The 72089-nt window shown below is 41.7% G+C and overlaps 1 long non-coding RNA gene across 1 annotated transcript; it reads right to left on the bottom strand.

Annotated features, from left to right (window-relative positions):
• Positions 1–27976: 27976 nt before the first annotated feature.
• LOC134912255 (uncharacterized) lies at positions 27977–48635 on the bottom strand. Its single transcript, XR_010176972.1, has 3 exons — positions 48332–48635; positions 45994–46072; positions 27977–28753 (listed from the first exon to the last, which is right to left on the bottom strand). It is a non-coding gene; the product is annotated as an uncharacterized LOC134912255 (long non-coding RNA).
• Positions 48636–72089: the final 23454 nt, after the last annotated feature.

Here is a 72089-nt window from a genome sequence, read left to right as displayed (position 1 = left end):
ATTGATGTCATAAACCTAAGGACAGGCAGCCGCATATGAGAAAAGGCTGGACATTCTGGATTCTTATTGAAAACACTTTGAATCAGATGGCTAAATGATAACCAGTTGTGATAGCTACCCGCATATTTTAAAATATATGTGTATGTATCCAAAAATGATTTTGTTATTTGATTTATTCTCAAGTCCCCTGAAGTGTTTAATAAATACAATATGGTAAAACTGAAATCATGCTCATTGCTGCTATTACTTTGGTAATTCTCCAAGATGAAATCATACTTTTCAGGTTATAAATATACATTTTTATTGTTGATTTTTATACTCAAATTTGAAATATTGCTTCTCTGCTTTCATATTTTCAAGACCTTATTACAGAGCAATAAATCTACAGAGGACTAAAGGAACTCTAATTGATATCAGGTGATTTTAAAACAAAGAGAAAACAACTTGTGCTTATCCTTTGTTACAATCCACGGACTTGAAAATGTGCACACAATTCTTTTGCTCTATGTTCTCTAAAGATTAATAGATAAATAAAGTGGACAGCCACAAGATGAATCCCAGTTTTGTGCAATGACACGCTAGCCATTTCTTTAAAATAGAAATGATCTGAGAAACACAATTTTAAAAAAAATTCTGGGAGAAGAAATATTGAGAGATTTACAGTACGTAAACATGTAGGGGTAAAATTACTAAGATGGGAGTTATATTTAAGATTGGATGTTGCCCATAGCAACCAATCAAATTCTAGGTATTATCTTCTAAAAGGTGCTAGACAAATGAGAAGTAGAACCTGATTGGTTGCTATGGGCAACATCCCATCTTGAATAGGACTCACATCTTAGTAAATTTACCCCGTAGTGTTTATATTGTATATTGTGGCACACAGATGTCTGATAGATTTGGTGCAAAGCACAGTATCCAGCTTGATGCTATTTGTGAGACCTGGTGCACAAACTATTGCTAATAGCTTAAGTACAAACCTATTGATAATGGTGTCCAATGACAATATGGCTGCTTTACGTTTATAGTAAGTTCAGTGAGAGCCAAAGTAATTTTCCATCTTGAGTTACATGTAGATCATGACAATATGGCCTCAGTAGATTAAATTTGTAAGTATTATCTGCAGAGGAATGGAAACGTAGTCAGTGATGGGAGCTGGAAGCCATAAGGCCCTCCAGCCTTTACTTCCTTCTTTGCTATAACATGTGTTCACTATACTGTAGCTTGTAACAGTAATACTTAGTGGAGTTCAAGCATCAAACAGTTTAACAGGCATAAGTAAGCAGCAAGCCATGAGGACCTGTATACGAACATTTTTATAGATTGATAGCAAAGTAAGAAAGATGAGCATGATGGATAACCTAGCAGGTTTGGGAAAGGACTTAACCACTGATAAGGAAGATAGAGTGATCCTATACATGGACTGGCACTGAGAGGAACCAAATATAGAGCAGTTTAGGTGTGGCTGAGTTATTATGTACAGTTGTATTGAGTAGACATGGAACAAAACAATTTGTGATGGAAGGCTGGTTAAGAGGAGAACTTTTAGGGCCTGATGAGTTGAGAACAAAAGATAACAAGTACTGTAACTGTGCACCAGGACAAACTTGGTGCAAATACATTTATTATTTTTGCATGCATGGTATATACTGGCTGCATGTAGCTTACCTAAAAGTCCACGTTAACACAGTAGTTGATATTGCTGGGAGTCAGGAGGGCATGGACCTTGAAGGTAGTCACTACATTACAGACATCTTTGAAAAAAAAAAAAAAGGGAGCAGAGAGCTTTAAGATGGCTCTATCTGCCCCATTATGTAGCTTTGTTTCAATCACCCTCACCCTGGTTTCAAAACCCCCAGGGGCATCCTCATTTGAAAGAGGGGAGTACCCTCTTTCAAATAAAGAAACCTTTTATGTGTTATTGGCTGCTCATTTCCAACCAACATAACTTGCACTGCAAAAATATGAGTAGAGTCAGTGGATATAGGAGGACCAGTAATTAAAACTCACCAATCCTTGCAACTACACATTTGGAGGACCTTCATTTAAAGGAGTACTACAAAAAGTAGTTTAGTGATGGTGTGTGCTAATGCACAGATCTCCCTCATCCCGACATCAACCAATATAGTCTAATCTTGTTGGGTTACTATATTATTCCAACACATTCTCTTTGTATCATTCAGTTAGGTTAAAAATATTATTTACTATTTTAGGTGCCGATCTTATAATATTTATAGTTTAGTTTTGTAAACCTATGTCTGGAACACATGTTTTTTCTGTTTTTGAGAGGTAGATTAATTCCAACACAAAAATCACAAAGTATTTCTTGGTGGTGGTTACAAAAACGAAAATATGCTGATTTGCTTTCAGTTCACTTTCTTGCAATATCACTAAAATGGATATGCTAGATTGTCTTTGACGTGTAAGGTAACTGATGCAATTTTCTGGAAATTCAAAGTCCCCTGTAAAAAGCAAGGTATAAATTGTGTGGGATCAGCATAAATAATTACTGTTATTGATGTCGGAATGTGACCATACCAAAAAGTGCCAAAATTGGCTCGATAGTGAAGGAGTTTATTTGGTACATAAATTAATTTAAATGGAGCAATATTCTAAGGTAAGCATGAAAACCTTTAAATTAGTGTAAAGGGTAATACACAGGGCCACTATAGAAAAGGAATAAAGAGATGTGGCCATGATGTAGGCTTGACCATGTTACTGTTCATTGAGATTGTCAAGGATCCATCCAAAGATGCTGCACTGTCAATGTGGATGGACACACAATGTTGGTGCATGGCTATGCTTCATTGGCAGGCCTAGGCACTGTAAATTTGGTCCTGCCCCCTATCCTCTCATTACCTTTGGTAGTCCTAAAGTGTAAGTATGTCAGAGTTTGTGTACTGTTTACAACCTGCCAAAATATATGATGATTCAATGGTTTGTTTCTACGGACTGTGAAGTGGGTATGCACCTTGACAGGCACCAGCTGGCACAGTCCAGAAGACTGCAACTTAGATTTTTCTGCAGAATAAATATAGCCTCTAGTACAAGAGCATACTACTACAACTACATTGTATAAGCAGTAGATGATAAGAAGTCCTCAAATATATATAGTAATATTTATTTTATTTCCTATGTAAGCACAGTACCTAAGCCACTATTGCTTAAGAGGATTATAGTTAAGTCTGCTAATTACAGTGCACATATTTAGCTATTTTATTTGAACGTTGTCTTCCCTGTTTGAGATCCTCAATCAAAGAGTCTGTGGCAGGTAACTGAGCTGCTTGGTCTTAGAGTACAAGCTGTTACGCTAAATTCAGAGTACTCCAAGTCATCTGTTCTCTTTAGGGGCATATGTATTAAGCAGTGCCAGATTAAACCCCGTGGAGGCCCCTAGGCAGTCAAATCTTGGGGGCCCCCTTGCAAATTATCTCCTAATACGTTTTTATTTGTACCAACCAACAGTCTACGATCTGGAAACTGTAATGGGAATCTGATGTCTATTGTTAATGGGTACATTAAATAATACAGTATTTTCTCTATAGAGTCTTTAATGTTAATTTTTTTGTGTCTTTGAGTTGATTCATATTTTCTATCTTTTGGAAACAATTTAAGAAAGCTCGGTTGTAATTTTCATTCAAGATCAAATCAATATTATTTTGATCCGTTGTCGCAGGGCCCATAGGACAGTAACTACTCTGCCTATTTGGCAATCTGGCCCTGGTACTCAGCTTTGGAGAGGTAAAGTGGAGAGAGATAAAGTACCAGCCAATTCTCTCCTAACCAGTATGGATTTTACCTATGGGCTGCAGGACTATAGCCCCCCCCCCCCCTCCCCCCAGGTAAAATCTGCCACCCTGCTCAGTGTCTGTGAGCAAGATGCAGTCCGTGACTGCACTGGCTTCACTGTGACTGTCAGTGATTTCCTATTGGAAGTCCTAAATGTCAGTCACAGACACACAAAGCAGTCCTATTGGCAGGTGTTTCCTCCCTCCGGTACTGCCAAGCTGCAATAGGCAAAGAGCTGGCTTCCTGTAGGAAGGCACTTTCTGCCTTTACCACAACCCAATCCGACTTCTATGGGCTGGAGTCAGGAATCCATGTCTCCTCTCCGGGCTGGGGGTTGTGGCACCACCTCTAGTTAAAGTAAGTAGTAGCCACCACTGCTCCTAACTTTTAGTTTTTAAACACAGCCTGTACCATGGCAGCTAGGAGCTGATTGGTACTTTTTCTCTCTCCACTTTGTCGCTCTCCAATGCTTAGTGCATATGCCTCCACATATAAATGGAGCCGCGCTCATCTGAGGCAGCTCCCTCGCAGGTGGGCACTCCCGGCGTGACTAGGCAATCTGTCCACCTAGTCACGCTGGGAGTGTACAGAGACGCTCCCATTGTGAGTTAATATGGCATGCGGAGGCCCGGCCGGATGGGGATGCTCTCGACAATAGGCGCGCCAGAGAAGGGGCGCCTAGTCACAGATAGAGCCACAACTAGCATGGCTCCATCTGTATGTTCTACAGTAGATTTGCTGTATCACTGTATGAAGCAGCAAATTGGCCTATGCATTGAAAGGCTCTCAGTGCTGTTCTTTGGGAGTTTGACAGTAAAATTCTGGCCATAATTATGGAATGATGGTGATAATCTGATTTTACCTCAGTTTTTTCATGTCTATAAAAATATGAATTAAATGGTATTTCATTAGTTTAACTGCATTGTTTATGTGACTAATTTCTTGATACATGCAATCACCTTTTGTCTTCTAGATGTATTATACAAATATTAATTTTAAAAATGAAATGGTCATTTTCTTGATTTTTTATTTAAATGCAACCAACTCTATTTCACTATGCGATAAAGGATAAAGTAGTGAAGCTAAATACTGTATATATAACAGTGTATATGAACTATGGTAGAGTAAACTTCCATACCTCTTGTCATGTTTCACAACTTTAACTCCTGCAAATGTAACTCAAAAATTGAATTGACAACTTCTCCAAGTTGTGTTTACAAAGGGGTCTTTTTAATGCTTTATCAGGGCTTTTCATGTCATGAAGCAAGGTAAGAATCTCCTTTCATGTAGGATGTTTTTTTTATATGTGAATAGACCTAGGGGCCTATTCATTAAGGTTAGTGGGACAATTAAACAGGTGGAAACAGAAATTTCTGCAATTTGTATATTTAAGTAAAGGACTCATTCACCATTTCTGCAGTGCGGAGATATTGAGGATATATCTTCGTAGAGTACAGACCCAATGTGCTATACACTGCCAAACAATTTTTTGGATGTAGAAATTGTACATTTCATCAAGCATCAAAAACTGAAAGTTTTCATACTGTAGATAAAACGGCAGGGCTATCGTCAGATAGCATTAGACCACTAAGTCCTGCTACTTCCTATAGGAAGCGATAAAGATTGAGAAGAGACATCCATCTGGAACCTTCTGTTTCCTCTGGCCCTTGTGATGAAGTCAAGCATCTGCAGTTACACCACCAAACATCCCAGTTTCCACTGCCACTGGATTACTCACCATATCTTTGCAAATATATGAAACTAAGATCTCTGAATTATCTACTACCATGTAGTTTTTCAAATGTTATTGTAAAAAAACAAAACCTTGGTGTGCTGGGGAAAAGCTGGCTGTACATACTTGCAGTGAGAAAGATGAGGACTACAGACAGAAAAGTGAGAGGATGAGGGTATGGAAATTAGAGGAAGCATTATGATAGAACCAGAAGGGCAGTGAGGCAAGGAAGTACAGTATCAGAGGATAGGTAAGGGTAACTATAATATAAGAAAGGAATGGGGAAACATAGAAGATGTGAAACGACACAGAGAAAAAGTATGAAAATGTGGAAAGTTTGAGAGACAGGATGACAGGCATGATAGAAAGAAATGAGCATCAGAATGAAGATGATATAATAGAAAAAGTAAAGGGAAAATAATGTGCATAAAGAGCACTACTACTGTGTGGCATAATGTGTACTTTCCATCTCCAGCCTGATCTACCCCTCTGTCTATCTGGCTCCACCCACCTTTCCCCATATCTCTATGGCTTCAACCCCCCCCCCCCACACACACACACATATACACACTTTTCTCCAATGCTATCCCCTGACAACACTTCTTTTCTCCGGTGCTAGCCCCTTACAACACTTACCTTCTCTGTCTTCTGCTGCTCCTCTTCGTGGCTCCTCACTATCATTAAGCGGCTTGATGTCATGACTTTATCTGTACTATTTCGTAAAAATACATTTTTATTGCACCAGGCTCCTTCTTTATGGCAGCGCCCTAATCTTTAGTCCCCTAAGTCACCAGGCCTGCATGTTCCCCATCCTTAGTGCTGGAAAATTCTTACTGCTATACTATATCCCAAGTGTGGAGGAATACTTATTTTATAGCAGCTTTCTTTACACCCCCCCCCTCATCCACAGAAATACAGTAGGCATGCATTCTTATTACTAGTTTACATTGGTTTCTCCTCAGCTTCATGACACTGCCCAGCCCCACCTTCCTCCTCCTTGTACTAAGCGTTGGAGAGTGATAAAGTACCAGCCAATCAGCTCCTAACTGCCATGTTACAGGCTGTATTTGGAAAATTGCAATTAGGAACTGTAGGTTGGCAGTTTATCTCTCTCCACTTTATCACTCTCCAAAGGCTTATTACATCTATCCCTATGTGCGACCAGTGTGTCAAGTTCAACTGACACACTGAGTCTGTGCACCAGATGTGCTGCTGACCTGAAGGGTGATGATTCATCATCATTCTTCATCAATCTCACCAACACTGCAGAATTGCCTTGTAGCAACTCTAATTGGTGTACCTTCCTCTGCCTCTCCGTCATTCAGGGCACATGTCCCATCTGCCAACCTAGCTGTGCCCTTGGAAAATCAAATCCTTAAGGATGAATAGGCCCCCTAAAATTTATTGGTAGAATTTGGAAACATTTTAAGCCCAGACAGTCCACGTGGTGTCTTATTTCCACATGATGATAAGGGAAATGATTTTTTTAATGTTACCAAATTAGTCAAACTACCAAATATTTATTTTGAAAAAGAATGGGTAATATGGGAGAGGGTTAAGAAAGTGTGGTTACCTTGGCCTTATACTGTGCAATAAGAAAGATTTATGATCTGAAGCTTACTCCTAATCTGATATTTTAGAGGTTATTTTTTGGGGATGAAATTCAGAGCCAATTTTTAGGCTATTGGCTGTCAACATGCTACACTCCTCAGAAGCTATTGCTCTGGAAGCTCTATTTCATTTTGGCCATTCATATACAGCTGTACGGTGGCTTGGATGACATTGTAATTGATTTTTTTTATCATTTTCATGTAACAAATTATAAATTATTCACAGAAGTCAATGATCACATAAGTATGTTGTCTATGTTGAATTCTGTCCCATTATATGAATCCAACCAATCCCAATAGTCTGGCAAGTTTCAGGTTAATCCAAAGATCACCAGCTTGTTGGGTTGCATCAGAAAAATAGATTCAACAATTTTTTTTGGACCATTTCTTAATTTAAATTCTGTCTGCTAGTTTTCATTCATTTTTTTTTTAAATCACAAATTTTATTTTATTGAAAAGAAACAATGGGGGTCATTCCGAGTTGTTCGCTCGTTGCCAATTTTCGCAATACTGCGATTAGTCGCTTAATGCGCATGCACAAGGTTCGCAGTGCGCATGCGCTTAGTTATTTTACACAAAAGTTAGGTATTTTACTCACGGCATAACAAAGCTTTTTCATCGCTGTGCTGATCGTAGTGTGATTGACAGGAAGTGGGTGTTTCTGGGCGGAAACTGGACATTTTATGGGAGTGTGCGGAAAAACGCAGGTGTTCGAGTTGCAAAACGCAGGAGTGGCTGGAGAAACGGGGGAGTGGTTGGGCAAACGCTGGTTGTGTTTGTGACGTCAAACCAGGAACGAAAAGGACTGAGCTGGTCGCAATGGCTGAGTAAGTCTGGAGCTACTCAGAAACTGCTAAGAAATTTCTATTCGCAATTCTGCTAATCTTTCGTTCGCAATTCTGCTAAGCTAAAATACACTCCCAGAGGGCGGCGGCTTAGCGTGTGCACTGCAGCTAAAAGCAGCTAGCGAGCGAACAACTCGGAATCACCCCCAATGACCCCAATCACCCCAATTAGCATATGAAAATGGTGGAAGCCAATAAAAGCTATATATGGATTCCAAGAAGAACAGAATAAGTGGAATCACAGCAGGAAAAACAAAAAATGAAACAATCAGTGAGCTAACAAGCATCAGAAAAGACATTTAACAATAATCAAATACGGGGAAGCTGCACCAGGGGAAGTATAAAAGGCTTCAGAAGTGGGGATGGTGAGAGGGAGGGGAGGGAGAGATTAAAAGCAGTCTAAGGGTCAGAAGGGAATAAACTAAACATAGGATGAGTAACAAAACGTTTGGAAATGCGGGGAAGAATGGAGAAATAAATAAGATAGGGTAAAGGGGAAGAAAAATTGAAGGGAGGGCTAGGGGGGAGGGGGTACAGGGTAAAAGCAAGGGATTAGAGGTAAGAGCAAGCCAGATTGTAAGAGGATGTAAAGTGTAGAGAGTACTGAATGGGAGGGGACATCTAGGAAAAAAGAGTTAAGTAAGGCCAGGGAGAGATGAATTGTGGAGCCTATGCCATGCGGACCAAGTATCATGAAACTTGTCCACTGTGTTGTTCTGCAGGCTGGAGAGATACTCCGTTTTGGATACTGTTACAGAGTAACTCCATTATATACATTTTAGGGACATATATTATCATACAAGGAAGGAATGAATTGATAATATTGGCTTCTGTAACCTGAAGCCTAATTAACATCCATACACTGTAGCCTTAGCTGAATAGACAATCTCAGCACACGGCCAGCTCAGCCCACTGATACAGCTAGCCCACATGCTGTGAAAGACACACCCACAGGTTGCAGGTATACCTGAGCACTTGAAATCAGAGCGCACTCTCCCAAAACCACTGAGGCAGATGTACAGTAGCTGCACACAGCTACAAAGCCTCCAGAAGCATGAATTGCTCATCACCAGGACCGATCTCCTTACTAAGGCTAAGTATTGTATACACATGGCTTAATGGCATAGAATAGTTAAATATGTGTTTGTGGTAAAGTAGTTGTGAAACGATTGGCATAGAATAGTTGATTTGTAAATACATTTGACTTTAAGGTTAATGGTACTTGTGCAATCATGTGATAGTTGTGTGTTTGTGATAATACTCTATGAAATCTGTAATGAATTGGAACAGTAGACAATCTGTACCATAGCATTCCTGGTATACATTTGTGGATGGTGATTTATAACAGATTGTAGTGGTTTTGTATGGTGCATCTTGCTGAAGTATAGAAGTCAACACATACTTCCTTTTGTTACTGTAGTCATGTGCTTGTAGCAATGGCATGCTGATACTTGTGGTTACCTGGTGATCCGGTCTTGTGATTGTTCATATAGCATAGCCAGCATACAATATGCTCCGGTTATTGAGATACTGTGTTGGCTTGGAATTGTGAAAGGGGATTAGATGGCTTGGAATTGTAATATCAGCACATATGCATTATATTGAAGCTTATACATTTTGGAATATAGTGGAGTCTTATGGCTTCTGCTATGTGATTATGGTGTAGCAAAGAATGCCATGTGTTTGGACTTGCAAATCTAAAATGGCTGCTGGCATTCCCTTTTGAACCATATGTTACAGACTTTGGAATCATGGGAGTTTTCCAAAAATGGAGTCTAGCTTCTGTCCCATGCGGTCTGTGGACAATGCAGCCACATGCTGCCCCTCCCCCACACACACACAAACACACACATACATAAACCAAAACCAATCCCCTAAGGTATTTCTCTAAGATATATATATTGTCCAATATATATCAATAAATCTAGGATTTAGCCGAGTGCTTTGAGTGATATCTCCCCAGTAATAAATACACACCTACAGTACAGTACATACATCTCCCACACTTCTTTCATCCTATTTGTTTCTTATATAGTTTGAATCTGTGAAACTATTATATGGTGACTTGCATTGTATTTGACCAATACTGTTTAATGATAAAAGTGAATTCTATGAGTAGCAATTGTTTGTTGAAATACATTCTTATGATTTACATTCTATATGACTGGCGTGCATTCTTATATGAACAGAATATTCCTAATGATTTAAAGATATATATGTCTAGATGCAACCTCTGCGGGTTTGCTTATAAAAGGTACACAATTAGTGATGAACTATTATAAATCACTAAAGGGTTAAAATTATACATTTGCTTCAAATATATGAAATATAGTAATATAATACAAGCAATAGAATCAGACAGAGAAAAGGAGGGGAATAGAGAAGGAAAGGGTATACCCCTTAACATGACCCCTTATCATTGGCGCCCGAACAGTACTGCTTTCAATTTAAAAGCAGAGAACCCATATTAAAAAAAAATTCTGTTTAAATCGCTTGTATACAAAATATACTTTATCTCTCTCCGTGCAAGATTTGTTTTTTTTCAGCACTAAGATGTTTCCTCAAGACCAAGGATTCACACTGAAGTAACCAAGCAAGTATGGTTTTAATTTATAATTTTTATTTGTTACAGCAAATACAGTTATCAAATGCATTATAAACTGTAGCACTCTCCCCAAGTTTATAAAGCAGACATTTTGCTGTTCAGATCAACTTGTTCACAGCCAATACAGCCAGGAATTATCACCATTGTTCTAAGTGATGTGCAAACAGTTCCTTTTCTGGCTGGTTTAAGACCTAAGATTTGCATACCAATAGGTTTCCTTGAATACTAAAGTAACTAAAGAATTTGTATGGGACAGAGTAAAAATTTTTTTTTACAAGTTTAAAGTCAAACTGCTTTAGTTTTGTTCTTAACAGATGCATAATTAATTACAGCAAACCCATATATGACTTGTACATTTTTTTGGGATAAATATAAAAGTTTTTATAGTTTTGAAGCAAAAATAAATAGAACTGAAAATTTATTGATAGCGATAGTAATTTTTTTGTTTAACTGAAATGTATGGAAAGTGTATTCCAATGTACTGTGCTGAAGTAATGACACAAACATTACTTAATTGGCAACTTTTCTAATGTTTGTTAAGGAAATCATATTTCACACAGGAAGGCTTTTAGCACCAATGTGAAGCATGATTTCAACTTATCACACCTTCTGTTATTTTGCTCAAAATTTTAGCAGCAACAGAATGGGGGTATTGTTTACAGTGTACAAGACCCAATAAAACAGGGATCTGTATCATACTGTACAGTAGCATTACTGAGCACACACTTGCAATGCACTTGCAATACAATTAGTTAAAATTAATAGATTGTTAATGACTGAATATAAGAACCTTATTTAGGAAGAAGAAAAGAATATGGATAATTCTACATATGCTAAACATGCTAACACTATTTTCTTCTCTTTCCAGATGGACTAAGTGTTATATTTTTTGTTGTTGATGATCCTCTTCTTAGAATAAGTTCATGTAAATTCCATGGAATTATGGATACTTGACAGGTTTTAGTCAAGGGTGTGATATCTGAGTGTGGTACTCAGTCAAGGTATGAGCCGCGTGGGGCGCTCCCACGGACTCATAGATGTGACGCCTTAAGCGTAACATCTGGGGGACTCTGCCCTGGTTGCAGTGGTACAAGGCATTAGTTGAATATGTCTTTGAAAGTTGTCTAGGTGGGTACGTGATTAACGACACATTAAGAATTTTGAGCTGACCAATGCGCACTGGATACCTGTTTTAAGGCCGTTATTAGCGATTTCGGCTGGGTGACTCCAGGTCTGCAAGATAAATTCACCGATTCTATAGAGAATCGAGGACTTCATTTCCACGCAGCAGGCAGCAGGGATATCACACGAATTAGTAATACAGTCATAGAACACCATACATTAAAATATCGATTTCCTTAAATAGTTTAATAAACTCGCAGAAGGGGGGTATTCTAGACCCATTTATTCAACTCTGTTACAATTTATAGGTACCCTGGTATGAAGCTTATAATCAGGTAAGGTATTGATAAGCAGGGTGTAATTATGTGGACCATATAGCGGGTTTTGCAATGAGTCCTGTAATAATCGTTCTATAGATTGGTAAGCAGAAGGTATTTAAAAAAAAAAAAGACTAAATCGCAGGAAGGCGAAGTCTTTAACAATAACGGTAAAGATGGATATTCATATAATTTAAGATGCCGCAGATGTTAGGATGTCTAAATTTTTCTTTCCTTAGATAAACGGGTCATATGGTAAGTATATATATATGACTTCAGGAAACATGAATTTTTAGACTGCTATATACATGACATTATAAATATTAAGAAACAATGCAATATATGTAATACTCGGAACGTTGGACATGTAATATGCCCTTAGTACTAGGTATGTTGCATGATAAGCAAAGATTTGGCGATCTGGGTCTGTCATGTGTATGTACATAAGGAGACGTCTTTTTGTAACATTATTGACAGATGATAATGGATTCAACCTTTCAGCTTATAATAACAATGAGATACATATAATTGTTCTTAAAACTGTATATGGTAATATATGGGATACAAATAGACAGGTGATATTAAAATCATTGTGAAATCCCAGGTATATACAGGTATTTATAATGGAATATATGTGTATATATTGGAGGAAAATATCCTCAAACCACCTAGTGGTAGTAAGTATGTATTGTAGCCCTCTGACCAGATTCTTAGGAATTGGAAAATGGGCGGGACAAGGTTCTTTTGGAAGATCTGGAAAAGTTTAATTGCTGACATATCTCTCATAAGGTGACACAGTATTGGATAAACATTGTCACAACTGTTGTAACAGTACATATGGAAAGGTTGTATAAATCCCAAGTGCTTGTTAAGAGCTGACACAAATGTGATTTTATTTTTTGTGTTCACAACACTGTAAACCCTAGTTAAATTGAGATGTTCAGAATTAAGGAATTAAGGATAACCCTTATGTTTATGTTCTTATACACCAGTACAGGGGGATGACCATAGGTTATAAAATATGATCATCCTGTTTAAACTGTCACAGTAATGATTGAAACTGTGGGAAGGTAAGTTATCCTTAAATGCATATAGTGATAATTTTGATGTGTTTTTTTTTTACCTCTGATGACCAGTAGAGACACTCTTGTCCTTTAGGAGTTTTGGAAGTACCAGATATTGATGTTGTTAGATCAAATGGTAGGACAATTCGTGGTTTCTTTTAACCAGAAAATGGAGAAATTTGCTCATGTTAGAAAAGTGGCTTTGCAGAACATGCATTGGATCAGCTGTTTGCAAAGAAACTATAAAATCATAATCACAAGGTAATCATAAGATATTGAGCTAATGGTTGCCTAAAATCTGATATATGATTGGTCTGTTAACTTGAGTTGTTTCATCTCATCTTTACCGGTCCATAGCAGGTAAAAGAATGGTCTCATATTTAAATAGGTTCTACAGGACAATGTTGTGTAATTGGTAATCTATTTGGGTAAAACTTACTAACAGTTTGTGTGTTTGCAATAGATAGGAAAAAGTTTCATTTTGACAGTAATTGTATTATGTATGCTAATGTTTGTATTTTCTCAGAACATCAAGGAACAGTACAAAAATTTGTCAAAGAGCCCAAGACTTCCTTGATTCTCCTTCCCAATTAATATACAGATTATTGGAAAGGAGAAATGGGGGGTGGTATATGGGTTAGTTCAGGAGAAATATATGTGAAAATCCTGAATATCGGGACAATGTTTTATGAAAATGTGAAAAGCAAAGGCATCCTAGGATCTGGATGCCATCTAGTGGCTAAAATAATGTGAAAGTTCAATCTGTAGTACTCTCAAATAGTGTCAAATGTGATTTGTAAAAATTTCAGAATGGAGTATACAAAATCATCAAGTATCATAGAGGGTGGGGAGGGACAACTAATGCTCTGGAAGAGTTTCTGTTTCTCGCATCTACAGGGAAACAAGTCAACAGAAGGATATCAAAAGACTACAAGTGGATCGGATGGAAGAGAAGACATCATGGGTAGGTAGAAAGAGACATCCAAACTGATATCTCTTTATTTCCTACATAGATACAGATGAGAAGGACGAGCCCAGCTGTAGACAGACGATATGTCCAAAGATGACTGCATGGACCCTTAGATGATCGGACAGGACACAGACCAGAAGTACCGGACACAGATGACCTGAACCAGATGGTCCAAGGGATGATGACACACTCAGAAGACCCCACCACACTATGAGAAGAAGACTTCACAAAGAAACAACTAGGCCTTTAGTTTCCATTGTTGAGGGATATTAGGAAAGGGCTTGCCCACATAGGCAGATTTTTTTGTCCTTGCATAAGTATGCATAAATATAAAAACAAGGTTTTTTTCCATCTACCTATGGCGGTGCAGGGGAGAAATGCCTCTTCTCAACCCCTTCATTACTTTATAATTTGAACTGTGAAATGACTTTGTTGTAATCTTTTCCAAACTAAATCTTTTTTTCTTTAGACACCTGTACTAACACAGAACACATACTTACACTAAAATGTTTTTGACTGTATGTCAGTTTAATCTGTCGAATGCCAGATCACTGTCAACAGGGGGATATGTTACAGAGTAACTCCATTATATACATTTTAGGGACATATATTATCATACAAGGAAGGAATTAATTGATAATATTGCCTTCTGTAACCTGAAGCCTAATTAACATCCATACACTGTAGCCTTGGCTGAATAGACAATCCCAGCACACGGCCAGCTCAGCCCACTGATACAGCTAGCCTACATGCTGTGAAAGACACACCCACAGGTTGCAGGTATACCTGAGCACTTGAAATCAGAGCGCACTCTCCCAAAACCACTGAGGCAGATGTACAGTAGCTGCACACAGCTACAAAGCCTCCAGAAGCATGAATTGCTCATCACCAGGACCGATCTCCTTACTAAGGCTAAGTATTGTATACACATGGCTTAATGGCATAGAATAGTTAAATATGTGTTTGTGGTAAAGTAGTTGTGAAACGATTGGCATAGAATAGTTAATTTGTAAACACATTTGACTTTAAGGTTAATGGTACTTGTGCAATCATGTGATAGTTGTGTGTTTGTGATAATACTCTATGAAATCTGTAATGAATTGGAACAGTAGACAATCTGTAGCATAGCATTCCTGGTATACATTTGTGGATGGTGATTTATAACAAATTGTAGTGGTTTTGTATGGTGCATCTTGCTGAAGTATAGAAGTCAACACATACTTCCTTTTGTTACTGTAGTCATGTGCTTGTAGCAATGGCATGCTGATACTTGTGGTTACCTGGTGATCCGGTCTTGTGATTGTTCATATAGCATAGCCAGCATACAATATGCTCCGGTTATTGAGATACTGTGTTGGCTTGGAATTGTGAAAGGTGATTAGATGGCTTGGAATTGTAATATCAGCACATATGCATTATATTGAAGCTTATACATTTTGGAATATAGTGGAGTCTTATGGCTTCTGCTATGTGATTATGGTGTAGCAAAGAATGCCATGTGTTTGGACTTGCAAATCTAAAATGGCTGCTGGCATTCCCTTTTGAACCATATGTTACAGACTTTGGAATTATGGGAGTTTTCCCAAAATGGAGTCTAGCTTCTGTCCCATGCGGTCTGTGGACAATGCAGCCACATGCTGCCCCTCCCCCACACACACACACAAACACACACATACATAAACCAAAACCAATCCCCTAAGGTATTTCTCTAAGATATATATATTGTCAAATATATATCAATAAATCTAGGATTTAGCCGAGTGCTTTGAGTGATATCTCCCCAGTAATAAATACACACATACAGTACAGTACATACATCTCCCACACTTCTTTCATCCTATTTGTTTCTTATATAGTTTGAATCTGTGAAACTATTATATGGTGACTTGCATTGTATTTGACCAATACTGTTTAATGATAAAAGTGAATTCTATGAGTAGCAATTGTTTGTTGAAATACATTCTTATGATTTACATTCTATATGACTGGCGTGCATTCTTATATGAACAGAATATTCCTAATGATTTAAAGATATATATGTCTAGATGCAACCTCTGCGGGTTTGCTTATAAAAGGTACACAATTAGTGATGAACTATTATAAATCACTAAAGGGTTAAAATTATAAATTTGCTTCAAAGATATGAAATATAGTAATATAATACAAGCAATAGAATTAGACAGAGAAAAGGAGGGGGATAGAGAAGGAAAAGGTATACCCCTTACCATGTCCCCTTATCAGATACGAACCAAATTCGGTTTAATAGTTCAAGACGGGATGGAGGGGAAGGTTGTTTCCAAGCTTTCGCAATTTAAAATTTAGCCACACAAACTATATGGAGGATCATTTTGTTGTCCGAGTTGGCTAACTGGCAGGCTGGGGCACACTGGAACAGCATCACTGGAGAGAGGGTGGGACAGTTGGGAATTGCAGAGGCTATAAGTGCTCGAACCAAGGACCAAAAAGGAGCAATCCGAGGGCAGGTCTACCAATGGTGATAGAAAGAACTTATCATTCCACACTGACGCCAGCAGAGGTTAGAAGTGGAGGGGAAAATTTGGTGTAGACGTTCCAGTACTAGGTACCATCGTGTGTAGACTTTGTAAGAAGAGATTCTCCTATAGATATGCCCGTAATGTCAGGATTGAGGCGGATACTGCACGCAAGGGGTTCAATAACTAGGGCAAAAATGAGTGGTAAGAGAGGGCACCCCTGCCGTGTTCCATTTGAGATGGTAAACGGACTTGAGAGAATCCCACCTGCCAGGATAGATGTAGATGGATTGTGATAGAAAACTTGGATGGCCTGGAGAAATTTTCCTTGAAAGCCAAACCTTCGAAGAGTGTGATTCAGGAAGGACCAGGAGACTCTATCAAGGCCTTCTCTGCGTCTAAGGCCAGGAGTAAGGAAGTTTAATGACGTTAGAATGATGAATTAAGTTAACTGTTCGTCTGGTATTATCCAAGGCCTGTCTAGAAGGGACAAAGCCTACCTGATCCTGGTGGATGAGGGAGGGGAGGAGAGGGTTTAGCCGGAGAGCAAGGATTTTTGCTAAAAGTTTAAGATCTGTGCTTAGGAGGGAAATTGGTCGATAGTTGGATACCAGCTGATGGTCCTTACCAGGTTTGGGAATAACTGTTATAAGGGCTTTGGTGGTTTCTGGAAAAAAAAACCTGCCATCTTAGACTTTATTAAAAGTTTACGTAATATGAGGTACGAGAGAGCTCTCAAAAGTCTTGTAGTATGAGAAGGGGAGACCATCTGGTCCCGGGGCTTTAGAGGGCTTCTGGAGCTTGTGAGCGTAAGAGACCTCTTCGACGGTTATAGGGCGGCATAGTGTAGTAGAGGTAGACTGGTCAATCTGGGGCAAAGAACAGAAAGCAAGATAATCCGACACGGGTATGGTCGGGGCAGGTGATGGGGAGATAAGGTTGGTGGAATTATAAAGACAGGTGTAGTAATTGGAAAAGATGGAGTTGATCTCTGTGGGGTTATAATGAAGATTACCCATTGGATCTTTAAGCGAGACTATATTGAAGCAGCCTTACGGGCCTTGAGGCGGTTGGCAAGAAGGGTGTCAGCCTTGTTACTCTTCTCATAAAACCGCTGATTTAGCCAGTGAAGTGACTTATCAATTTTCTCTGAGAGGATTGCATTAAGGGCCGCCCTTGCCTCAATAAGTCGTTTGTAATTGGCATCAGTCGGAGTGCGTTTGTGAAGGGAGTCCAGGGCGTGGACCTGGTCAGTGAGGGTTTGTAAAGATTTCTTCTGTTCCTTATTCCTATGAGAGGCATAACTGATCACGTTGCCACGGAGGATGGCCTTATGGGCCTCCCAGACAAGAGGGGTACATCCGACGTCTGAGACATTGAGACCAAAGTAGTCCTGAAGTATGTCAGTCAGTTGAGATTTGAAGTGTGGTAGTTTCAAAAGCATTTCGTTCAAACGCCAGGAGGACCATGAGACTGGGGAGTCCAACAGATCAAAAGTGGAAGTGACAGAAGTGTGATCAGACCAGAGGTTAGGAGTGATTAAGGAGTTGTGTAAATGTTTAGAGGCCAGCGGGCCACAAAATAAGAGGTCAATCCTAAAGTAAGAGCAGTGAGGGTCAGAATAGTAAGTATAATCCCTGTGGGAGGGGTTAAGAGCACGTCAAGTGTCTACCAGGGTAGCTTCCCGTATCTGTTTGGATAAGAATTTAGATATAGGGCACACTCGAGAGCAGGCCTGGGGATTTGACCTGTCCAAGACTGGATCCATAACACAATTAAAATCACCACCAAGAAACAAATATCCTACCCACCTTTTATGGAGAGCAGCAAAGAAGGACTTAAAGAATTTGTGTTGGCCAGTATTGGGGCATAAGCATTGGCAGTCAGAATAATGTAGCGGCCGTCATTATCAGTGTAAACCGAGCTCTGGACAAATGGAATTCTGTTGATGACCATAATGGCTACGCCATTGTGCTTAGAGTTGCTGGAAGAATACAACACAGTAGAAAAGCATTTGGATAGCAGGGTAGGGTGACCAGGCTTCCGAAAGTGGGTTTCTTGAAGCAAGACAATGTCTGCATGCAGAGTGTGTCTGCATGCAGAGTGCGAATTGTGCGAAACAGGTGAGAACGTTTCTGGGGTGTATTGAGGCCCCGAACATTCATAGAGGCAATTGTGAGAGGCATAGTGTCTGAGGGTAAGAGGGAAGTAGAAAGAATGAAGGAGGGGAGAGTGAATGGACTGCCCTGCAAAGAGGGTAGGGAGGAGGGAAAGCAAGAGAAAGTAGGAAAGAGAAGCCTATGATATAGAAAACAGAAGTGGGGGGGGGAACTTGTTTCTTAACCCTCACGAAGCTAAGAGGAGAGAAAAATAAATAATTGAGATATAAATGGCATGGAGAGAGGTACTCAGATGTCAGGACACTAAAGTCCAGGAAGGCAAGGACTAAGAAGCCCTAAACACCTCAAGGGGAATGGGAGTTTGTGGGAGGGAGGAAGTTAAATATTAATGGTCGTACTGGTTTGATCTTTTCATGTCCTCTTAATAATGCAAACACTTTTTTATCGAAAAGCACTTTATAGTGCTGCATGTGTTGTATATTATACTCAAGAGTTTTTGCTGAGCCACCACCATCAGTGTGATTCTACCTGAAATGCCCGTTGTTGGGTGAAAATAAAACTATAAGACTTTTTTTCATATATCATTATTGAATGAGTGCCTCTTTTACAAAATATATATTTTTTCTGGACCATTTAAGGAACAGACTATAGGGAGCACCTGGATTTATTAGTGTTTAAAAGTGTGCAAATGTTTATACACGGTTTTATATATATATATATATATATATATATATACACACACACACACACACACATACATACACACACATATATATATACATATACATACATACATACACATAAATACACACATATATATACATACATATACACATGCACACATATACATACATAGATACAGAAGAATTGTACAATTGATACTGACAGAGGGGGGTAATCCAAAAGGTAAAGCCAGCATAATGCAGAGTCTGTTTAAACTAGGTCAGTGTAGCAGAACCCGAGTGGTTGGCGTGAGGGAGTCCGCCACAAACGTCAAGGGGGACTAGTAAAGTGGAGACATAGTGTGTGGGGGAGTAAACAATGGGCAGACTGTTCAATATGCCAGGTCCCACCACACCACCCGAGCATGCCCCTCCCACTCCAAAAAAAACCCACACCATTAGGAGTCTGGAATTTCTGAAGCCAGACTTTAGAAAATATAGAGCTTGTGTCCATCAAAAACAGGTAGCTGTAGTGTAACAATGAGCATAAGTGAGTGATAGTAATCAACTACTTTAGCAGAATGAGTGTTATAACAAAAAGGTTGCGGGGATGCGAGGGAAACCAACGCACGCAGCCGGCTAAGCCTGTACCTTGGGGAGAACCCAAGAGGTAGAGAAGAGAGAGAAGGTTGGGGGCATTGGAGGCCGTCACATAACCCGAACGACACCAACCAATCAGAAAACATTAATAGTAATCATACAATATCATAGAGAATGTGATCGTTCAGGGGTAGAGAAATGCCAAATGACCATAGGTAACAATCCGAAAACAGGAGAATGTGAAAGAACATTATGAAAAGACATCGTTCAGAGCGGTATTTTAATTGGGTTTGAAACGTAAAAGTGTCCCCTCTCCAGAGGGGTTTTAAGTCAAACGGCCATAAGGAGATGTTTAGGGGCAGAAAGTTCTGTAAGACATCATTTTAATGAGGGCTAGTAAAAAGTCATAAAGAGAGCCTTGCTGCAGAGGACAAATGTCAGTGTAGACAATCAGTGTGAAAAATAAAAATGGGATTGTGTACATATGCATGGGTGCGCAATCTTATGTAGGAATGTTACCCATTCAGGAAATGATGATGAGACAGGATTGGGTCTACAGATCGTGGGTGGAAGACAGTCCCGAAGAGGGGTGGTCCTCACCCGAGGGAGGCCCAGGTTCTTCTAGATGGGATAGTAAGTCCTGACACCCACTAAGGTCCCTGATGAGGATGTTTTTTCCATGCAGATCAACAATCAGCTTGAAGGGGAATTCCCAGTGGTAATGAATGCTTCTGTCACGGAGAGCCTTGGTTAGGTCTCGAAATTCTCTCCGTTTGGCTATGGTCAAGGGAGCAAGATCCTGAAAGAACTGAAGCTTGACCGAGTTGAAGAGAATGTGGGGCTTGCCTCGGGTGGGTGCAAGGATTCGCTCTTTGTCCTTGAAGCTGAGGAAGCAGAGGACTACATCACAAGGGGGTTCACCATCCCGCGGTTTGGGCCGGAGAGCACAATGAGCCCTCTCCAGAGGCAGCTGCCGAGTACCCAGGTCAGGGATGATGGAGGAGAATAATTTGTGAAGATAGGGTTCCAAAGCCTCCTGAGAAATCGATTCCGGTATGTTGCGAATGCGTATATTATACCGGCGTTCGCGGTTCTCAAGGTCCTCATTTTCGTGCAAAGGTCGGACAGTTCTGAAATAATGTGGTCCAAGTCTCTGCTGGTATCAGTTAAGGCTTTCTGAAAGCTGTCCTGTCGGGATTCCATTTTAGTAGACCGTGTAGCGAGAGAACAAATGTCGATTTAATAGAGGCAACTGATTTATCCAGTTTGGATTCCAGAGAGTCTTTAAACTCGGTAATCAGAGAGCCGAGAGACAGAATATCTTCTTTGGTGGAAGGTGCAGGAGGCATTGAGCCTGATTTATCCATGGTACTTTAAGGGGCAGAAGGACCCTTCTGTTGGATGGATTTGGCCCCCCTAGTTGAGAGATATCAGCTCCCCCTTGCTTTTTTAGATGTGGATTTCTGCATGTGGAATGAGCCAAAGCAAGAGCATTAGAGAGCAATATGCATCAGAATGTGAGGCTGGTGCCTTCTCGATAAGGGAGGAGCATAGGGGTCAAAAAGGGGCAGACGTCTCCAGAGTGCAGGGACCTTGAGGTGAGGAGCAAAAGAAAAAAAAACAACTAAGGGTATATGGGGAGATTAGAACCAGGGAACCCAGGGGACGCAACCATCTTCCCTCAGGTGGACATCACCAGATGGAGACTGAGGTGATCACGTGAATTATGAAATATCGAAGACTACAGAGCAGTGGCCCTGTGACAATAGCAAGGGGACTGGATATGTGGCACAGGCCCAATGAGAGTGAATCAGAGCCACAGGGGGGACTCCCCTCACACCTTCAATGCAACGACCCAGCAGCAGCAGAAGGCTTGTTTCTGTATGTGTATGTCAGGTAGCAGCAACAAGCGTCCAGGTGAAATCCAGACCAGCAGAGGTGGAGATAGACAGGCTTTGTCAGAGGGACATCCCTGATTCACTGGCCAGGAACAATGACGGGTCACAGGGCTTCCAGTTTTCATTCATTTTAACACTTTCCTAGAATAAAAGAGGAGCTAACTAACTAACCAGCTCACAATGCATGGAGACACAGCCTTTAAAACGGTAAATCAGTAAGTGTTGTTTTATTTATTATTTGTTTTTACAGACAAGATTTAGTCATTCACATCAGTCCCTGTCCCAGTGAAACATGCAATATATACAATATGCAATATATATTCCTCACCACATGCACACTACACACAAATAAATAACAGACTATTTTTGTTAGAAGTCAATTAACCTACCAGCATGCTTCTGGATTGTGGGAGGAAACCAGAATACCCAGTGGAGGCCCATGCAAACATGGTGGCAGTGCATACAGACCTTGTTTGGGGTTTAAACCATGATCCTAGTGCTGTAAGACAGCAGAGCTAACCATTTTGCAACCATACTGCTTAATAAGTTTGTGCCTTGTACGGGTTGGTATCGGGATCCCAAAGGTTGGAATGCTGCATGTCAAAATGCGGACAGCGGCATCCCAATATTTAAAATACCAACATACACTATTTAACTAAGCTAACCCCGATCCCTAACCCACCCCCATGTGCAGCCTAACCCTAACCTTCCCTCCCCGCAGCCTAAACCTAACCTTCCCTCCACCGTGGCCTAACACTAAACCTCCCCAGGGGTGCCTAACCCTAACCCTCCCTTCCCGCAGCCTAACCCCCGTCACCCCCAACCCACCCCCTGCAGCCTAAACCTAACCCACTGCGGCTTACCTCTTAATCATCGGATTGTCAGTTGGCAGAATAGGTATCAATGCCATAATCCTGGCGACGGCATTACAAGTAGTTTCGGGATTCCAGAGTCGGTATTTTGACTGCTGGGTTCCCAACCGCCAGGATCCTGACTGAGCCCCCTTGTGCATGTAGTTACCCTGATAAGGTTTTAAATACCCACAATACAAACTATGTACCTACTGTACATCGTGGTTCAGAAGTAAAAAGTGAACTTTATACATTTTTTTATCATCCCATTTGCTGCTGACATTTGGGTGGACCAAAGATGGAGGTATAAAAACCTTGTCCAAAATCCTGTCTTGAATATCAACAAATTGTAAAGGATCTTTTATCAACAGCAGTGTTTTTGCAAATTGTTTGTGCCAGTTTATGCTGATGAAATATTTCTTCTAAGTTTTTAATTTGATACATTATTTATCTAACAACATCAATAAAGATTAAAGTATATTAGATCATGAAGTCCCATAATTCATATAGACTCACAAATTCGGGCAAGTTGTTTCCCCCCCACCCCCTCCCAACTCACCACCCACTCACTCACACCCCCAATGCAATGATGAAAACACTGCTAAACTTTTGTGGGGATAGGGGATGGGCAGAAAAACCTCCCACACCTACCTGGACCTCTCCTGACGCCCCACTGGATTGGTAGGTCACAAAGGTTTCAGTAGAAGGTCCTGTGCTTTTGAATGTGTGTACTAATATTGTACTTCTGTAAATGGTCTGGAATTAAGGTTCCACAGCAAGAACTAATACAATCTGAGATGCACAAAATGGAGAACAGATTATTGAGAATAGAACTTAGTTTTACCATCATAAACTTTATTGTTTGTAGCACATCATAAATACAGCTTTTATGGCAGATTCACTATCTGGATTTATAAAAGAAGAACAATCTTACAAGAAATGTTATCTGTTGCTATGTTTTCAATCCAGGGAATTAATTTGATTTCCATTATACGTAAAGCTAGTGATGCACAGGGGCTTGAGAACTATTGGAACCCAATCTATTTGCATATTATTTGTTTTCACATAAAAGGCAGTGTAAGTTCATAAGTCAAAGAAAGGATTCTCCCCTTAAATCACATTTCAATACTATTGAAAAATAATTTTAGGGAGATTGTAAAAATAATAGGGCATGTACTGCTTACCTCTTAGAGGTGTGTCATAAAATTGATTTGCATTCAACTGTAAATGAGCCCCAAAGCAGAAGTATGTATCACCAGACAATGTGGGAAAGTTGCAAATGTTATAGGAAATTGTGCTTTGAACCAAGCAGTTTAAGTTTTTCAAACCATATGCAGATGTCATACAGTAGTAAAAAAAAAAAAAAAAAAAGAAATGGTTACAGAAAGAGCCTGCACACTGTTGGTGTCAGAACTTGAATAGATTGTGTTCCCAGACTGGTGGGAAAGTTTCAAATGTTATAGGAAATTGTGCTTTGAACCAAGCAGTTTAAGTTTTTCAAACCATATGCAGATGTCATGCAGTAGTAAAAAAAAAAAAAAAGAAATGGTTACAGAAAGAGCCTGCACACTGTTGGTGTCAGAACTTGATTAGATTGTGTTCCCAGACTGTTGTCTGGGATTGGAGCTGGAGGTGAAGCTGTATATAAGAAACTGAGCAGTTTGATGAGATTCCTGCACATGGATTGAAGCTCAATGATGTTATGGGTAAGCTTGGAATTACTGAGGACTGATTACTAGTGTGTAGAAGACTGGTTAAGATGGAGATGACTAGGCTGCTCTGTCTAATGAGGTTGGATCCAGTGGGACTTGAATCTGGAGAACAGAGGACTGGACACTGTACTGGCAATGGGGGTTCTGGACGCTGTGCTGGGTACAGCAGCACTGCAGCTGGATACTGGGCTGGTACCCATGGTTCTGGATGCTGTGCTGATGACAGCGGTACCTTTGCTGGATACTGGGTTGGTACCAGTGGTTCTGGATGCTGTGCTATGGCTGGATACTGACTGGTACTGTTGGTACTGGACATTGGGCTAGGACCAGTGAAACAGAACTGGACACAAGACCGGGACAGGTACCCAAAATAGTAAATTTAGTGATAATAAGCTGAAAAGCACAGAAACAGGGCTTATAAGTAGGGATGTGCGACTTGTAGCACTGGCAATCTGCTAGGACTACAGGAATTTCTTTTATAGGGATAGCTGGACATGAATTGGTCAGAGAACCAGAAACTAAATTTACATTGAGGCACAGTGATCAGCTGAAGCAGAAATACATGGTATCACCCATACTCCTGAGTCAGGGAGAGTCTTGAGAAGCCGGAGACGCCCACACTAACAGTATGCAGATGCCAGCGAGAAAAGGGAGCGTGAACCACTGCAACTGAGGACATAGAAGATGGAGCACACACAGCGGCAGCAGTAACAAAAGTGACCATCCACCGGCGAACTCCCAACATGCCACAGAGAAGACCTGACAGCACTTTGGATGATAAGCAGCAGGGTCTGAGGTCTCCAGTAAGAGCTGTGACAGTACTCCACCTTTTACAAGTGGCCTCAGGACAATTCTTAACTATGTGAGGGTACTTAGCATGGAAAGCTTGAATCAGGCTAGTAGCATGAACATCAGACAAAGTAATCCAGATTGTTTCTTATGGTCCATACCCCTTCCAGTCAGTAAGACACTGGAGATGTCCATAATAGAATTTTCTCCATTTTGAAATCCACAACTCATTGGGTCTACATTTTAGGAGCTTTTGAAAGTTTTCTTTAAAGTACTAAGACATTGCCTGAGTCTCACGTAATGACAAGTGGTAGGTGCAGCCCTTAGGAGGAGTCATCCCAGGGATCAAGTAGATCCCATTCCCTGTAAGGTGGTAAGGAATTGGCGCCTTGTTTACTGAAAACATTGCTGAATTGCTAGTAAGACATGGGTATATTCTCAGACTTTATAACTCTGGATGATCAGAGAGTAACAACTCATTGAAGGCAGGCTTTGAAACAATATTCAGTCCAGGATGTAATCTGCAGTGTTGACAAATTCATCTGAGGATTATGTTTCTGTAGCCAAGGCAGTCTGAGAACTAAGATGTGAAAGGCTTTTGGAATCACCAAGAAAGTTAGTTCCTCAGAATGCAAGGCACCTATTCAGTGCTTCATTGGTAACATTGATATGTCGCCGCTTCTTCATGAATGTGGCTGCCATTGACTGCCAAGAGTGAGATTGTCCACAACATGGCTTTGCTGGGTAATTGATACAGGTTGAGTATACCATATCCAAATATTCCGAAATACGGAATATTCCGAAATACAGAATTTTTTGAGCGAGAGTGAGATTGTGAAACCTTTGTTTTCTGATGGCTCAATGTACACAAACTTTGTTTATTACACAAATTTATTACAAATATTGTATTAAATGACCTTCAGACTATGTGCATAAGGTGTATATGAAACATAAATGAATTGTGTGAATGTACACACACTTTGTTTAATACACAAAGTTATAAAAAATATTGGCTAAAATTACCTTCAGGCTGTGTGTATAAGGTGTATATGAAACATAAATGAATTGTGTGAATGTACACACACTTTGTTTAATACACAAAGTTATAAAAAATATTGGCTAAAATGACCTTCAGGCTATGTGTATAAGGTGTATATGAAACATAAATGTATTCTGTGCTTAGACTTGGGTTCCATCACCATGATAACTCATTATGGTATGCAATTATTCCAAAATACGGAAAAATCTGATATCCAAAATACTTCCGGTTCCAAGCATTTTGGATAAGGGATACTCAACCTGTATTTCCAAACATAATCTGTAGTAATAAAAATTCTGGCTGCACCAAAGTCCACTAAAATGAGGATTGATTTTGGACTACAAGGATGCTCTAATACCACAATGATGGTGGAATCAGACTTCTGAGGAGAATCAATAAATATTCCTAACATAACTTCTCCTCCATAAATTTAGAAGTGGGGTTTTCCTGGACACAGAGAACAGGATCTGACCAAATGCATTTTGTTATAATTTTATGATATCATTGTGTGGTCATTGTTCCAATTTTATATGGGTATGCCTTAAATGTTCTGGTGCCAAGTGAGGCATTCAGGTAGCTGTAATTCACTGCACATCTGCTTCACATAATCTTTCTTATGTTCTCAGAGAATTCTTGGGCAACCTTCAAGATGGTTTCATGCTGTATCTGGCTGAGGCTCTTTATGTCTAGCATGGGTATGACTATGTCAGGACACAATATGATCATCAGCTAACAATTAGTACATTTGCAGATAAAAGGATGTTGTTGTTGAACACATGAGCTTATAAACTATACTTGTTTTGTTATAATTTAATGAAATTAAACCATGGAAAATGGTAAATACTATAATGTAAGTTTGAATTCTAAAGGTCAGCCATGTTTACTTACCAGAGGCCCAGAAGGAAGATGATGGTGATGAAAGTCCGAAATGCAAATCATCATGTTGTCACAACTCCACCACGAGCTGCAAAATGCTGTGAATCCTAGTTGCCTACACCCTCCCTTTCAAAGAAACTGCAGGATCCGAGAGGGTAGACCAGCCTCCTGGGAGCACTAGGGAATTATCCAAAACTCCTGAGTCTCCCGACATTCAATGAGAGTATGCCATTATCTACTAACACTATCAAACATTTTTTTTTATATTTCACTTCAAAATTACAAAATAAAACCCAGATAATCAAAGTAAATGTGTGTAGTTTCATCTTGATGTCACTATGCTTTCGCCCAATTATACAACACTAGGAAATATTTAGATAGATATGATGATGATGATGATGATGATGATAATAATTATTATATATTTTTATTCTTAAAGAATTACTCACATGTGAGAAATAAACTAGCGTCTACAGTAACTGGACATTTGCTAAACTCTCTCAACAAACAGCATAAGGACATCAAGTTATTGTCAAAAATAATCCTTTTGATCTGCGAACAATTGAGCAATTTAAATCAATCTATTTCATCTATTGCCGTAAAACATCATCATACGTAATTTGTAGGGGAGGACTGCATGGATCAGATTTAATGGCAATCACATAACATCTGTTTAATTTTAACATATAGATGTAGGCTTTATTAAATCCTCCTGCAATTTTTGCTTATTCTTTGCTTTTTCTCTGATCATTGTAAATGTAAAAAATTAATTTCCTGTACAGAAAAACATGAGCGAGAATGCAAGTTTAAATGACTGTAAAACAATAAACACAGCCAACATTTAGGAAATTATGTTTTATATCTTCTCTTCTTCCAGAAAGTAGAAAGGTTATGAGCATTTTCCAACATAAAATTTACGAGTTTGAATATTTTATTAATAATAAAATGTATTTTATGATTTTCAAGATCATTCTTTTATGTACAATGCACTCACTTACTGTACTAATTCAGAAATGGATTCTGGATGTCATGATGCTTTAATAAACTGGTCACCTACTGGCATTCGAGAAATGGCAGTAACACCAAATGTTACACATAATGTGGTGTATAACCAGAGCACGCGGTCCGGAGATACAGGTAAGTTAAATTTAAAAAAAAAACAGGCCATTGATCCCACAACAGAATCAGAATTGACTTTATTGGCCATGTATACTCACGTGTACTAGGAATTGTTTGCGGTTTACAATGCTTCGCCAAATAACATAAAAGGAAAAGGCATAACAAAAACACACATAACATACATTAGTATAAAATACTGTTTACAATTACATAGCAGTTCATTGCAGAAGACTTGTTAGGCATAATTTAGTAAGTGGACAGCTAGTGGAAAGAAGCTTTTTTTGGTTCTGGTCAACTTGGCGAGTATGGACCTATAACGCCTGCTGATGGAAGTGTTTCAAACAGGACGTGACCAGGGTGCAACTAGTCTGCCACAATATTTCCTGCACGCTTCTTGACTCTGGACAGGTAGAGGTCCTGAATAGAGGGGAGAACGGCTCCAACGATCTTCTCTGCGTTCCTCACCAATCCTCTGTAGTCTCCGTCTGTCACAGACGCAAGCACAATATGCTCCATCAAAACCCCCATTTTAGATGCTTTTCTAGAATTAAAAAATTTCTATTAAAATCAAGATTGTTTTTTAGAGATGAGCGCCTGAAATTTTTCGGGTTTTGTGTTTTGGTTTTGGGTTCGGTTCCGCGGCCGTGTTTTGGGTTCGACCGCGTTTTGGCAAAACCTCACCGAATTTTTTTTGTCGGATTCGGGTGTGTTTTGGATTCGGGTGTTTTTTTCAAAAAACACTAAAAAACAGCTTAAATCATAGAATTTGGGGGTCATTTTGATCCCAAAGTATTATTAACCTCAAAAACCATAATTTACACTCATTTTCAGTCTATTCTGAATACCTCACACCTCACAATATTATTTTTAGTCCTAAAATTTGCACCGAGGTCGCTGTGTGAGTAAGATAAGCGACCCTAGTGGCCGACACAAACACCGGGCCCATCTAGGAGTGGCACTGCAGTGTCACGCAGGATGTCCCTTCCAAAAAACCCTCCCCAAACAGCACATGACGCAAAGAAAAAAAGAGGCGCAATGAGGTAGCTGTGTGAGTAAGATTAGCGACCCTAGTGGCCGACACAAACACCGGGCCCATCTAGGAGTGGCACTGCAGTGTCACGCAGGATGTCCCTTCCAAAAAACCCTCCCCAAACAGCACATGACGCAAAGAAAAAAAGAGGCGCAATGAGGTAGCTGTGTGAGTAAGATTAGCGACCCTAGTGGCCGACACAAACACCGGGCCCATCTAGGAGTGGCACTGCAGTGTCACGCAGGATGGCCCTTCCAAAAAACCCTCCCCAAACAGCACATGACGCAAAGAAAAAAAGAGGCGCAATGAGGTAGCTGTGTGAGTAAGATTAGCGACCCTAGTGGCCGACACAAACACCGGGCCCATCTAGGAGTGGCACTGCAGCGTCACGCAGGATGTCCCTTCCAAAAAACCCTCCCCAAACAGCACATGACGCAAAGAAAAAAAGAGGCGCAATGAGGTAGCTGTGTGAGTAAGATTAGCGACCCTAGTGGCCGACACAAACACCGGGCCCATCTAGGAGTGGCACTGCAGTGTCACGCAGGATGTCCCTTCCAAAAAACCCTCCCCAAACAGCACATGACGCAAAGAAAAAAAGAGGCGCAATGAGGTAGCTGTGTGAGTAAGATTAGCGACCCTAGTGGCCGACACAAACACCGGGCCCATCTAGGAGTGGCACTGCAGTGTCACGCAGGATGTCCCTTCCAAAAAACCCTCCCCAAACAGCACATGACGCAAAGAAAAAAAGAGGCGCAATGAGGTAGCTGACTGTGTGAGTAAGATTAGCGACCCTAGTGGCCGACACAAACACCGGGCCCATCTAGGAGTGGCACTGCAGTGTCACGCAGGATGTCCCTTCCAAAAAAACCCTCCCCAATCAGCACATGATGCAAAGAAAAAGAAAAGAAAAAAGAGGTGCAAGATGGAATTGTCCTTGGGCCCTCCCACCCACCCTTATGTTGTATAAACAAAACAGGACATGCACACTTTAACCAACCCATCATTTCAGTGACAGGGTCTGCCACACGACTGTGACTGATATGACGGGTTGGTTTGGACCCCCCCCAAAAAAGAAGCAATTAATCTCTCCTTGCACAAACTGGCTCTACAGAGGCAAGATGTCCACCTCATCTTCACCCTCCGATATATCACCGTGTACATCCCCCTCCTCACAGATTATCAATTCGTCCCCACTGGAATCCACCATCTCAGCTCCCTGTGTACTTTGTGGAGGCAATTGCTGCTGGTCAATGTCTCCGCGGAGGAATTGATTATAATTCATTTTAATGAACATCATCTTCTCCACATTTTCTGGATGTAACCTCGTACGCCGATTGCTGACAAGGTGAGCGGCGGCACTAAACACTCTTTCGGAGTACACACTTGTGGGAGGGCAACTTAGGTAGAATAAAGCCAGTTTGTGCAAGGGCCTCCAAATTGCCTCTTTTTCCTGCCAGTATAAGTACGGACTGTGTGACGTGCCTACTTGGATGCGGTCACTCATATAATCCTCCACCATTCTATCAATGTTGAGAGAATCATATGCAGTGACAGTAGACGACATGTCCGTAATCGTTGTCAGGTCCTTCAGTCCGGACCAGATGTCAGCATCAGCAGTCGCTCCAGACTGCCCTGCATCACCGCCAGCGGGTGGGCTCGGAATTCTGAGCCTTTTCCTCGCACCCCCAGTTGCGGGAGAATGTGAAGGAGGAGATGTTGACAGGTCGCGTTCCGCTTGACTTGACAATTTTGTCACCAGCAGGTCTTTCAACCCCAGCAGACCTGTGTCTGCCGGAAAGAGAGATCCAAGGTAGGCTTTAAATCTAGGATCGAGCACGGTGGCCAAAATGTAGTGCTCTGATTTCAACAGATTGACCACCCGTGAATCCTTGTTAAGCGAATTAAGGGCTGCATCCACAAGTCCCACATGCCTAGCGGAATCGCTCCCTTTTAGCTCCTTCTTCAATGCCTCCAGCTTCTTCTGCAAAAGCCTGATGAGGGGAATGACCTGACTCAGGCTGGCAGTGTCTGAACTGACTTCACGTGTGGCAAGTTCAAAGGGCATCAGAACCTTGCACAACGTTGAAATCATTCTCCACTGCACTTGAGACAGGTGCATTCCATCTCCTATATCGTGCTCAATTGTATAGGCTTGAATGGCCTTTTGCTGCTCCTCCAACCTCTGAAGCATATAGAGGGTTGAATTCCACCTCGTTACCACTTCTTGCTTCAGATGATGGCAGGGCAGGTTCAGTAGTTTTTGGTGGTGCTCCAGTCTTCTGTACGTGGTGCCTGTACGCCGAAAGTGTCCCGCAATTTTTCTGGCCACCGACAGCATCTCTTGCACGCCCCTGTCGTTTTTTAAAAAATTCTGCACCACCAAATTCAAGGTATGTGCAAAACATGGGACGTGCTGGAATTTGCCCATATTTAATGCACACACAATATTGCTGGCGTTGTCCGATGCCACAAATCCACAGGAGAGTCCAATTGGGGTAAGCCATTCCGCGATGATCTTCCTCAGTTGCCGTAAGAGGTTTTCAGCTGTGTGCGTATTCTGGAAAGCGGTGATACAAAGCGTAGCCTGCCTAGGAAAGAGTTGGCGTTTGCGAGATGCTGCTACTGGTGCCGCCGCTGCTGTTCTTGCGGCGGGAGTCCATACATCTACCCAGTGGGCTGTCACAGTCATATAGTCCTGACCCTGCCCTGCTCCACTTGTCCACATGTCCGTGGTTAAGTGGACATTGGGTACAACTGCATTTTTTAGGAGACTGGTGAGTCTTTTTCTGACGTCCGTGTACATTCTCGGTATCGCCTGCCTAGAGAAGTGGAACCTAGATGGTATTTGGTAACGGGGGCACACTGCCTCAATAAATTGTCTAGTTCCCTGTGAACTAACGGCGGATACCGGACGCACGTCTAACACCAACATAGTTGTCAAGGACTCAGTTATCCGCTTTGCAGTAGGATGACTGCTGTGATATTTCATCTTCCTCGCAAAGGACTGTTGAACAGTCAATTGCTTACTGGAAGTAGTACAAGTGGGCTTACGACTTCCCCTCTGGGATGACCATCGACTCCCAGCGGCAACAACAGCAGCGCCAGCAGCAGTAGGCGTTACACGCAAGGATGCATCGGAGGAATCCCAGGCAGGAGAGGACTCGTCAGAATTGCCAGTGACATGGCCTGCAGGACTATTGGCATTCCTGGGGAAGGAGGAAATTGACACTGAGGGAGTTGGTGGGGTGGTTTGCGTGAGCTTGGTTACAAGAGGAAGGGATTTACTGGTCAGTGGACTGCTTCAGCTGTCACCCAAAGTTTTTGAACTTGTCACTGACTTATTATGAATGCGCTGCAGGTGACGTATAAGGGAGGATGTTCCGAGGTGGTTAACGTCCTTACTCCTACTTATTACAGCTTGACAAAGGGAACACACGGCTTGACACCTGTTGTCCGCATTTCTGGTGAAATACCTCCACACCGAAGAGCTGATTTTTTTGGTATTTTCACCTGGCATGTCAACGGCCATATTCCTCCCACGGACAACAGGTGTCTCCCCGGGTGCCTGACTTAAACAAACCACCTCACCATCAGAATCCTCCTGGTCAATTTCCTCCCCAGCGCCAGCAACACCCATATCCTCCTCATCCTGGTGTACTTCAACACTGACATCTTCAATCTGACTATCAGGAACTGGACTGCGGGTGCTCCTTCCAGCACTTGCAGGGGGCGTGCAAATGGTGGAAGGCGCATGCTCTTCACGTCCAGTGTTGGGAAGGTCAGGCATCGCAACCGACACAATTGGACTCTCCTTGTGGATTTGGGATTTCAAAGAACGCACAGTTCTTTGCGGTGCTTTTGCCAGCTTGAGTCTTTTCAGTTTTCTAGCGAGAGGCTGAGTGCTTCCATCCTCATGTGAAGCTGAACCACTAGCCATGAACATAGGCCAGGGCCTCAGCCGTTCCTTGCCACTCCGTGTGGCAAATGGCATATTGGCAAGTTTACGCTTCTCCTCCGACAATTTTATTTTAGGTTTTGGAGTCCTTTTTTTACTGATATTTGGTGTTTTGGTTTTGACATGCTCTGTACTATGCCATTGGGCATCGGCCTTGGCAGACGACGTTGCTGGCATTTCATCGTCTCGGCCATGACTAGTGGCAGCAGCTTCAGCACGAGGTGGAAGTGGATCTTGATCTTTCCCTAATTTTGGAACCTCAACATTTTTGTTCTCCATATTTTAATAGGCACAACTAAAAGGCACCTCAGGTAAACAATGGAGATGGATGGATTGGATACTAGTATACAATTATGGACGGGCTGCCGAGTGCCGACACAGAGGTAGCCACAGCCGTGAACTACCGCACTGTACTGTGTCTGCTGCTAATATATAGACTGGTTGATAAAGAGATAGTATACTCGTAACTAGTATGTATGTATAAAGAAAGAAAAAAAAACCACGGTTAGGTGGTATATACAATTATGGACGGGCTGCCGAGTGCCGACACAGAGGTAGCCACAGCCGTGAACTACCGCACTGTACTGTGTCTGCTGCTAATATATAGACTGGTTGATAAAGAGATAGTATACTCGTAACTAGTATGTATGTATAAAGAAAGAAAAAAAAACCACGGTTAGGTGGTATATACAATTATGGACGGGCTGCCGAGTGCCGACACAGAGGTAGCCACAGCCGTGAACTACCGCACTGTACTGTGTCTGCTGCTAATATATAGACTGGTTGATAAAGAGATAGTATACTCGTAACTAGTATGTATGTATAAAGAAAGAAAAAAAAAACACGGTTAGGTGGTATATACAATTATGGACGGGCTGCCGAGTGCCGACACAGAGGTAGCCACAGCCGTGAACTACCGCACTGTACTGTGTCTGCTGCTAATATATAGACTGGTTGATAAAGAGATAGTATACTCGTAACTAGTATGTATGTATAAAGAAAGAAAAAAAAACCACGGTTAGGTGGTATATACAATTATGGACGGGCTGCCGAGTGCCGACACAGAGGTAGCCACAGCCGTGAACTACCGCACTGTACTGTGTCTGCTGCTAATATATAGACTGGTTGATAAAGAGATAGTATACTCGTAACTAGTATGTATGTATAAAGAAAGAAAAAAAAACCACGGTTAGGTGGTATATACAATTATGGACGGGCTGCCGAGTGCCGACACAGAGGTAGCCACAGCCGTGAACTACCGCACTGTACTGTGTCTGCTGCTAATATATAGACTGGTTGATAAAGAGATAGTATACTCGTAACTAGTATGTATGTATAAAGAAAGAAAAAAAAACCACGGTTAGGTGGTATATACAATTATGGACGGGCTGCCGAGTGCCGACACAGAGGTAGCCACAGCCGTGAACTACCGCACTGTACTGTGTCTGCTGCTAATATATAGACTGGTTGATAAAGAGATAGTATACTCGTAACTAGTATGTATGTATAAAGAAAGAAAAAAAAAACCACGGTTAGGTGGTATATACAATTATGGACGGGCTGCCGAGTGCCGACACAGAGGTAGCCACAGCCGTGAACTACCGCACTGTACTGTGTCTGCTGCTAATATATAGACTGGTTGATAAAGAGATAGTATACTCGTAACTAGTATGTATGTATAAAGAAAGAAAAAGAAACCACGGTTAGGTGGTATATACAATTATGGACGGGCTGCCGAGTGCCGACACAGAGGTAGCCACAGCCGTGAACTACCGCACTGTACTGTGTCTGCTGCTAATATATAGACTGGTTGATAAAGAGATAGTATACTCGTAACTAGTATGTATGTATAAAGAAAGAAAAAAAAACCACGGTTAGGTGGTATATACAATTATGGACGGGCTGCCGAGTGCCGACACAGAGGTAGCCACAGCCGTGAACTACCGCACTGTACTGTGTCTGCTGCTAATATATAGACTGGTTGATAAAGAGATAGTATACTCGTAACTAGTATGTATGTATAAAGAAAGAAAAAAAACCACGGTTAGGTGGTATATACAATTATGGACGGGCTGCCGAGTGCCGACACAGAGGTAGCTCAGCCGTGAACTACCGCACTGTACTGTGTCTGCTGCTAATATATAGACTGGTTGATAAAGAGATAGTATACTCGTAACTAGTATGTATGTATAAAGAAAGAAAAAAAAACCACGGTTAGGTGGTATATACAATTATGGACGGGCTGCCGAGTGCCGACACAGAGGTAGCCACAGCCGTGAACTACCGCACTGTACTGTGTCTGCTGCTAATATAGACTGGTTGATAAAGAGATAGTATACTACTAATATTATATACTGGTGGTCAGGTCACTGGTCACTAGTCACACTGGCAGTGGCACTCCTGCAGCAAAAGTGTGCACTGTTTAATTTTAATTAATATAATATTATGTACTCCTGGCTCCTGCTATAACCTATAACTGGCACTGCAGTAGTGCTCCCCAGTCTCCCCCACAATTATAAGCTGTGTGAGCTGAGCAGTCAGACAGATATATAATATATATATAGATGATGCAGCACACTGGCCTGAGCCTGAGCAGTGCACACAGATATGGTATGTGACTGACTGAGTCACTGTGTGTATCGCTTTTTTCAGGCAGAGAACGGATATATTAAATAAACTGCACTGTGTGTCTGGTGGTCACTCACTATATAATATATTATGTACTCCTGGCTCCTGCTATAACCTATAACTGGCACTGCAGTAGTGCTCCCCAGTCTCCCCCACAATTATAAGCTGTGTGAGCTGAGCAGTCAGACAGATATATATAATATTATATATAGATAATAGATGATGCAGCACACTGGCCTGAGCCTGAGCAGTGCACACAGATATGGTATGTGACTGAGTCACTGTGTGCTGTGTATCGCTTTTTTCAGGCAGAGAACGGATTATAAATAAAAGTGGTGGTCACTGGTCACTATCAGCAAAACTCTGCACTGTACACTACTGAGTACTCCTAATGCTCCCCAAAATTAGTAAATCAAGTGTCTCTCTAATCTATTCTAATTCTAAACGGAGAGGACGCCAGCCACGTCCTCTCCCTATCAATCTCAATGCACGTGTGAAAATGGCGGCGACGCGCGGCTCCTTATATAGAATCCGAGTCTCGCGATAGAATCCGAGCCTCGCGAGAATCCGACAGCGTCATGATGACGTTCGGGCGCGCTCGGGTTAACCGAGCAAGGCGGGAAGATCCGAGTCGCTCGGACCCGTGAAAAAAAACATGAAGTTCTGGCGGGTTCGGATTCAGAGAAACCGAACCCGCTCATCTCTATTGTTTTTACACCAGTGTGTAAGGGGCCCTAATACTTCAATTTTATAAGGGCTGGTAAAAACCATTTGCTAAATTTTAGTGGAGAAATTAATAAGTTTATAGTGCTTAATTTTGCTTATGTACACTGAAAAATACATGTGTAGCTTTCCAAATCTTGCAAGTAACGGCATGTGTTTAAGGTTCAAAGCAGTGTTCTTATACATCCCTAAATTTCTGTAAAACAATAGGTCCAATCTTTGTCTAATGCATGTACAGCAAGGAAGTGTGGGCTTTAATGCTAGAAGGCTTGCAGGTAACAAATCACAAGAAGGAATATCAGGAAAGCCACATCAGAACCAAATTCAGCAGAATCAGAACCAATAACGGATACAAAGGAATAGATAAAGGCAGGGCCTGATTAAGTGTTCCAGCCGGCCTAGGCTAATGCATAAGTGGCCGCCCCCCCTTCCCCATCACCCACCACTCATATTCAGCTAAAAATCTGTAATTATGTATCAGAATTTACCACAGATTCAAATATTGTTTGTTGATACAAATTGTATTTTTTTTTTAAATTTGCAATTAAATGTTGTAAAACAAGCCGCAGACAGCCGGCAGCATAAGCGATGCTGTTAGCTGCAGGTGCAGTCAGTCTGTGTGCTTAGCCTGTTCTCGTGAGATGTGGTAAACTCAGGAGACAGAGCTGAAAGTAAGTACTGCACTAGTGCAGTTAAAGGCATCGGATTTGCTGTTAGCTGCCTGCATATCTTAACCTGAGTGTTAGTGACAGACGAGGGGCCGCCCCCTTGTAATCAGGGGAGGCTCCGATGATAGTTTAGAACAGATTAGCGTCGATGGCAGAAATGAGCGGCGCCGTCACCGCTTAAAGGAAAAAAAAGAAAAAAAGAAACCTAAATAATCTGTTGTGCTGGCGCTGTGCCCTCCCCCCCCCCCTCCCCCCCCATGACCCAGCACTCCAGGCTGCAGCCTGATCAGCCTATTGGTTGATCGGGCCCTGGATAAAGGATCAGGATAGCGGACACCAGAAGCAGGTACCAGTAATGTAAAGAGAACAGGTAATGAGCCTAATTATCTAGCCTAATCCTAAATTTGAGCTAGATGGGCTTGCTAGAGAAGCATCCAAGGGACCACCCCTTACAGGTAGACTCTGGACACTCGCTTCACTTTATATTCTTCCTCCTGCTGCCAAAAAATGGAACAAAGAGGTGATCTGGCAAAATAAAACAATTTACTATCAATGGTTTTACTAGAGAAGCATGATATATTAGGAATCTGCAAAGAGTCTGTCAATTCTAACCTGAAGGACACAGTATTTCTCTTCTGATGGATCCTAAAGGGACAAACATGGGGTAAATTTCACACTGCCAGCCAATCAGCTCCTAACTGCCATGTTAAAGGCTTTGTTTGAAAAATGACAGTTAAGAGATGATTGGTTACTACTTTATCTCTCTCTCCACTTTACCACTCTCCAAAACATAGTTCATCTGCCCAATGATGTTCAGAATTCTGGATTGCAGAGTCACAGAAATCCACTTTAGTCTTTTTGCCCCTGTAATTAAGGCCCAGATTTATCAAGCCTTGAAGAGTGATAAATAGCACGGTGATAAAGTACCAACCAATCAGCTCCTAACCGTCAGTTTTCAAACACAGTCTGTAGCATTGCAGTTAGGAGCTAGTTGGTTGGTACTTTATCACTGTGCAATTTATCACTCTCCAAGGCTTGATAAATGAGGGCCTCTGTATTCAATGTGCAGCGAGTTGCGGCGGTGGATACTTAAGCACCAGAGAAATTCAGCATTGCTCCTGTTAGAAGTCAGCTGATTCTAAAAGCAGCTGTCCCACGATCTGTGCGTAGGCTGGGGAGCTGCTATCGCATCTCACTATATGAACGCCTCTACCTGATTGACAGGCACATGCGTTTGCGGGCAGCAATGCGGTGTTGTGGGGGCATTGACTCGGCATTGGGCAGGCGGGTCAACAGAAATGGGGGTGGGTTAGGGGCGGCCACGTGACATCACACCTGGCCGTGATGAACCGAAAAATAGCTGCTCTGTGTCTACCTGGCTGTGGAGGCAGGGGAGCTTCCACAAATCAGCGATGCGAACACAGTTACATAATTACACTACATCCCCCCAAACTCTGCACTACATCACTACATTACCCATATAAACTACTACACCAGCAAGTTACCCATACACCCTCCCACAGCAACATTTGTTACCCATATACCCTCCCACACCAGCACCAGTTACCCATACAGTACCAGTCAAAAGTTTGGACACCCCTTCTCAGTCAATGGTTTATATTTATTTTTATTTTTTTCTACATTGTAGATTAATACTGAAGACATCACAACTATGAAAGAACACATATGGAATTATGTTGTAAACAAAAAAGTGTTAAACAAATACATTTTTTTATATATATTATATATTTTAGATTCCTCAATATAGCCCCCTTTTGCTTTGATGACAGCTTTGCACACACTTGGCATTCTCTCAATCAGCTTCATGAGGTAGTCTCCTGGAATGGTTTTTAAATAGTCTTGAGGACAGGTCATTTGATGCAGCACTCCATCACTTTCCTTCTTGGTTAAGTAGCCCTTACATAGCCTGGAGGTGTGTTTGGGGTCATTGTCTCCCCGCACGATCTCTCAGCTCCCTTGTCTCTCTAAGCTACTTGAGTGACTTGCCTATACTCGACTCACACACTTTCTTAACTCACACAATTTATTGTACCTACTTCAGTCAGGCTTCCGTTCCCAACACTCCACAGAGACAGCACTGACTAAAGTGGGTAATGATTTGGTCACTACGAAGTCCAAAGGCCATTACTCACTACTTATTCTTCTAGATCTATCTGCTGACTTTGACACTGTTGACCACTCTCTTCTCCTACAAACACTGCAATCCCTAGGTCTTAAAGACACAGCCGTTTCTTGGTTCCTATCCTACCTATCTAATCGCTCCTTCAGTGTTCGCTTTTCTGAATCTACCTCCTCTTCGCTACCTCTTTCAGTTGGAGTACCGCAAGGCTCAGTCTTGGGTCCTCTGCTTTTCTCTATCTATACCTCATCTCTTGGTAAACTAATCAGCTCTTTTGAATTTCAGTATCATCTGTACGCAGATGATACTCAAATCTACCTAACCTCCCCTCATTTGTCCCTATCTGTACTGGTCCATGTCACTGAATGCCTTTCTGCCAGTTCATCTTGGACAGAGTTAATTATATTTCCACTGGCCAATAGTAGGTACCAACCTGATATCTCTATCACTGTTGAAAACTCTACCCTACCCCACAAGCTCACTACCTAGGTGTTATGCGTGACTCTGATCTGTCCTTTGTTCCCCACATTCAATCTGTCCCACAATCATGTTACATGCATCAAAAAAACATATCCAAAATATGACCATACCTTACACAAGACACTGCTAAAACTCTAATCCATGCTTTCATTATCTCCCGCATTGATTATTGCAATAGTCTCCTAACTGGTCTTCCCAAAATGAGACTCTCTCCACTACAATCCATTCTGAATGTAGCTGCGAGGCTAATCTTGCTCGCTAGACGTTCATCGTCTGCAGATCCACTCTGTCAGTCCCTCCATTAGTTATCTGTATTCTACCGTATTCAATATAAAATACTTTTACTCACACACAAGGTCATTAACCAAACTACACCAACATACATCACTTCGCTTATCTCAAAATATCTCCCAACCCAACCTCTTCGCTCTTCACAAGATCTGCATCTCTCATCCACACTCATTACTCGCTCCCACTCACGATTGCAGGACTTTCTTCGGGCTGCACCCACTCTGTGGAATGCCCTACCATGTACAATAAGACTCTCCTCTAGTCTCCAAACCTTCAAGCATTCCCTGAAAACTCACCTCTTCAGGCAAGCGTATCAAATTCTCGAACCGCCCACATAACTTTCATAAACCTTCCTATCAAATTGCATCCACTCTGCACAGTCCACACATATCCTCACATGTCTTCTCATTCTTCACTTTCCCTTTCTCTTGACCCCAGTTCATCATTGCTGTATGACCATATCATACAGCCCACCAAGAACCTTTGCAATCTGGTGGACAACTGTGCAATAGATAGCACCTATCCTTGTGTATCCATGCCTATTTCCCTATAGATTGTAAGCTTGCAAGCAGGGCCTTCCTACCTCTATGACTGTTTGTTATTACCCAGTTTTGTTATATCATTGTTATTTCCAATTGTAAAGTGCAACGGAATTTGCTGCGCTATATAAGAAGCTGTTAATAAATAAATAAATAAAATTGTCTTGTTGAAAAACAAATGATGGTCCCAGTAAGCGCAAACCAGCTGGGATGGCATGGCACTGCAGAATTCTGTGGTAGCCATGCTGGTTAAGTGTGCCTTGAATTTTGAATAAATCACCAAGTGTCACCAGCAAAGCACCCCTACACCATCACACCTCCTCATCCATGCTTCACAGTGGGAACCACACATGCAGAAACCATCCGCTCACCTTCTCTGCGTCTCACAAAGACACGGCGGTTGGAACCAAAAATCTCAAATTTGGACTCATCAGACCAAAGTACAGATTTCCACTGGTCTAATGTCCATTCCTTGTGTTTCTTGGCCCAAACAATTCTCTTCTTCATGTTGTTCATCCTCAGTTTTGGCTTCTTCGCAGCAATTCGACCATGAAGGTCTCCTCTGAACAGTTGATGTTGAGATTTGTCTGCTACTTGAACTCTGTGAAGAATTTATGTCGGCTTTAATCTGAGGTGCTGTTAAGTAGTGGTTTCTGAGGCTGGTAACTCTAATGAACTTATCCTCTGCTGCAGAGGTTACTCTTGTTCTTCCTTTTCTGGGGCAGTCCACATGAGAGACAGGTTCATCATAGCTTTTGATGGTTTTTGCAAATGCATTTGAGAATACAGTCAAAGTTCTTAAAATTTTTGACTGACCTTCATTTCTTAAAGCAATGATGGACTGTCGTTTCTCTTTGCTGAGTTGAGTGGTTCGTGCCATAATATGGATTACAACAGTAGTCAAATAGGGGTGTCCACTGTGTACTAACCCTACCTCTGCACAACACAACTGATGGTCTCAAACACATTAAGAAGGCAAGTAATTCCACAGATTGACTCTTGACAAGGCACACCTGTTAATTCAAAACCATTCAAGGAGACTACCTCATGAAGCTGATTGAGAGAATACCAAGAGTGTGCAAAGCTGTTGTTATTATTATTATTATTATCCTTTATTTATATGGTGCCACATGGGATCTGCAGCACCCAATTACAGAGTAAACAAATAAGCAAAACATGAAGACAGTGACTTACAGCTCAATATAATATAGGACAAGTACAGGGTATATAAACATAGCTGCGTCAGTAAACAGCACTGAAATAAGTATCAGGGAGGCAGAAAACCGAAAGATTTGGTGCCATTAATTGGAGTATTGAAAAGAAGATAAGTTAAGTAAGAGATTTAAAAGCACATGAGGGAGAAGGACCCTGCTCATTCTAAAGGGGTACGATAACACCCCTTTACCTGGGTTTTCTGGGTAATGGTGTGTATTTAAATTCTTCCCCTTTGCAATGCTTCTCACCTTGTACTTCTCTTGGTATTAGTGCCTCCACCCGAATATTGACATGACATGCTCTTCTGGGGAGTGTTCAATTTCAGGTACACCAGAGGGAGATTTGGGAAACCGCCCCCACTACAGGAATATATCACACAGATATGTTGCAAAAGCCACCCTGGCACGTTTATTAAAGGGTCTGGAATAGAAATTGCTTTTATGCGTTTATATACAAGGTACTATAGTAAGATCAACAAAAGAGGACATATACTAAATAGGCATAGAAATAATTTGAACAGTCAGTAATGTACAGTAATGTACACACATATCTAAAGGGTGTATAATGCAGTAATAAGAAAAAATGAACATAACACATGAATCTGCTCTCTCCTGTCTGTCCCTTCCTGAACCTTCCTTTTATATTAGAGATAAGCGGGTTCGGTTCTCAGAGAACCGAACCCTACCAAACTTTGCCTTCCGAGTCCGGATCTGAGTCCAGCTCAGGTTTCCCGCCTGAATCGGAAACCCGAACGCGGCAAAACGTCATCATTCCGTTGTCGGATTCTCACGGGATTTGGATTCCATATAAAGAGCCGCGCATCGCGCCCATTTTCACTCCAGTCTCGGAGAGTGTATACAGAGGACGTGTCCTCAGTGTTCAGTATCTGTGTGTTGGGGCGGGAAAGTGGGGTGGCAAGTGTTGTGCTGCTCAGTCCAGTCCAGTGTAGTCACTCAGTGTATTGTGCTGCATCAGTCCAGCAAGTCACAGTGTTGGTGTTCTCTGCTGCCATATATCCAGTGTAGCAGTATAAGTGGTGCTGTGTTGTGCAGACCAGTCCCATGTAGTCAGTGTATTGTGCTGCATCAGTCCAGCCAGTTACAGTGTTTGTGTTCTCTGCTGCCATATATCCAGTGTAGCTGTATAAAGTGGTGCTGTGCTGTACAGACCAGTCCAGTGTATTGTGCTGCATCAGTCCAGCCAGTCACAGTGTTGGTGTTCTCTGCTGCCATATATCCAGTGTCACTGGCGTGCGCAGCACAATTTATTAGGGGGTGCACCGTCAGAGGGGTGTGTCTAGCATCACCTTTTGGGCGTGTCTAGCACCATCTATTGATGGTCAACGCATATAAAATATCCACCCTTGTACCAATCCTAATAAAGCAGATACATTGTCAGATGTTGTGGTGTGCACCAAACAAACACCCCTGATGGCAGTCACTGCAATTACACTGCTCCTCCTCAGCCTGGTCTGGCTCCCCCTCTCTTTCCCCTGCAAGCTGCAGCAGCTTATTTACAAGTCTGTAACTAAACTGACATTGACAGTCGTAGACTAGTACTGCTGCTGCTGGAAAAAACGAGTGACGTGTCAATGCTGCTGCAGACCGCCTGCCAGTATTGAACTTGTCTTCCTAAGAGGAACGCTGGCTGCATGCTGCTCCTCATCAGTGGCTGGCGTTGGCATAGCATAGAAGGAGAGAGGTGGGCATGTGGCGGGTGTGACGGGTGGGCATGCGAGCAGCATGACGTAATCACGTCACATTACACTGTTTTTGTACGTGGAGGTGGAGCTGGGAATTTGAAAGCAGGTGGCAGTGGCACCCTTGATTAACCCAGGCGTCCGGTCAGTAATGCAGTCCTGACAGGGTGCAGCGCAGAGGGGACAGTAATCTGCCTGCTCAGTGATTGCTGCATCAGGCATGTGAGATCGGGGTGCCAGACATTAGGGGGTGCCTGTGCGCACCAGGCACCCCCCCTGCACACACCTATGTCCAGTGTAGCTGTATAAAGTGGTGCTGTGTTGTGCAGACCAGTGGTAGTGTCCTGTCTCATCAGTAATTCCAGTGACGATATACGCTGCTGCTATATGTCCACTGCTCCACTATAACAATTATAACAACAACCTGTTGTGCTGCATCAGACCAGTGGTAGTGTCCTGTCCATCAGTCATTCCAGTCATTACTGTGCCGCATATTGTCTTATATAACTCCCAAAAAATAATGGAGAACAAAAATTTTGAGGATAAAATATGGAAAGATCAAGAAGAACCACTTCCTCCTAGTGCTGAAGCTGCTGCCACTAGCCATGACATAGACGATGAAATGCCATCAACGTCGTCTGCCAAGGCCGATGCCCAATGTGATAGTAGAGGGCATGTAAAATCCAAAAAGCCAAAGTTCAGTAAAAAGAAAATAAATTTAAATCGTCTGAGGAGAAACGTAAACTTGCCAATATGCCATTTACGACACGTAGTGGCAAGGAACGGCTGAGGCCCTGGCCTATGTTCATGACTAGTGGTTCAGCATCACTGAGGCCTTGACACTTATGTTGGTGTTAGACGTGCGTCTCGTATCCGCCATTGGTGCAGAGGGATTTAGACAACTGATGGAGGTATTGTGTCCCCGGTAACAAATCCCATCTAGATTCCACTTCACTAGGCAGGCGATAGTGAGATTTTACCATTTAATTCCAGAGATTTGGACGTATAATTACAGTGATATTGCCAATTAATTTCAGTGATTTATAATTATTAATTACAGTGATCTTGCCATTTAATTCCAGTGATTTGGACGTATAATTACAGGGATTTTGACAATTAATTTCAGTGATTTATAATTATTAATTACAGTGCTCTTGCCAATTAATTCCAGTGATTTGGACGTTTAATTCCAGTTGTAATTGTTTGTGTCGCTTGGCTTAGTCATACAGCTACCTCATTGCACCTCTTCGACATATTTGCATGAGGTGCTGTTTGGGGCCTAGTTTTTGAAAAGTGCCATCCTGTGTGACACTGCCGTATGAGTCCAGGGGTACTGCTGTATTAGTCCTGGGGTACTGCCGTATAAGTCCACCAATTGCAGATTTTTTTTTAAGTGACTGGAGCATGCTGGAGATGCTGTCAGTGGACCGAACAATTGCTGCCCACTCTCGATAATCAGCCACTGCGTGACACTACTAGATGGGCCAGGTGGTTGTGTCACTTAGCTTAGGCCTACAGCAACCTCGGTGCACCTTTTTTTCTTCTTTGCATCATGTGCTGTTAGGGGCCTTTTTTTATATCTGCCCTCCTGTCTACCCCTGCAGTGCCATGCCTAGATGGGCCAATTGTTTGTGTCGCTTGGCTTAGTCATACAACTACCTCAATGCAATTCTTTTTCTTCTTTGCATGATGTGCTGTTTGGGGCCCTTTTTTATATCTGCCCTCCTGTCTGACACTGCAGTGCCACTCCTAGATGGGCCAGGTGTTTGTGTTGTCCACTTGTGTCGCTTAGCTTAGTCATCCAGCAACCTCGGTGAAACCTTTTGGCCTAAAAACAATATTGTGAGGTGTTCAGAATAGACTGGAAATGAGTGAAAATTATTGTTATTGAGGTTAATAATACTGTAGGAGCAAAATTACCCCCAAAATTCTGTGATTTTAGCTGTCTTTATGTTTTGTTTTGTTTTTCCAAAAATCATCCAGATCCAAAACCAAAACATGAAAGGGTGGTTTTGGCAAAACCAAGCCAAAACCAAAACACAAAGGGGAATTAGAACCAAAACACGAAAAGTGCCAGCCGCACATCTCTATTTTATATACAAATAACTCCCAGGCCTTTGCAATCACTGACTGGGTAATTACAATTTAAACAGCAGTATCACAAGGAATTTCACACATACCACACCCAGCATTAGACAATACATCCCCCACTATAGTGCACTGTTATTTCAGAGTTCGTAAATTATTTTCTGCATGCTATGGCTTTGATAAAACTGTACTTAATTGGCACTTTCAGCAACACTGGTACTTGTAGTTCCACAAACTGATTTGTGATGAAATCACACACTTTATTAGCTAATAATTGTCAGTCTTTAGCAAGAAACATAACACTGTAAACTGTTACTTATCTCACCGGCCTCCAAAGTGTGCGTCCCTCTGCAAACTCTCCTCTCCAGGGGTCATTAAAGCAAAAGGGGGCTACTTTGAGGAATCTAAAATATAAAACATTTTGATTTGTTTAACACTTTTTTGTTTACAACATAATGTGTTCTTTCATAGTTTTGATGTGTTCAGTATTAATCTACAATGTAGAAAATAATTAAAATAAATAAAAACCATTGAATGAGAAGGTGTGTCCAAACTTTTGACTGGTACTGTATACTCTCCCTCACCAGCAGCAGTTACCCATATACCCTCCCATAGCAACAGTAGTTACCCATATACCCTCTCACAATACAGCACCAGTTACCCGTATACCCTCTCACACTAGCAGCAGTTACCCATATACCCTCCCACAACAAAACAACACTCCTGCAACCTCTTCATTGCCAGGGATGTAATGTAACACCACATGCTTACAACCAGCAATGACCACAATCCCCATAGCACCCTAGCAGCGTCTCTCTGACAGTGACTACTATGTATCTATAGCTACAGCCATGCAGGAATTGTAGCAGCCACAGTTACACAGTGATTACATTGTATACAATCAGTAACATTATGGTCATATATACTGTAATACTGACCGCCACTATAGTCCTCTTCGGTGTCCATCATTGTGGTCACTGCCTGGGGGGCACTCAGTGGACTCCTATCAGGCACACTGTGCCTCCGCGGTATTACTGCATCTGCTGCATAAGATCACTGGGGGTATGCACACAGCAGGTCTCATTCATCAGCAATATATCACCACAACATACACACTAGTTTCTGTAACATGTTTGATGTGAGAGTATTACAGGGAGAGCACTAGCAGCAGAGCATGCACACAGGGTAACCGTAGGCAGCAGCTATTGTATGGGCAGCAATAATCCCAGCCCTTTCCAGTCCCAGGATGCCTCCAGTGAGGGAGAGATCAAAGAACTTAAACTTTTATCTTCTCGGCTCATCTAGTCTCCTCTCTCTCTGTGCATGTGACATGACAAGTCACATGCACAGGGGCTAATGCAGGATTTCTAGCAGTGATGTGCGGTGGGGTGAGGCAGAGCTAATGTCTGCGCCAGAGTTTTGACTGTATAAAGTATATGAAAATACAAAGAATATGTTAGAAATATCTTCTTTGTATTAATTCTAATCATTTTTATAGTCAAAACTAGAGTCAAATGTTTATGGCAGATGAGGAGACAGAACAGCATTTTCTAAACACACTTTCTCCCACCTCATGGTAAGGCACCTGTCTCTTCTTCCTGGCAGCTACTCTCTGATCCAGTGCACTGATTGAGGACTCAGATCCACAGACACAGCAAACTTGGTAGAAGAAGCTGCTACCACTGGGCATGTGCAGCAGCTCTGCTCTGTCCCTTAAACTGCAAGTTGTGGCGGCAGCTCTAGCAGTCATATTATATTCTATTGCTATTATGGTCATAATTAGAGTTGTTGGCACAGCAGAGTAGGGTATCCATGCAACCAGAACCCCCTCGCCCCTGCGTGTGCATATTTGCATATGACGCAGGCAGCAGAACACAGTCGAGAGCAGGAGAGGAGTCAGTGTGGCACCCGGCTGCCAGCAGCAGTTCAGTATCAGGGGGCTTAAATTATACATGCATTCATTAAACAGCCTCTTGGCCGCACAAAGGTAAATCCGCTACTGGTGCACATTCATCAAAAAGAAAGGGCACTGGACATGGAGGGATCCATTCAGAATTAGTTTCCGCACGCAAACTCCAAAAAATATAAGCTTTTGAAGCTTACTTTAAACAGGGAGGAACCACCAGGGATGTACAGTCAGGGGAGGCATACCCTGTGATTTCTTAGTAATGCTCCTGACATCATTACTAGCGACATTATAATGGTTAACCCTGGGCATTTTGATCTCAGTAGATTTTGATTTATGTGCATGTAATAGGTTTTCCCTATTTCTAGATAAAGCACGTTGTTTAGCTGACAGAAGCTGTTGTAACTCATAACCTTGATGCAAAAAATGTTGCATCATATGCTGAAAACCTGCCCCACATCATGATGTTACCACCTCAAAACTTCACTGTGGGTATGGTGTTTTTGGGGTGATATGCAGTGCATTTCTCCTCCAAACATGGTGTGTATTATGGCATCTAAAGAATTCAATTTTGGTCTCATCTGGACAGACTATATTCTCCCAGTATTTCACAGGCTTGTTTAATTGTTGTACAGCAAACTTTAAATGAGATTTAACATGTTTTTTCTTCAGCAATGGCGTCTTGCATGGTGAGCGTGCATACAGGCCATGGAGGTTGAGTGCATAGAGTGTATGGATATCTTTGAAACAATTGTACCTGCTAATTCCAGGTCTTTCTGAAGCTCTACACAAGTGGTCCTTGGCTCTGACTTGGATAACTCTTCTGATAATTATTTTCACTCCTCTGTCAGAAATCTTGCGAGGAACACCTATTCGTAACCAGTTTATGGTGAAAGGATGATCTTTCCACTTCCGGATTATGGCCCCAACATTGCTCACTGGAACATTCAGAAGTTTAGAAATCTTTCTGTAACCAATGCCATCAGTATATTTTGCAATAAAGGTCTTGAGAGAGCTCTTTGCTTTTAACCATCATGAGATGTTTCTTATGTGATACCTTGGTAAAGAGACACCTTTTTATAGGCCATCAGTTGGGACTGAACCAGCTTTATTCATTTGCACTGACAAGGGGCAGGATTGCTTTATAATTACTGATAGATTTCAGCTGGTGTCTTGGCTTTCCATGCCTTTTTGCATCTCCCTTTCTTCATGTGTTCAATATTTTTTCCCTGTGTCATTTCACATTATTACATATAACTTAATTTATGGACATCTATGGTTTGATTTATTTGCATGGGTTGTTGCATAGGATTGCATGGGTTGTTGCTGACATTTGGTGAACATTTCATTACAATAGCCCATTACAAATAAATTTACTGAGAAAAATGTTGATGTGTTCAATACTTACTTTACCAGCTGTATATATACACACTATGGCTCGTGTAGTGGGATTAAGTAAAAAATAAACAACAATGGTATCTATAGGGTAAATCTACAAAAAATTGTGTTTCAGCCAACTTCAGTAGAGATTGAATTCAACTGACACCAGCCATTTGAAATGGTAACTTTAAAAAAACAAAAAAAACAGTAATTTACTAAATTCCCGTGTTTGTGAGATTCGAGTTTTCTGATGTCCATGTCATTCATATTGTACGGCAGTGCTTTACGGGAGAGTTTTGTAAAACACTGACGAATATTGCACAATGAAGCCCAGCCGTCACAGTGCCACAGCCGCACGGACCTGTATAAATGTGTCCCCCGGCTGTGGCATTATCTTCTTGACTAGCGGAGACTGGTGCTGGTTCCTAAAATATGAGGGACCCCTACGTGCTTTCACCCCCGTATTTTTGGACCAGGACCAGTTGCAGAGCCTGGTTCTGGGTTTTAAAATACTGGTAACCCCTACACTAATCTAACTCTCTCTGCACATGTTATATCTGCCTCCCCTGCAGTGCACATGGTTTTGCCCAATTAGTAAAAAAAAATCCTGCTGCGATCAACTTGGAATTACCCCCAAAATCTACAGTAACTTCTGAAATTATGATGTGACTTCTACTTTCATATTTTATGGTATGTGGTGCATTACCTTATTCTCAAAAACAATTTATAATCATAACTTGTGTACTCAGTACTAAGGGTGGGCCACAAAACAATAACACTATACTTAAACTGGGATTAGTGTATATAGGGCCTAATTGCGCACGTGAGAGGGGTAATATCTACAGAAATTGCGTACTCGCTTTGTAGCCACTGTTTGACCCGACAGGAAGCAGGCGTTTCTGTGCTGAAAACTTTCGTTTTCTGGGTGTGTCAGGAAAAACGTAGGCGTGCCCAAGAATTTTTGGGGAGGGTCTCTGATGTCAGCGCAGACCATCCAGGCCGTCTCAGTCACAGATTAGTTTTAGCCTCAGACCTAGTTACGTTTGTCCAGACGACAAAAAATCTTTGATGTTCCGGAACGGAAATTGCATCTGAATCTGCGAATGGATATCGATCTGCTATGCACTTGCAAACTTGCATGTGGCGTTTTTTCTTCCTGTTGGAGTGGCGCCATTCTACTCGCAGACAACTGCAATTTCTCACAATAACGATCTATGCAGAAGTAGGCCCATATTGCTATTGTGGATGCAGAACAAAGTGGTATTTAAAATTCCAATAAAAATCCCAATTCACTGGCTAAATATTTCACAATTATTTTAGAATGGCTGAAAAAGTTTGTATCCAATATTTATTTTACTGATCACATTAAATATACAGATGACTCCTTAAATATGTACATGCTTATACACAATGGGGTTTATGTTGTAAATGAATGTGACTATCCTGTCAATCCTATTGATACTGGGTCTTAAGGAGTGTTGCATATTTGTTCAGAAATCTAGTAATCGTGGTGTTTGCAACTGCACACAGTTTATGCTTGACTTACTGAGTTTTACAGTATATCAAATCAATATTTTAAATTGCTGTGATCTCAGTTTACCATATAATGTTAAAGCGTAATACATGTGACTGCTCAAATTACAACTGTTAAATCTAATAACAATGACTGTTTATAAAAATGGCAGGGCTTAGTGCTAAAATAAACAGATAGACCACAATGCAGAGCCAAAAACTGTAATGACTGTTTTCATACAATCAAGCCAGTGATCTTGTGTTGTGTGATACTGAGGCTTGCCTATTTGTACACAGATCTAATAACAATGTTAATATTATCGGGAAATGTACTAGTGTCTGGAAATAGTTTTCACAACAAGGAAATACATTGTGTTATTTACATAAAAATACAGGTGACAATATCTTTATAATTATGTTTGACAAAATAAGTATGTTAAAGAAGGACAGGTGCAAAATGTTCTTTCAAACTGCATATGTTAGGGCAGATGTATTAACCTGGAGAAGGCATAAGGAAGTGATAAACCAGTGATAAGTGCAAGGTGATAAACGCACCAGCCAATCAACTCCAATATGCAAATTGACAGTTAGGAGCTGATTGGCTGGTGCTTTTCTCACCTTGCACTTATCACTGGTTTATCGCCTTCTCCAGGTTAATACATCTGCCCCACTGACTGTGTGCTATTAGTGGATAAATTGGGTGACAGGTAGGTGCTTATAAAAGTTTAATAGTCTGTTATTATGCAAATTGCCAATGGATCTGACCAGTGACCCAGATTTATCAAGCCTTGAAGAGTGATAAATTGTACGGTGATAAAGTACTGGCCACTCAGCTCCTAACTGTCATGTTACAGGCTATGGGCCATATTCAATTAGCAGTGATAACGGACTTTTCACGTGAAAAGTCCGGTTTTCGGGTGAAAAACCGGACTTTTCACATGAAATGCAATTACAGCCTATTCAATTATCCTGGAAAATTTATCGGTGATCATGTTTTCACTAATTTCACTTCACCTTCTCTGAAGCAGGTGAAAAGTTGGGAAAAGTCACTATTTTAAGGTAAAAATGTTTGGATATGGTACAGAACTCCTGGGACACCCCCCTTTATGACTAATTAGGCACGTTGAAGTTTTTAATTATTTTTAATTGGCCAATAATGACATGTCATTTTTGGGGTGAAAAAGTAAAAAGTGATGGAAATTGGGGTTCAAGGTATGGGACAGGTATATTGGGGTGCTTTATGAGTGGGACAGGTGTTTTTTAGGCTTGCAGATGGGAGTAATCGGTCTGTTTCCACTTTTTTTTTAAAGTACCCTAAAATGACCCAAATATATACTTATACCCATTTTCATGTACCCCAAATTTAGTGAGAGCATTTATTTTGCTCAAAAAAACTTGCTTTCTATCATTTTTTTGCATTTAAAAAAATGCATATAACCGCCATTTCACACAATTTAAGTCCCCAAAAACTCTCTAATGTGATCTCTAACACACTTCTCTTCTGTTTTCCTATGTTAGTTTAGCATTTTTTGGGGTACAGGCTGATTTCCCAATTTTCACCTGCACTTTTCACTGCAAGAATTTTCACGTGAAACCCGGTCGTAATTGAATAGGTCGAAAAATGGAGCGTTTTCGCGGCAATTTTCGGCCGATTGCCGCGAAAAATTTTCGGGCGAAAAATTGCAGCGAATTTGCGGATAATTGAATACCCCACTATGTTTGAAAAATGACAGTTAGAAACTGATTCGTCGATACTTTATCACCGTGCATTCTATCACTCTCCAAGGATTGATAAATCTGGGCCATTTGCGCATGCGTCAGAGTCAGTATACACAACTCTGTACAACTTTGGGCAATTCAGAATTGTTTTGCATCTCACTTGAGGCTGAGTGAGGTAACTGGGAGGCAACTGGGGATTTACATGTGGGGTAAGTGTTATATAGGCCTGTTGATGGAATTGTAATGCACATGCATAGTTCATGCCGATTTCAGGTGGATCTCTTGCTCCAGGTATGGGGCTGTTGCAAATGCACGTTGTCAGGGATGGCAGATCTGTTTGCAATTGGATTTGCGACTGCAAAGATGTTGCCAGCTCTGACTACAGCATTTATTTTCAAGGTCCCATGTGTTTCTTTTGTAAGTTTTTCCCCTTTCAAAGAAAAAAAATTATATATATTGTAAGGAATAAAATACAGTATAGCAACCACAACCACAAACATATGCAGGCATCAATAAACTGATAAAGCTTAGGGTTGACAACTTTGGCACCAAAGTCAAATGCAAGAATGTGGCACATGAAAAGAGGATCTTATCTGCAAAAGTGTTATAGACTACTGTAATTGTACACAAGTTGGACACTGTGACTGGCTTCGTCTTTTGGGCACCTGATAATGAGCTGCTTAAAGTTTTTTGTTATGCCCATCAGTCAATGACTCATCCACCAGGAATTCCTTCTGTGGCATTTGACAGAGAATGTACACACTTAGATTCAATAGTTGTATTATTTTATTATTTAAGGGACACAAAAGAAGTTTTGACCAAGGTGTATGACACTCAGGTTACCAATGAGATGGTTTTGTATGCATTTACTGTAAACCTTGAACTAGAACCTGCAAGGTTAACCTTTATAAATCAGATTACATCTAATTTGTCATATGGGTTTTTGAAATTGTTGTATCTTGTAATTATTTTGCTTTTATTGACAGCATTTACCATTTACTAGCAAGGATTAAGGTCCAAGGGCCTGATTCAGTGATGCACCCAAGTCCGGTTCGGTGATAGAGTATGCAATATATAGGATTGAACATGCGTCAATGCTGAACATATGCAATTATCAACAACTACGGTCAATTCAGAGTATTAATTATACCCATACTGGCTGAACGTGTGTGAATGCACGTAACTGGATAGCAGTTCTGAGGACATTACTTGGTCGTGTAGGCTGAATTGCCGGCTAAGTACAGTAGTGCTAAGCATGTGTGGAGATCCTTCTGATTATGGCTGCATCTTTTGCATCAGGTATAAAGCTGGTTTGGGATGAAGACTAGTTTCACAAGCAGATGGATTGAGGCAACATGGGCGAATAGATGAATGAAATTGTGCATTCGGGACAATGATCTGCAGTTATTCTTTTGCACACAGTGCGGATGCACTTTATGGTTGTATGTGTCACTGTGCCTGGCATGCTTCAGGTAAACTGTATTTTCTCAAGGAAGTCTCAAACAAGACCTGTGCCATGGTTAGCATGATACAAGTGAGCCTGCTGTCACAATAGTCTCATTTAATGGACAAGCAGTATTGATAGGATGCAAAAGTTTGTGGATAGGCTACATTTAAATGATCTCAATTTAAAATGTACACAGTATTTTTATTTTCAGAATATTGTCTTTTCTGGATATGGAGATTTCTAAGAATGAGAAGAATTATATCCACTCTACTGGAAACGAAACCTACCTCTGGTAATTTAATTTGTCATATCAGCATTATGCTCCCTACAACAGTGGTGAGAAATAATCAGATAGATCCATGATTACTGTCATGTAGGGGTTGTAGACAATTTAATGTTTTTGTAAGCACAGAGAATAAATACTAACATAACTTAGTAAAGCTTATCAAACAATGGACTATTCTCTACGAGAATACTTCTCAATATGTATGGTTGTTTATAATGCTATGAAACTTGTGCACATGGGTGGTCATTCCGAGTTGTTCACTCGGTAAATTTCTTCGCATCGCAGCGATTTTCCGCTTATTGCGCATGCGCAATGTTCGCACTGCAACTGCGCCAAGAAATTTGCTATGCAGTTAGGAATTTTACTCACGGCATTACGAGATTTTTTCTTCGTTCTGGTGATCGTAATGTGATTGACAGGAAGTGGGTGTTTCTGGGCGGAAGCTGGACGTTTTATGGGAGTGTGTGAAAAAACGCTACCGTTTCTGGGAAAAACGCGGGAGTGGCTGGAGAAACGGGGGAGTGTCTGGGCGAACGCTGGGTGTGTTTGTGACGTCAAACCAGGAACGACAAGCACTGAACTGATCGCACTGGAAGAGTAAGTCTCGAGCTACTCAGAAACTGCACAGAGAAGTCTTTTCGCAATATTGCGAATCTTTCGTTCGCAATTTTGATAAGCTAAGATTCACTCCCAGTAGGCGGCGGCTTAGCGTGTGCAAAGCTGCTAAAAGCAGCTTGCGAGCGAACAACTCGGAATGAGGGCCATGACTAATTATCAGAACCCACGTTCCAACAGAACCACCTTTACATTTACGAAGCACCCAGTTTAAGACAGTTTAATGTTGAATTACTTTTAGGACAAGTAGAAATGTTTCTCTGTGGCAACTGTTTTATGACTTGTCCCTATATTCTGAGCAGAGACATTTATGTTAATGAGTTTGATTATTAGAGCAAGGGAATTTCAGACTAGAGATGTGCGACGGACACTTTTCGGGTTTTGTGTTTTGGTTTTGGATCTGGTTCACCGCTCGTGTTTTGGATCTAGATTGGTTTTGCCAAAACGAACCTTTCGAGTTTTGGTTTTGGATCTAAAAGAAAATTTTTTACTGCTTTTCAGCGCCAATGTTTAGAATATATAGTATAGCTAATCCCTCATTCGCTGCTATAAAAAGGGTGTGTAGTCCTTTAAAAGAAGATTTACAAAGAAATGGAAATATAGCAGCGCTTGTGGGAGCAGCAGTACACTTAAAACAAATGGAGAGCCGGAAATAAATGTTTAATAAAAACTGCATCAATATGTAAATGACATAGAATACAAGCAATACTATAATCGTTAAAAATATGGATTATAAATGTTCCTATTCACTGGAAAATATGGCATTAAGAGTTGACTTAATGAATGATAATAGAAAAGTCCACAGACAAAAACGCTGTATGGGTTAACTGGAATGAATGCTCACATCAAGCAAAATAGTTAGTTTGTTCAGAAAGTAACTGTAGCAGATGGATTGATTGCAGACAATGTAATGAGTATTGTTGTAAGTTTGTAGCAAGAAAAGTTACTTTTGAATAGAGTGTGGCTGAAGGTACAGAAAGCGCTGCTCCTGAATATCACTGGTAATAGCGGTGCAATTATAAGGACACAGTGTGCCGTAAAATCCTCCATCATTCTTTCAATGGTGACAGAATCATATGCAATGACAGTAGACATGTCAGTAATCGTTGGCAGCTCCTTCAGTCTGGACTAGATGTCAACACTTGCTCCTGACTGCCTACATTACCGCCAGTGGGTGGGCTCAGAAATTGAAATTTTATCCTTTTCCTCGCAAGAGCTGTTGACGGGTCGCGTTCCACTTGAGTTGACAATTTTCTCACCAGCAGGGCTTTGAACCTCTGCAGACTTGTGTCTGCTGTGAAGAGAGATACAATGTAGGCTTTAAATCTAGGATCGAGTACGGTGGCCAAATGTAGTGCTTTAATTTCAACAGATTGACCACCCTTGAATCATAGCAAAGCAAATGAAGGGCTCCATCTACAAGTCCCACAAACTTAACGGAATTGCTCCGTCTTAGTTCCTCCTTCAATTTCTCCAGCTGCTTCTGAAAAAGCCTGATGGGGGGAATGACCTGACTCAAGCTGGCATTGTCTGAACTGACTTCACGTAAGGCAAGTTCAAAGGGTTGGAGAGCCTTGCACAAGACGGAACTCTTTCTCCACTGCGCTTGAGTCAGGTGCATTCCCCCTCCTTTGCCTATTTCGTAGGTGGATATATAAGCTTGAATGGCCATTTGCTGCTCCTCCAACCTCTGAAGCATATAAAGTGTTGAATTCCACCTCGTTACCACCTCTTGCTTCAGGTGATAGCAGGGCAGGTTCAGGAGTGTTTGCTGGCGCTCCAGTCTTCGGCACACGGTGGTTGAATTCCGAAAGTGGCCCGCAATTTTTTGGGCCACCGACAGAATCTCCTGCATGCCCCTGTAATTTTTCAAAAAATTCTGCACCACCAAATTAATTGCATGTGCAAAACATGGAACGTGCTAAAATTTGCCCAGATGTGATGTACGCACAGTATTGGTGGCGTTGTCAGATATCACAAATCCCCAGGAGAGTCTAAGTTGAGTAAGCCATCATGCGATGATGTACCTCAGTTTCTGTAAGAGGTTGTCAGTGGTGTGCCTCTTACGGAAACCGGTGATACACAGCGTAGCCTGCTTAGGAACGAGTTGGCATTTGTGAGATGCTCCTACTAGTGCTGATGCTGTTGTTGCTGCGGATGACAATACATCTACCCAGTGGGCTGTCACAGTCATGTAGTCCTTAGTTTGCCCTGCTCCACTTGTCGACATGTCCATGGTTAAGTGGACACTGGGTACAACCGCATTTTTCAGGACACTAAGGACACTTTTCTTAATGTCCCTGTACAGTCCGGTAATCGCTTTCCTAGTGAAGAGGAATCTAGATGGGATTTGATATCGGGGACACAGTATGTCCTTCAACTGTCTAAATCCCACTGCACTAATGTCAGATACCGGACGCACATCTAACACCAGCATAGTTGTTATGGCCTCAGAGATCCGCTTTGCAACAGGGTGACTGCTGTCATATTTCATCTTCCTCGCAAAGGACTGTTAGGCAGTCAATTGCTTAGTTGAAGTAGTACACTTCCCCTCTGGGATGATGATCGACTCCTAGCAGCAACAACAGCACTGGCAGCAGCAGTAGGCATACCACTGAAGGATCCTCCGCAGGAATCCTGGTTAGGAGAGGACTCCTCAGTCTTGCCAGTGACATGGCCTGCAGGACTACTTACATTCCTGACTGAGAAGGAAATTGACGTTGATGGAGTTGGTGTTGTGGCTTGCAGGAGCTTGGGTACAACAGGAAGAAGGGGAAGAAGGGATTTAGGTGTCAGTGGACTGCTTACGCTCTTACCCAAAGTTTTTGAGCTTGACAATGATTTCTGATGAATGCGCTGCAGGTGATGTATAAGGGAGGATGTTCCTAAGTGGTTAATGTCCTTACCCCTACTTATTACGGATTGACAAAGGCAATGCACGGCTTAACACCTGTTGTGGAGTAATAATTCCACACCAAAGAGGTGGCTTTTTAGGTATTTTGCCCAGGCATGACAATGGGCTTTCTCATCCCATGGACAACAACTGTCTCCACCGGTGCCTTATTCAAACAAACCACATCACCATCAGAATCCTCATCGTCAACTTCCTCCTCAGCGCCAGCTACACTAATATCCTACTCATCCTGGTGTACATCTACAGTGACATCCTCAATCTCAATATCACCAACTGGACTGGCGGTGCTCCTCCCAGCACTTGCAGGTGTTGTGCAAATGGTGGTAGGAGCCTCCTCTTTCTATACAGTCTTGGGAAGGTCAGGCCTAGACATCGCAACCGCGGACACACTTGGACTGTCCTTGGGGATTTTTGATATTTCTGAATGCACGGTTGTTTTTCCCGTGCTTTACCAAGCTTAATTTTTTACATTTTTCAATAGGGAGGAAGGCTTCCAACTTCATGAGAAGCTGAGCCACCAGTCATGAACATAAGCCAAGGCCTTAGACTTTCCTTGCCACTTCGTGTCGGGAATGGCATATTGCCAATTTTACAGATAATTTCAGATAATTTTTTCTTTCTGATTATTAATTTTTGCTTCTTGGATTTTACATGCCCTCTATGACATTGGACATTGGCCTTAGCAGATGACGTCAATGGAGTTGCATCATCAATGTCAGGACTGGTGGCAGCAGCAGCTTCAGCACTAGGACTAGGAACTGGAAGTGGTTCCTGATCTTCCACTATTTTTTCCTCCAAATTGTTGTTCTCCATTTCACAGGACAGCACCCCATTATTATTACAGCACACAGAACAGTGTCCCTTTATTTTCACAGCACCCCTGTATTCTTACAGCATACAGGACCAGTGTGCCTTTATTTTAACAACAGCAGCACCCCTGAATTTTTACAGCATACAGGGCCAGTGTAAAATTATTTTAACAGCGGCATCCCTGTATCTTAACAGCATACAGGACCAGTGTACTTGTATTGTAACAACAGCACCCCTGAATTTTTACAGCATACAGGGCCAGTGTAATATTATTTTAACAGCAGAACCCCTGTATTTTTACAGCATACAGGACCAGTGTGCTATTATTTTAACAACAGCAGCACCCCAGAATTTTTACAGCATACAAGACTGGGCCAGCACCCCTGTATTTTCACAGCATACAGGACCAGTGCGCTTTTATTTTGACAACAGCACCCCTGAATTTTTACAGGATACCAGGGCCAGTATTATATTATTTTAATAGCAGCACCCCTGTATTTTAACAGCATACAGGACCAGTGTACTTTTATTTTAACAGCACCCCTGAATTTTTACAGCATACAGGGCCAGTGTAATATTATTTTAACAACAGCACCCCTGTATTTTTACAGCATAGAAGACCAGTGTGCTTTTAGCTTAACAACTGCATCATTTAATTTTTACAGTATACAGGGCCAGTGTACTTTTATTTAACAACAGCACCCCTGAATTTTTACAGCATATAGGGCCAGTGTAATATTACTTTAGCAGCAGCACCCCTGTATTTTATCAGCATACAGGACAAGTGTGCTTTTATTTTAACAACAGCACCCCAGAATTTTAACAGCATACAGGGCCAGTGCAATATTTTAACAGCAGCACTCCTGTATTTTTACAGCATACTGGACCAATGTACTTTTATTTTAACAACTGCACCCCTAATTTTTTTCAGCATACAGGACCAGTGTGCTTTTATTTTAACAACAGCAGCACCCTTGAATTTTTACAGCATACAAGACAGGGCCAGCACCCCTGTATTTTCACAGCATACAGGACCAGTGTGCTTTTATTTTAACAACTGCACACCTGAATTTTTACAGCATCCAGGAGACAGTGCCCCTGCCCCCTGTACAACACAGTGACAGCCAGGACAGCAACAACATCCATTTACAGCTGCAGCATCCCTAACGGCACATGAAACACCAGTGACAGCCAGGATAGCCAGAACAACACCCATATCAGCACAGGTACACCACAGTGATAGGATCAGCACCGCTACAGAACACACACTGACCCCACCCAACGCCACCACCCACAGAGAGACAGAGGTCTATCTCCCTCACTCTTCAAGTCCGGAGTGAAAATGGCAGCAACGCATGGCTGTTTATATGGAATCCAAAACCTGCGAGAGTCCAACAGCAGTATGATTACATTTTGCCTCATTCTGGTTTCTGAGTCTGGCAGGAAGTCCCGAGCCGTGCTCCGATCCAGGCTCAGATCCCGGCTCGGAGCGTGAAGTTCATCTCTACTTCAGACTCATACATTTTGTTTATGTAATACAGATTGAGTCATTTATCTACTGAGATGCAGTAATGACTATATTTATATAGGTACATATATGTGAACATATTTTTTATATAACTTTAAGAATTATTATTAGTATTATTAGTATTATTGTTATTATTATGTATTTATTTATTTATAATTTTTTATGTTGAATCCAATTATCCGTAGTACCATACATTTGTTAGGCCATTTAAAAATTACCATAACCATCATATGAAAAATTTTCATTTGTAAGTGACTGGAAAATTTAATCTCTTTGCTAGTGTTAGAGATAGTTTTGTTAAAAATTCATCTCATTTACATTTTAGAGTGGTGGAATTATTGGGATTATGGGATTATTTTGCCTCTTGTTTCCAATTAAAACCAGCAGCCCAGAGTTTGGTTACTGTCATTGGGGAAGTCTTCTGATGTGCTGTAACTTCTTAAACTATGCTAGCCAATCAAGAATAATACAGGAGCTTGTTGCAATACAATCTATAATGTGACGTATGTTGTTTAAATAAATTATTAATGTGTATAATGCATTTAAATTATATGTATGCTAAAATCAAATGATATATCTTAACAAAAATAGCCATTAATAAATAGCTTTTGTTATTAATTTGATCAATTCAAATTAATTGTAAATGTAATTGTTTTGCAATACAACCAATTGTTCAGTTATCTATTCCAAAAAGGTTAATACTGTTCTATGTCTTTCAACAAAGCATACAGGGACCTCTCGTGTAAATCAGTATTTAAGAGAATGTGTAAACTATGGGATAAGTCAATACATAGACTGTACATTGACATATTATGGAAGCATGACAGAATGTCCAATAAAAGATAAATAATGCCATTGTGCTGACTGTGGAAAACATATCACTTATCACCATGCAATGCTTTCAGGCACTTATATACTGAGCTGTTGGAGGAGATCAACCATTACCTTGTTGATCTATAACAAGACTAACAAATAGTTCTTCAGGGAATAAAAAAGGTTTTTACCCGTAAAAATGCATATCTGTATGTTGTTAAGTGCTTTTTTATACCCCAGTGTAGTTCTTGCTAGAAATTAGTTGTTATACATATAGGGATTCAAAGAGAGATTGTTGCACCTCTCTACTACCTGGGGAAGACATGTCAATTTCCCCTAACCCCCCCTCCCCTCTCAAATTCTTCCTTAAAGGCTTATAACCCTTTTTTTTTTTTTTTTTTTCAGGTACATAAACATTTGCACTTGTTAAAAAAGTGTGCATTGTAAACTATATGGAATTGCTGTAGGTATGTTGGGTGACCATTCTTGCTTCATAGCTAAAGCATATCTGACGTTGCAATGCAGTGTAACACAGAGGATGTCACATTTCATATGTATATCACAGTGGTAGTGCTGTCCCCAGAGTACAACGCAGAGAGATTTTTAAAATAAAATGCAAATGCTATTTATCTAAAAACTTTTGTCTGATAATGTGATAGTTAAACGTAGCATCCTTCTACTGGAGACTATCAGCACTTCAACTGAAATATGTTGAGCTTCTACAATTAAAAGAAATGTATAGCTACTATAATAGTAAAACGGACACACAAATCCTCATATTAAACTGTTGCAACAAGTTTTCTACTAACACAATGAATAGAAGAAAAAGGGAACAAATGACATCAAAACTCAAATAGGGTTCTCATAGACTCTCCACATTTGACAGTAACAAAGGGGATCGATCTTTTAGTAATTTACTCAAAATACTATTCCAAATAGTATTAATGCTATTGCCTCTAACAAACTCCACTTATACAGTGGATATACTGTTGTATCTAACTGATGGGGAAATTAATCAAAGTTTGGAGGGATATAAAGTACTAACAAATGACTACCTAACTTCCATGTTACAGGTTGTGGTGGAGATGTACAAAGCATTGGAGAGTGATAAAGTGGGGAGAGATAAAGTACCAGCCAATCAGCTCTCAACTGCCATGTTACAGGCTGTGTTTGAAAAATGATCGTTAGGAGCTGCTTGGCTGGTACTTTATCTCTCCCCACTTTATATCTCCAAGCTTTGATAAATATTCCCTTGACAGATTACGATCTAATAGTATCGCCCTCCTTCCATACAGTGATGCTGAGAGCGGAGGGAGAGGATACTAATTACCTAGGCCCAGGTTGGACCTATACTTAGGGCTGGTGCCATCTTCCTGGTGACATCTCTGGGAAGATGGCGTACGCACATTGAAAGCAGAGACTTTGGCACTGTGCCAGAGTCTTTGCTTTCTAGTGCAAATGTGCAATCTTCCCAAATATCACTGGGAAGGTGGCACTGGCCAAGGAGGAGGGACACGCTTCCCACAAACAAGGTAGGAAGCAGGTGCACCCTCCACCTCTACCCCCTCCTTCCCCTCACTGCCCCCACCCCCTGCTTTAGAATGTCACTCCCTATGGAAAGCGGCCCAGCAATTATACATTTTTTACACTGTTTATTATTTTTAGGGGATGTGGACACGCTCCCGTTCAGTATTGGGGTCCCGCGTTGCTCTTTACGCCCTTGCTTTTGTATTTCATAACTACAAGCAGTTGAAGACTGTGACGGAATGATACTGTGATGTGGGCCTGACTCAGAGACTTTGCAGCTGCAATTTAGTAGTATTCAGCGGCTGTGTGAAAATATGCAGATGACTGCTGGGATTTGTAGTGAAGCCTACTCCAGGTGCCTGAGATCCACTGCTTGTGGCAAAGAAACAAACATTGGGCAACATAAGTCAATAATTAAACTTCTGACTTAGTAACCGTATGGCCGTTAACTGTAAGAGCCATTTTTTCCTATGGGATCGCAGTCACAATCTGTAACACGCCCAAGAAACACAAGACGCCTGTATTTGAGTTGCTACTCCCCAGTTGCTACCCAAAATGCTCCATGACTGTCTATCACTTTCAAAGTAAATCCTCACATGGACAAACGTCGTGAGCCCATTGTAGCACATTAGCAGAGTGACTTACATGCATAAATAGTAGAAAACAATTGCTCTACAGCATAACTCAACATTGCGTCCATCTCTGATAAGACCCTATGCGATTTGTCCTGTCAAATAAAGAGAGGCAGAGTGATACCCAAAACTGTGATGGTGATTCCTGTTTGTGAGAAAAGGCGGGATGTCTCAGTAGTGATGACCATCGACTGCTCTGTCATCGATGATTGATGATTCCCCAACATCTGTAAGAAACCATCAATGGTAGGCTATCAATAGATTACCTATGTGCAATCACAGATGGCGGTTGACACTCACCATGGGGGATCAGCCTTCGATGGTTGCTTTCCATTGGTGATCGATGGCCAACCCTACATCTCAGCCAGGGCCCCAGAGAGGGCTTCCTTTGTTGTGAAGGGGAAATACCACACAAAAGGTCCTGATTTGGACGCTATTCTGATGTTCATGCAAACTGCCAATGTTATTTGTCTGTGCATGCATCTGAGTCACGCAGTGCTTGTGTACCAATTTTGTACGTGTAGAGTAGCTGTACAGATTTGGATGCATGGTAGTAGAAATGTATGGGGCATTCCTGAATGCTGACTGAGAGGTAACAGGGGGTGCCTAAAGAGATGTACTGAGATGTTGCACTTTATGGTATTGTTGCAGGCGTGTTGCAGGCATATCAAAGAAAGCGGCTGCATACAGAGAAGCTCAACTGCTCGTATAGCAGGCATACTCAGGTGAAGAAATTGCACTCTTCATAGCTTTGTTGGTGCAACTGATGGTGTGTCTAAGGACGCACCAAGCAATATTACAGCATCTATGGATTCTGATAGTGGGTGTCTCAGTCCTTGCACTATGTACAGTATACAGGGAAGGACTTTGTAGTGGCATTAGCATAAAGATCCAGTTGCAGCAACAGAAAAAGAGGCAATATCAGCCCCAAAGCAGGTGCAAAGAGTCTATAGGGTTTATTTAAAAAAAAAAAAAATCTACTGCATTCCTATATATTTTTTTAATGCCTTTACAGCAAGATCTGTTCTGGCATGGAAAAAGGAGGCTAAAGTTGCTTCTTTTTGTTGTCTTTCGTAACAGTTTCTTCCATATAGAAGCACATAAAGAATGTACACAGATTACCTCTAAAATATGATCATTGTATAAAAATTAAATCATAGATATAAAATAGTGCGATCAGCACTAATAAATGAAGGTTAATGGGGAATCTCTCCAAATCACTGGTATTACCAAATCTGATTTTTCTAAATGGCATGAAGTGGCATAGCAATCTGTGTATATTCTTTATGTGCTCCTATTTATGATTCAAACACCCCAGCCCACCCTATGTTCCTTTTTACAAAAGATTCCTGTGGCAGTATTTGCATGTGGATGAAGATCCTGCTCAGAGGTGTAATGGTGCCTGGAGCAAGAGTATGTTTTGGCGCCCCTCTCCCCTGTACTGAATTGGATGGCATGTTACATTTGAAAAGAAACCATATTTAAATTGGTGGCAGGGTCAGTTCTAGACCTTGTAGAGCTCATTGCGAAAGTTTTCTTTGGGTACCCCCATGTATAAAATATGGACAGTGCACACCAAAATATTGGGGTGTAGCCACATAATAGTACCAATTCACATTACACTGCACAGTAGTGTCCGTTATTTCACATTACACCACACAGTATTGTCTGTTATTCACATTACACCACGCAGTAGAGCTACTTATACACATTACGGCACAGTAGAGCCGCTTATATACGTTACGCCACACAGTAGAGCCACTTATACATGTTATGCCACAGAAGAGCTGCTTATATATGTTACGCCACACACTTGAACTGCTTTTACACATTACACCACACAGTAGAGCTGCTTATGCACGTTACGCCACAGTAGAGTTCCTTATACATATTATGCCACAGTAGAGTCTTTTATACACAATACACCATGGTAAATCCCCTTATACATGTTATGCCATGGTAGAAAACCCTCATACATGTTACACCACAGTAGAGCCACTATGGAAGTAGCTGTATTCAATTATTTACTTTTTTAATTAAAAAAAAATAAAAAACACTATGCATGCCCCGACTGACCTGACCTCACAACCCCCAATCCTTTAATGAAAATAATGCCCCAAATGTGACCTCCCACAGACCTGATAATCCCCCAATCTCTCAATAAAAATAATGCCCCAAAACTGACCCCCTCCCCAGATCTGGTAACTTTCCAATTTCTCAATGAAAATAATGTCCCAGAATTGATTGAGGGGCAGAAATAGCTGCTCCGTGACAGCTTGAGGGGCAGGGAGAGCTCCAGCATGTGCCGGCTGTCAGTGTCTCCTGCTGTTGCCTATGCCTGCCCTGTTCCCTACCTAGTCTCAGAGTCCGAGTCAGTGTGCGCCTCTTCTGCTCCTCCTCCTCTGCAGAGCGCCCTCTAACTTTTCCGGCGCCTGGGGCTCGTACTCCCCCAAAGCCACCTTCGCTACACCCCTGATCCTGCTGCGGTCAAAGCCATAGCAGTGATCCCTTCTGCATGTGCCTATGAATCAGAAGAATGCAGAACAATTTAGAACTATGAATCAGAAGAATGCAGAACAATCTAATATATAAAAATGAAAATTTGTCCTTCTGTCTTTCTATACAAATCCACAATTTACAAGCGAAGATTGTGAAATTTTACATACGAGCGTATTAAAACACGGTAGATGCAACTAAAACAATTTGAAATCCCTAGCAGCCCTAGGGGGGCAGATAGGAGCACATAGTATATCAGGAGACAGCATAACTCTGGAATTGCTGGAGCAATGTACTCAAAAACTGGTACACATATGTCTTACAATCTGGCAACAAACACTGAGGGGGGAACACACCCCTAGCACCCCTAGGGGTGAGGCAGCAGCACTGATTATTTCAGCAGACTGCATAACTCTGGAATGCCTGCAGCAATTTACAACAAACTTGGTACACATATGACTTACACTTTGGAAACAAACACTGTGGGGGTCAGACACCCCTAGCACCCCTAGGGGTGGGACAGCAGCACTGAGTATGTCAACAGACTGCAAAACTGTGGAAGGCCTGGAGCAATTTACACCAAACTTGGTACACATCTGACTTACAACCTGAGAACAAACTCTGTGGGGTTTAGACACCCCTAGCACCACTAGGGGTGGGGCAGCAGCACAGAGTATTTCAGGAGACAGCATAACACCCGAATGCCTGGACCAATTTTCAACAAACTTGGTACACATATGACTTACAAGCTGGGAACAAACACTGTGGGGATAAGACCCCCTAGGGGTGAGGCAGCAGCACAGAGTTTTTCAGCACACAGCATAACTCTGGAATGCCTGGAGCAATTTACACCAAACTTGCTACACATATCACTTACACGCTGGGAACAAACACTGTAGGGGTAACACACCGCTAGCACCCCTAGCGGTGGGCCAGCAGGACAGACTATATCAGGACATGCATGATATGTCAGTGATGACAGGGCTGCATGTGACAGGGCCAGTGACATGATGTGAGGAGGGGAATGCAAGTAGCACAAACCCACACACTGAGAGTTATATAGTGGAAGTAGCACGGACCCCCAGCAGCACAGAGTATATCAGGAGATACATAACGTGCTGCGCTATATAAGAAACTGTAAAAAACTAAATAATTTCACAGTGGCACTGACATGATGTGAGGAGGGGAATGGAGGCAGCAGGAAGCCACAGACTGATAGTTGTATCGTGGGAAGAGCAGGGTCCCTTGGGGGACCAAAAAGGGGTTCGGCCACTACACAAAGTGGGTCAAGGAAGCAGGATATGCCTATATACTAGATCTCCAACCAACATAAATTAACAAACAACTATCATTCTCATTTACCATCCTCATGGGTATTCAGCTATCTACAATGTTATTTATTCTCTCTGCTTAATATTTAAATTTATTTTTGTAATCAGACATTCCTAAAATCCTGGGCAATGCCCGGTACTCCAGCTAGTGATAAATAAAGAAAAGCAGAGATGGGATATAGATGAACAGCTGTGATAAATAAAAGAAGCGGAGCAATGATAAAGAAAGGCAGAGCTGTAATAGAGATGCAGAGCTATGATAAATAACAAGACACAAAACTGTTATATAGAGAGGCAGAGCAGCAATAAAGAGGTGTGCTAAAAAGATGCAGAGCAGTGATAAGTATAGAGCTACAGAGCTATGATAAAGATATGCAGAGCAGTGACAGAGACAGGCAGAGCTGTGATAGAGATACAGAGCTCTGACAAATACAGAGGTTGTGATAAATAAAGAGATGCAGAGCTGTTATATAGAGATGCAGAACAGTGATAAATGAAGAGATGCAGAGCTGTTATATAGAGATGCAGAACAGTGATAAATAAAGAGATGCTGAGCTGGGATATAGATAAAGAGCTGTGATAAACAAAAGAAGCAGAGGAGTGATAAAGAAAGGCAGAGCTGTAATAGAGATGCAGAGCTGTGACAAATACAGAGGTGCAGAGCTGTGATGAATAATGAGATGCAGAGCTGTGATAAAGAGATGCAGAACTGTTATAAAGAGATGCAGAGCAGCAATAAAGAGATCTTGAGCTGTGATAAGTATAGAGCTACAGAGCTTAGATAAAGAGATGCAGAGCTGAGATAAAGAGATGCACAGCTGTGATAAAGAGATGCAGAGCTGAGATAAAGAGATGCACAGCTGTGATAAAGAGATGCAGAGCTGTGATAAATAGATCTTGAGCTGTGATAAGTTTAGCGCTACAGAGCTGTGATAAAGAGATGCAGAGTTGTGATAACGATATGCAGAGCTGAGATAAAGAGGAGCTGAGATAAAGAGATGCAGAGCTGTGATAAAGAGATGCAGAGCTGTGATAAAGAGATGCAGAGCTGAGATAAAGAGATCTTGAGCTGTGATAAGTATAGAGCTACAGAGCTGTGATAAAGAGATGCAGAGCTGACATAAAGAGATGCAGAGCTGAGATAAAGAGATGCAGAGCTGTGATAAATAGATGCAGGGCCAGTGGCAAACGCAGGATTTGCATGGGGGGGTTTCCAGAACAGGGCAGAGCCAATCACGGGGGTGGGGACTGAGGTGACCCAGTATATGCTGGGTCCGTAAAACTAGTGTGTGTGTGTGTGTGTGTGTGTGTGTGTGTGTGTGTGTGTGTGTGTATGTATATATATATATGTATATATATATATACACACATATATCTACACACACACACACACACACACACACACACACACACACACACACACACACACACACACACATATATATATATATATATATATATATACATACACACACATACATATACAAATATACATAGCATATTAAGCATGAATACATATATATATATATATATATGTACACACACATACAGTACACATATATATACACATGTATATATATATATATATATATATATATAAATATCATGTGTGTGTGTGTGTGTTTATATGTATGTATGTATATACATGTGTATATATGTATGCACATGGATATATATGTACTATAATTAAAATATAGTAAACTTTTATTGCACTTACAAGTGCCACCAGGAAGACAGCAGGCTGCAGAGGACGCTAGACAGCCATTAATAATACTCATGCAGCTATATAAAAAAAAAAAAAATTTGTTTTTGTTTTTTTTTTAGTGGAGGGGGGTTTCTGGGTGCTCGGAAACCCCCCCTGGGTGCGCCACTGAGGGCTGTGATAAAGAGATGCAGGGCTGAGATAAGGAGATGCAGAGCTGTGATAAAGAGATGCAGAGCTGAGATAAAGAAATGCAGAGCTGTGATAAACAGATGCAGAGCTGTGATAAAGAGATGCAGAGCTGAGATAAAGAGATGCAGAGCTGTGATAAACAGATGCAGAGCTGTGATAAAGAGATGCAGAGCTGTGATAAAAAGATCTTGAGCTGTGATAAGTATAGAGCTACAGAGCTGAGATAAAGAGATGCAGAGCTGTGATAAAGAGATGCAGAGCTGTGATAAAGAGATGCAGGGCTGTGATAAAGAGATGCAGAGCTGAGATAAGGAGATGCAGAGCTGTGATAAAGAGATGCAGGGCTGTGATAAAGAGATGCAGGGCTGTGATAAAGAGATGCAGAGCTGTGATAAAGAGATGCAGAGCTGTGATAAAGAGATGCAGGGCTGTGATAAAGAGATGCAGGGCTGAGATAATGAGATGCAGAGCTGTGATAAAGAGATGCAGAGCTGAGATAAAGAGATGCAGAGCTGTAATAAAGAGATGCAGAGGTGAGATAAAGAGATGCAGGGCTGAGATAAGGAGATGCAGAGCTGTGATAAAGAGATGCAGAGCTGAGATAAAGAGATGCAGAGCTGTGATAAAGAGATGCAGAGCTGAGGTAAAGAGATGCAGAGCTGAGATAAAGAGATGCAGAGCTGTGATAAAGAGATGCTTAGCTAAGATAAATATAGAGTTGCAGCATGAAAGCAAGAAGCAACTCTGATTAAGACTTATGAAGCAAATTAGTTGAGTGTAGACCTATTGCAAATGTGAAGATTAGTGAGAGACTGTTAAAAGAAGGGAACTATGGGGTAAATTTACTAAGCTCCCGATTTTGACCGAGATGCCGTTTTTTCATCAAAGTGTCATCTCGGTAATTTACTAAACTCAAATCACGGCAGTGATGTGGGCATTCGTAATATTTTGGAAGTTCAAGCTAAAAATCACGAATGAATACACCATCGGTCAAAATACGCCTGTTTAGATATGAATCTCGGTCATTTACTAACCATTCGTAATTGTAATATCTGCCGTGAAAATGCATTTGCGGCCGTGAAAAAATACAATTCGTAAAAAAGTCCTAAAAAAAAACGCGGCTGCTTTTGAAAAGCGTGTTTACATGTGTACTCAATTATCCATTACTCACACCTGAATGTTTGGCCCTATAAAAGTGTTCCAGGCACATTTTGAAATTCTCTCACTCTGAAATGGCGGCTGTGGTGTGTGCCAATGAATTTATGTTTGCTGTGGGATACCTGTTAGGGTCTCCTGCCCTGTGCTGCCACGTCGTCATGGCAACCGGGAGACAAGTGCTAGTGGAGTAACCTGAGCGCAGCTGATACTCCGGTTCGGGTCTTTTGCTGTGCAGTGGTTATAGGCTCTGTGCACGGCAGGGGATCCGGTGCTGGTTTTTGTGCTCACAGTCTGTGAGGTCTGAGTGGGGCGTGGACAGCACCTGCTTTATAAGGCCTCTTTTCAGGGTAAGCAGATGCTGCTGAATCTTTGTTGGTTAGTCAGTTCATGAAAGTTAGCCAGTACTGTGTAGCTTTGTATTTGTTTGTTGCTTACTGCAAATAGGCCTGGGGATTTGGTATTACACTCTGCCAATCCAGACCTAGCAGTAAGACTGGAGTCAGTCGTTTAGCTTGCTGGGGTTCTGTTACTACTCTGTGAACTTAGCAAGTTTGCGGCTGTATTCTAAGACTTGCCTGTCTAATCCTGTCTCACTGTGCTAGGTGTCAGGGGTCAGTTTAGTGGCAGTAAGCTAAAACCTGTGCACTGCAAGTGAGAATTAGGATTGTGGAGATTCTCCTTGTGTCTATCATTCCATCTCTGACCAAGGAGTTTATTGCCACACCCGTTGGTAACCCTTTAGGGTTTTGCTGTTGCCCTTAGCAACAGCATTTCGGGTTCTCTACGTATTAAAACACAACATCTTGCTTTTCCATCTGAGCAGTTCTAATACAAGGGAGATACCCAGTTCCTTAGCCTCTGGGCTTCTCTGTTCACTTTGTGTGTATTTTGTTACCCTATCACCTTCTGTGTACGTTATGTCATATCCCCCAGTTTGTCTGTGAGTCCATCTGTTTTGCATAACAGTTCAAACACCAGTACATTCCTGCAGACACTGGAGTGCATAACAGTTCTGACACCAGTACATTCCTGCAGGCACTGGTGTGCATAACATATTCAGCAGCCTGATACTCCTGTTGAAATTTTGTGGGAATATGGAGCATACCCCTCAAAATACGTTGCAACAGGTGGTCGATCAGGTGCAGGTCCTGACTCGACAATTTAATGATTTGTCCATTAAAATGCACACCTCCCAGGCTGCTGGCGGAGCTCCCGCAGCAGCAGCACCTGCAGGGGTTAAGGAGCCGAAAGTAAATCTCCCGGATCGTTTTTCTGGAGATCGCTCGCAGTTCTTTTGTTTCAAGGAGAGCTGCAAGCTATACTTCCGGCTTAGGCCTCAGTCTTCTGGGTCGGAGATTCAGCGGGTGGGCATAGTGATTTCCTTACTACAAGGAGACCCACAGGTCTGGGCATATGGGTTGCAGCCTGACTGTCCGTCGCTTAAAAGTGTTGATGCTTTTTTTACGGCACTGGGCATGTTGTATGATGACCCTGACAAGACGGCCTCAGCCGAGGCTCAGATTTCGATCCTTAAGCAAGGGCGAAGGCCAGTTGAGGTTTACTGTACGGAGTTTCGGAGGTTGGCCCATGATACCCAGTGGAATGACCCAGCCCTGAGACACCAGTACCAAAGAGGTCTTTCTAACCAGATAAAGGACCAACTGGTACAATATCCCTTGCCTGATAGCTTGGATCAGCTCATGCAGTTATCCATCCGGGTGGATAGACGGCTGAGAGAGCACTCAGGGCATTATGAATATTTGGTGATGCCTTTTGGGCTCTGTAATGCCCCGGCAGTCTTCCAGGATTTCATGAATGATGTGCTCAGGGAATATTTGGATAGATTCTTAGTTGTATACTTAGATGACATCCTAATCTTCTCCCATTCCCTGGAGGAACATCAGAAGCATGTACGCTTAGTCCTCCAGAAACTCAGAGACCACCGGCTTGGGGCGAAGCTGGAGAAGTGCGAATTTGAAGTTCAGCAAATCGCATTTCTAGGATATATTATCTCCCCAGAAGGTTTCCAAATGGAGGGTTCCAAGGTACAGGCAGTCCTGGATTGGGTGCAGCCCACTAGTTTGAAGGCGCTTCAGCGTTTCCTGGGCTTTGCGAATTTTTATAGACGATTTATCGCTGGATTTTCGTCTATAGTGGCGCCCTTGGTGGCACTCACTAAGAAAGGGGCGGATGTTGCTCACTGGTCTTGTGAGGCTAAAGCGGCTTTTGCCCGTCTCAAAAGGGCATTTGTTTCGGCCAAGGTGCTGCGACACCCAGATCCAGAGCGTCCTTTTGTGGTGGAGGTGGATGCCTCTGAGATGGGTATTGGGGCAGTGCTTTCTCAGATGGGAGTGTCTGATAATCTCAGGCCTACACAAACTCCTGGCTGTGTTACACTTTATGGCTACTGGGAGCTTCCAGGCTGTGGCAGGCGACGTGATTGGTATCTCACA

The sequence above is a fragment of the Pseudophryne corroboree genome, chromosome 1 (assembly GCF_028390025.1).
Source record: "Pseudophryne corroboree isolate aPseCor3 chromosome 1, aPseCor3.hap2, whole genome shotgun sequence".
In the NCBI taxonomy this organism is placed as follows: domain Eukaryota; kingdom Metazoa; phylum Chordata; class Amphibia; order Anura; family Myobatrachidae; genus Pseudophryne; species Pseudophryne corroboree.
Note: the sequence above shows the minus strand (reverse complement) of the source record. Positions and strands in the feature narration are given on the sequence as shown.